This window comes from Hypanus sabinus, unplaced genomic scaffold (assembly GCF_030144855.1).
Source record: "Hypanus sabinus isolate sHypSab1 unplaced genomic scaffold, sHypSab1.hap1 scaffold_1585, whole genome shotgun sequence".
NCBI lineage: Eukaryota > Metazoa > Chordata > Chondrichthyes > Myliobatiformes > Dasyatidae > Hypanus > Hypanus sabinus.
Window position 1 is genome coordinate 7,131 of NW_026779664.1, and position 72,089 is coordinate 79,219.

General features: G+C 50.0%; 3 long non-coding RNA genes across 3 annotated transcripts; all 3 read left to right on the forward strand.

Moving 5' to 3' along the window:
• Positions 1-2,025: 2,025 nt before the first annotated feature.
• Positions 2,026-3,552, forward strand: LOC132387169 (uncharacterized). The gene is made up of 2 exons (XR_009509791.1): positions 2,026-2,184; positions 2,348-3,552. It is a non-coding gene; the product is annotated as an uncharacterized LOC132387169 (long non-coding RNA).
• A 37,009-nt stretch (positions 3,553-40,561) lies between these two features.
• Positions 40,562-44,174, forward strand: LOC132387167 (uncharacterized). Its single transcript, XR_009509789.1, has 3 exons — positions 40,562-40,696; positions 42,059-42,187; positions 43,776-44,174. It is a non-coding gene; the product is annotated as an uncharacterized LOC132387167 (long non-coding RNA).
• Positions 44,175-69,741: 25,567 nt separating this feature from the next.
• On the forward strand, positions 69,742-71,190 carry LOC132387168 (uncharacterized). Its single transcript, XR_009509790.1, has 2 exons — positions 69,742-69,844; positions 70,615-71,190. It is a non-coding gene; the product is annotated as an uncharacterized LOC132387168 (long non-coding RNA).
• Positions 71,191-72,089: the final 899 nt, after the last annotated feature.

A 72,089-nucleotide genomic window follows, 5' to 3' on the forward strand; every position in this document is an offset into this window, starting at 1 on the left:
TTCCTCCTGTGGTATCGCCCTCCCCCGTCCCCCTTCCTCCTGTGGTATCTCCCTCCCCCGTCCCAACTTCACTCCTGTGGTATCTCCCTCCCCCGTCCCCCTTCCTCCTGTGGTATCTCCCCTCCCCGGTCCCCCTTCCTCCTGTGGGATCCCTCTCCCCCCGTCCCCCTTCCTCCTGTGGTATCTCCCTCCCCCATCCCCCTTCCTCCTGTGGTATCTCCCTCCCCCGTCCCCCTTCCTCCTGTGGGATCCCCCTCCCCCGTCCCCCTTCCTCCTGTGGTATCTCCCTGCCCCGTCCCCCTTCCTCCTGTGGTATCTCCCTCCCCCGTCCCCCTTCCTCCTGTGGGATCCCCCTCCCCCGTCCCCCTTCCTCCTGTGGTATCTCCCTGCCCCGTCCCCCTTCCTCCTGTGGGATCTCCCTCCCCCGTCCCCCTTCCTCCTGTGGGATCTCCCTCCACATCCCCCTTCCTCCTGTGGGATCTCCCTCCCCCGTCCCCCTTCCTCCTGTGGTATCTCCCTCCCCCGTCCCCCTTCCTCCTGTGGTATCTCCCTCCCCCATCCCCTTCCTCCTGTGGGATCTCCCTCCCCCGTCCCCCTTCCTCCTGTGGGATCTCCCTCCCCCGTCCCCCTTTCCTCCTGTGGGATCTCCCTCCCCGTCCCCCTTCCTCCTGTGGGATCTCCCTCCCCCCGTCCCCCTTCCTCCTGTGGGATCCCCCTCCCCCGTCCCCCTTCCTCCTGTGGGATCTCCCTCCCCCATCCCCCTTCCTCCTGTGGGATCCCCCTCCCCCGTCCCCCTTCCTCCTGTGGGATCCCCCTCCCCCGTCCCCCTTCCTCCTGTGGGATCTCCCTCCCCCGTCCCCCTTCCTCCTGTGGGATCTCCCTCCCCCGTCCCCCTTCCTCCTGTGGGATCCCCCTCCCCCGTCCCCCTTCCTCCTGTGGGATCTCCCTCCCCATCCCACTTCCTCCTGTGGGATCTCCCTCCCCCATCCCCCTTCTGCCTGTGGGATCTCCCTCCCCCATCCCCCTTCCTCCTGTGGGATCCCCCTACCCCTGTCCCCCCTTCCTCCTGTGGGATCTCCCTCCCCCATCCCCCTTCCTCCTGTGGGATCTCCCTCCCCCGTCCCCCTTCCTCCTGTGGGATCCCCCTCGCCCGTCCCCTTTCCTCCTGTGGTATCACCCTCCCCCGTCCCCCCTTCCTCCTGTGGTATCTCCCTCCCCCGTCCCCTCTTCCTCCTGTGGGATTTCTCTCCCTCATCCCCCTTCCTCCTGTGGATCCCCCTCCCCCGTCCCCCTTCCTCCTGTGGTATCTCCCTCCCCCGTCCCTCTTCCTCCTGTGGGATCTCTCTTCCTCATCCCCCCTCCTCTACTGGGATCTTTCTTCCACATCCGCTTCCTTCTGTGTCTTTCCATCCTTTACCTTTGTGATGTCTCTTCCTCCATCTCCCATCGACATTTCCCGATTCTCAAATCTTCCTCACTGTTTGACTTCTCCCCTTCACACCTGCCCTTTCCGACTGTCTCACGTCAGGACACTTTTCTAACCATTGGGGAATGAGAGAGAATATGTGGAGTTTACAGGGTCACACCGACAGACGAAATTACTGACATTCGGTGAATTCATTGGAGCTGGGCAGTGAGGGACATTGACAGTGATGGGATCTACGATCAGTGAATTACTGAAGGGTTTAACGTTCCCTGAAATATCCGGGTGAGAGAAATGCCCTCAGACGGACGATTTTAATCACAATGTTCATCAATTTGTCTGTTTGTGTTTAGACTGAACAATAATAAACTGGGGATTCAGGAGTGAAACTGGTGTCTGCGGCTCTGAGGAACCCGGAGTGTAAAATACAGAGACTGGGGTAAGTACCAGACTGTGGAGATTGTGTTTACAGTCACTGGGTGTCTGACACTGAACATTAATGTGATCAGTAATTGTGTTACTGATAACACTGGGGATTTGTACCGTCTCCTGTCTCTCTGTGTCCTTCACCCTCACTCTCTCTCATCTCCAGGCTTGGGGGATGTCGGTCTCACAGATTCTGGTGCCGAGGATCTCGTCTCCGCTCTCAGTACAAACCCATCACTTACGGATCTGAACCTGGGATCAAACTCTCTGACAGACCGATCTGTCCCCGGTCTCCGCCGCCTCATACAGACCCTCCCGAGTCTGAAGCGGATCTGGTGAGTGTTTGTGTTAATGTTCAATGTGATAAAATATCAGCGGATCCGCGGGTTTTCTGGTGATATTTGTCTGTGAGTGTTGTTGAAACATTGACCCCGGTCCCCTGTTACTGACACTGTTGTGTGATCTGTTTATTTCATCTTTATTCTCCATCTGTTTCAGGCTGTGGGGGAATCGGTTCAGTGGGACCGGGGAGAAGGAACTGAGATCTCTACAGGGAGTCAGACCCGGACTGAGAGTGGAGACCAGGTGAACATCTGAATGTGGGGAATCGGTTCAGTGGGACCGGGGAGAAGGAACTGAGATCTCTACAGGAACCCAGACCCGGACTGAGAGTGGATCTGTGAACATCTGAATGTGGGGAATCGGTTCAGTGAGACCGGGATGAAGGAACTGAGATCTCTACAGGAACCCAGACCCGGACTGAGAGTGGATCTGTGAACATCTGAATGTGTGAATCGGTTCAGTGAGACCGGGATGAAGGAACTGAGATCTCTACAGGAACCCAGACCCGGACTGATGGTGGATCTGTGAACATCTGAATGTGGGGGAATCGGTTCAGTGAGACCGGGATGAAGGAACTGAGATCTCTACAGGAACCCAGACCCGGACTGATGGTGGATCTGTGAACATCTGAATGTGGGGAATCGGTTCAGTGAGACCGGGATGGAACTGAGATCTCTACAGGAACCCAGACCCGGACTGATGGTGGATCTGTGAACATCTGAATGTGGTGAATCGGTTCAGTGAGACCGGGATGAAGGAACTGAGATCTCTACAGGAACCCAGACCCGGACTGATGGTGGATCTGTGAACATCTGAATGTGGGGAATCGGTTCAGTGAGACCGGATGAAGGAACTGAGATCTCTACAGGAACCCGGACCCGGACTGATGGTGGATCTGTGAACATCTGAATGTGGTGAATCGGTTCAGTGAGACCGGGATGAAGGAACTGAGATCTCTACAGGAACCCAGACCCGGACTGAGAGTGGATCTGTGAACATCTGAATGTGGTGAATCGGTTCAGTGAGACCGGGAGGAAGGAACTGAGATCTCTACAGGAACCCAGACCCGGACTGATGGTGGATCTGTGAACATCTGAATGTGGGGAATCGGTTCAGTGAGACCGGGATGAAGGAACTGAGATCTCTACAGGAACCCAGACCCGGACTGAGAGTGGATCTGTGAACATCTGAATGTGGTGAATCGGTTCAGTGAGACCGGGATGAAGGAACTGAGATCTCTACAGGAACCCAGACCCGGACTGATGGTGGATCTGTGAACATCTGAATGTGGTGAATCGGTTCAGTGAGACCGGGATGAAGGAACTGAGATCTCTACAGGAACCCAGACCCGGACTGAGAGTGGATCTGTGAACATCTGAATGTGGTGAATCGGTTCAGTGAGACCGGGATGAAGGAACTGAGATCTCTACAGGAACCCAGACCCGGACTGATGGTGGATCTGTGGGTTGGGGACATTTGGCCGACTCCCCGCCCTCCCCTTTAACTCCCGCCCTTACCTTTAACGGCCGCGCGCCGGGGCTGATTCCCAACGGTTTTAACGGAACCGGCTCGGGCCTCGCGCTGTGTGCGTCGCTCGCAGCGGTCCCGCAGTGACGTGTTTCCGCCTGTTGTCCGGCGGGGCAGCATCCGCCGGAAGTGCGTGGAGGAGACTCCCCACGTGACTCCCCGGGGAATTACCCGGACAGGAAGAGCCCGGGGTCCGGGGCTCAGTATGGGACACCGGTGTCCCGGGGTGGGGGGGATGATCCCGGGAGAGAATCCTTTTGCCCCCTTTGCTGAGGACGGTGCATTCGGCAGCCTGGCCGATATAATGATGTTAAATGGACAAATCCCTCGGCAGTGACCCTGGATCTGCAGCGATCCCGGACACGGCCCCGAAGTGTGATTTTATAATCAGTTTTATAATTTTATAATCAGTTCCCGATGCAGAGTGACGGTGAGCAACGGGACTGGTTATTATTCAACCGGTCACCCCTTGTCGCCGGTCAGTTAATTGTGTGTGACTGTCAGCAGATTATTTATTACCGCACGTTAGCAGCTCACACATTGTTTCATTGATATTTCTCACAAAAATCAATAAACCACGATCTTCCTGTCTTGTGTCGGAATCGAGTTTTATTTGAAGTTTCTATTGCCCTCCACACCCTGTGCACTGCAACAGTGGGTCGGAGCTCCTCACACTGACACAGTAGCGTCTCAGCTCCAGGCTGAGGGAGGTTGGACAAGCAGAGTCTTGGAGCCCCGGATCTCATCTCCACCAAAGCCCATTTCTGGCAAATTGACCCCCGCAGTTAAAATCGACGTGAATCCACTGAGGTCCCGAGTAAGAGTCTGAAGGGGGTGGAAAACCGGCGTCAGACACAGAGTGAATCACCCTCCACACCGTCCCGTCACACACTCCCAGGGTCAGACACAGAGTGAATCTCCTTCCACACCGTCCCGTCACACACTCCCGGGGTCAGACACAGAGTAAATCACCCTCCTCACCGTCCCATCACACACTCCCGGGGTCTGACACAGAGTAAATCACCCTCCTCACCGTCCCATCACACACTCCCGGGGTCTGACACAGAGTGAATCTCCCTCCACACCGTCCCATCACACTCTCCCGGGGTCAGACTCAGAGTGAATCTCCTTCCACACCGTCCCGTCACACACTCCCGGGGTCAGACACAGAGTAAATCACCCTCCTCACCGTCCCATCACATACTCCCGGGGTCTGACACAGAGTGAATCTCCCTCCACACCGTCCCATCACACTCTCCCGGGGTCAGACTCAGAGTGAATCTCCCTCCACACCGTCCCATCAAACAATCCCCGGGTCAGACACAGAGTGATTTTCCCTCCGCACCGTCCCATCACACAATCCCGGGGTCAGACAGAGAGTGAATCTCCCTCCACACCGTCCCATCACACTCTCCCGGGGACAGACTCAGAGTGAATCTCCCTCCACACCGTCCCATCACACACTCCCGGGGTCAGACAGAGAGTGAATCTCCCTCCACACCGTCCCATCACACTCTCCCGGGGTCAGACACAGAGTGAATCTCACTCCACACCGTCCCATCACACACTCCCGGGTTCAGACAGAGTGAATCTCCCTCCGCACCGTCCCATCACACACTCCCGGGTTCAGACAGAGAATGAATCTCCCTCCACACCGTCCCATCACACTCTCCCGGGGTCAGACTCAGAGTGAATCTCCCTCCACACCGTCCCATCACACACTCCCGGGGTCAGACACAGAGTGAATCTCCCTCCACACCGTCCCATCACACAATCCCGGGGTCAGACACAGAGTGAATCTCCCTCCACACCGTCCCATCACACACTCCCGGGGTCAGACACAGAGTGAATCTCCCTCCACACCGTCCCACCACACACTCCCGGGGTCAGACACAGAGTGAATCTCCCTCCACACCATCCCATCACACTCTCCCGGGGTCAGACACAGAGTGAATCTCCCTCCACACCGTCCCATCACACACTCCCGGGGTCAGACACAGATCTGAATCTCCCTCCACACCGTCCGATCACACACTCCCGGGGTCAGACACAGAGTGAATCTCCCTGCACACCGTCCCATCACACACTCCCGGGGTCAGACACAGAGTGAATCTCCTTCCACACCGTCCCATCACACACTCCCGGGGTCAGACACAGAGTGAAGCTCCCTCCTCACCTGCCATCTGAAGGCTTGTTCATGAAGAGTCACTTCATGCCGGTCTGAATCCCGGCCGCTCCGCGACCCCTCAGCCCGGACGTCTTCACCTCCCCGAGGATCCAGTCCGTCCCCTTCAGCAGGATCTCCTTCGTCTTGTACCAGTCGCCCCGCCGTAGCGCTCCCTTCAGCCAGGGGGGACAAGAGTGGAGGGGAGCGGGAAGAAGGGGAAAAGAGTGAGGGGGATTGAAAAAGATTTATGTCCTGTTATCACCCTGATAGCGAGGGAGTGTCCCCAATTTCCTGTGAGTTATGGAGCGTCCGAATTTCCCTGGCAGATCAGGGAGTGCTGACGTTCACGTCCCAGATGGAGGCAACTCAGAATTGATAACCCTTCGCCTTGGGGGCTTCAGAAAAGACACCCCCTCCCGTTAAGTACGGGGGCATCACAAGTTCCCCCGCCCTTAAAAAATGAGCACCCAGAAAGATCCATTACTCAAACAGGGGACGTCCGCAAATACCCCAACCCCTGAATTAGGAGACGTCCACAAATACCTCAACCCCTGAATGAGGGAATGTCCACAAATACCCCAACCCCTAAATTAGGGGACATCCACAAATACCCCAACCCCTAAATTAGGGGACATCCGCAAATACCCCACCCCTGAATTAGGGGACGTCCACAAATTCCCCAAACCCTCTATTTCAGGACATCCACAAATACCCCAACTCCTCTGTCAGGGGACGTCCACAAATTCCCCAACCCCTCTATTTCAGGACATCCACAATTTCCCCAACCCCTCTGTCAGGGGACGTCCACAAATTCCCCAACCCCTCTATTTCGGGACATCCACAAATACCCCAACCTCTCTGTCAGGGGACGTCCACAAATTCCCCAACCCCTCTGTCAGGGGACGTCCACAAATTCCCCAACCCTTGAATTAGAGAACGTACACTATCTCCCCAATCCCTGAATTAGGGGACGTCCACAAATACCCCAACCCCTGAATGAGGGAACGTACACAAATATCCCAAACCCTGAATGAGGGAATGTCCACAAATTCCATCCCCCCTCCCCCCAGTGGAGTGCCTGCATTTTCCCTTCCACTGTCTGGAAGCGTCACCCTGATATTATCCCTGTGAGAGAGCGTCCCCGTTTTCCTCCCCTCACAGTGAGAGGACACCTCCCTCCATGAGCCTGCGACCATCTCCCCTCGGTTAGGGATCGCCTCTGAATTCCTCTCACCTCCAGTCGTGCCTGCCATACAGGTTGGTGAAGATACGGTCCTCATCCTTCAGCGGGCCGTATTTGGTCTTGGCGGGAGGGTAGGACACGCACTGTGAACGGTGAGGAGTGTCGAGGGACGGGGGACCTCGGGGTACGAGGGTAGGACACGCACAGTGAACGGTGAGGAGTGTAGAGGGACGGGGGACCTTGGGGTACGAGGGTAGGACACGCACAGTGAACGGTGGGGAGTGTCGAGGGACAGGGGGACCTCGGTGTACGAGGGTAGGACACGCACAGTGAACGGTGGGGAGGGTTGGGGGTCAGGGGGACCTCGGGGTACGAGGGTAGGACACGCAGAATGAACGGTGGGGAGTGTAGAGGGAAGGGGCATCTCGGCGTACAAGGGTAGGACACGCACAGTGAACGGTGGGGAGTGTCGGGGGTCAGGGGGACACCTGGAAAGGACTGTCTGGGGCCCTGAACGGAGGTGAGCGGGCAGGCGAGGTCCCGGAGGACTGATGGGTGATTCGCCGGTAAGGAAGGGGACCGGGATCATCCTGGGAACTAGAGAGTGGCGACTGTCCCATCAGCAGCCGGACAGAATTCTCAGCAATAGGATTTACGGGCACTTGGAAACCCTTGGCCTAATTGTGGACTGCCAGCTTGGCTCTTTGCGGAGCAAGTCAGGAAAATGATTCCGGGATTGTGGGCAATCGCAAAAGGTCGGTTTGCAGGGGCAGCAGGCTATCAAGAAGGAAAATAGGACGCTGGCCTTCGTTGCTGGAGGGGTCGAATTCAAGAGCAGGGAGGTCATGCTGTAACTGTACAGGGTACTGGTGAGGCCGAACCGGGAGTTCAGTGTGCAGTTCCGGTCTCCGTACTTGAGGAAGGATATACTGGCTTTGGAGGCAGTGCAGAGGAGGCTCACCGGGCTGATTCCAGGGATGAAGGAGTTAACCTATAAGGAGAGATTGAGTCACCTGGGAATGTACTCTCTGGAGTTCAGAAGAATAAGAGGGGATCTTATAGAAACAGACAAAATTTTGAAAGGGACAGATAAGATAGATGTAGGGAAGTTGTTTCCATTGGTGGGTGAGACTCGAACTAGGGGACATTGCCTCAAGATTCAGGGGAGAAGATTTAGGACGGAGATGGGGAGAAACTGTTTTTCCCAGAGAGTGGTGAATCTGTGGAATTCTCTGCCCAGGGAAGCAGCTGAGGCTTCCTCACTAAATATACTTAAGAAACAGTTAGGTAGGTTTTTACACAGCAAAGTAATTAAGGGTTCTGGGGAAAAGGCAGGTCGATGGAGCTGAGTTTACGGACAGATCGGCCATCATCTCATTGAATGACTGAACAAATCGATGGGCGGGATGGCCTACTCCTGCCCCTATTTCTTATGTTATGTTCTTAAATCAATTACAGTGTATTGGATAGATTAAACATCCGTGCAAAAAGCAGAAATAATATATTTATTAAAAAGCGAGGTAGTGGCCAAGGGTTCAGTGTCCATTTCGGAATCGGATGGCAGAGGGGAGGAAGCTGTTCCTGAATCACTGAGTGTGTGTCTTCAGGCTCCTGTACCCCCTCCCTGATGGTAACAGTAAGAAAAGGGCATGCCCTGGATGCTGGGGGTCCTTAATAACAGACGCTGCCTCTCTGAGACACCGCTCCCTGAGGATGTCCTGGGTACTTTGTAGGCTTGGACCCAAGATGGAGCTCTTCACTCATTTCCGACTCCGCTCCATCTCTGTCCGCCTCTTCCTCTCTATCGCTTCACCCCATGTCCCATAAATTCCACTTCCTCCCTCTTCACTCCACTCACTCATTTCCGACTGTCCCCTCCCTCTCCCTGGCCTCCTCTGCATCCCAATCCCCTTCACGCAATCTCCCGCCGTCTTCCCCAACTGCTTACTCATTTCCCACTCTCCCCTCCCTATCCCCCTCACCCCATTTCCCTCAAATCCCACCTCCTCCCTCTCTCCTCCACTCCTTACTCACTCCGCACTCTCCCCTTCCCTTCCCGACGAGGGGGGAGTGTTCATCCGCTGGAGGGGGCAAATAGCGGGAGGGGGGTTGAGGGAATGACAGAGTGTCTGGGGGCACATTGGCTGGGGCTCCCCCTCTCCCGTCTTGTTCCAGAACGAACAAACCCATTTCGAATGGCTCCCAGCCTCCTCCTTGCCCTCCCGGGGGTCCTCGGCCGTCCGGCGCCCCATCGAGAAGGAACCGGGGGGGGGCGGGTGTTTGTCAGGATTCCCCTCCCCTCCCTGTGCTCCCCACCCAGTGACAATCACCCCCACCCTCCCCGCAATTCCTCACCACCTCCCGCGACCTCCAGACCCCACCCGCTCACTCCTCCGTCTCTCCCCCCGGCCAACCTCTCTCTTTCTCCTCAGTCTCTCTCTTCCCTCCCCAAGTCTCCTTGACCCGCTCTCAATAGGTGCAGGAGTAGGCCATTCGGCCCTTCTAGCCAGCACCACCATTCTCTGTGATCATGGCTGATCATCCACAATCAGTACCCCGTTCCTGCCCTCTCCCCATATCCCTTAACCCCGCTATCTATAAGAGCTCTATCGAACTCTCTCTTGAAAGCATCCAGAGACTTGGCCTCCACTGCCTTCTGGGGCAGAGCATTCCAGGTATCCACCACTCTCTGGGTGAAAACGTTTTTCCTCAACTCAGTTCTAAATGGCCTACCCCTTATTCTTAAACTGTGGCCTCTGGTTCTCACCCATCAGCGGGAACATGTTTCCTGCCTCCAGTGTGTTCAATCCCTTAATAATCTTATATGTTTCAATCAGATCCCCTCTCATCCTTCTAAATTCCAGTGTATACAGGCCTAGTCGCTCCAATCTTTCAACATAAACAGTCCCGCCATCCCGGAAATTAACCTCCTGAACCTATGCTGCACTCCCTCAATAGCAAGAATGTCCTTCCTCAAATTTGGAGACCAAAACTGCACACAATACTCCAGGTGGGGTCTCACCAGGGCCCTGTACAACTACAGAAGGACCTCTTTACTCCTGTACTCAATTCCTCTTGTTATAAAGGCCAACATGCCATTAGCTTTCTTCACTGCCTGCTGTACCTGCATGCTTACTTTCAGTGACTGATGTACAAGAACACCTAGATCTCTCTTCCTAACTTGACACCATTTAGATAGTAATCTGCCTTCCTGTTCTTGCCACCAAAGTGGATAACCTCACATTTATCCACACTAAACTGCATCTGCCCACCCACCCAACCTGTCCAAGTCACCCTGCATTCTCCTAACATCCTCCTGACATTTCACACTGCCACCCAGCTTTGTGTCATCGGCAAATTTGCTAATGTTACTTTTAACCCCTTCATCTAAATCATTAATGTATCTCGTAAATAGATGCGGCCCCAGCACCGAGCCTTGCGGTACCCCACTGGTCATTTCAAAGGGAATAGAATATAAAAGCGGACAGATAATACTGAGCCTTTATAAGACACTAGTCAGCCGCACTTGCAGTATTGTCAACAGTTCTGGGCCCTGCATCTCAGAAAGGATGTGTTGTCGTTGGACAGAGTCCTGAGGAGGTGTGCGAGGATGATTCCGGGAACGAAGGGGTTAATATACGAGGAGCGTTTGGCAGCTTTGGGCCTGGTCTCACTGGAATTTAGACGAATGCGGGGTGGCGGGGGGGGGGGGGGGCGGTGGTTCTCATTTAAACTACCGAACGTTGATAGGACTGGTTTAAGGTGGGCATTGGAGAGGATGCTCCCTATGGTGTGGTGGGGGGGGGAGGGGTATCCAGAACTAGTGGGTACAGCCTCAGAGTTTAAGGGCGCCCCTTTAGGACAGAGGTTAAGGATGAATTCTTTTCGCCAAAGAGCGGCGAATCTGTGGAATGCTCGGCCACGGAGTGCGGCGGAGGCCAAGTCAGGAAAATGATTCCGGGATTGTGAGGAATCGCAAAAGGTCGGTTTGCAGGGGCAGCAGGCTATCAAGAAGGAAAATAGGACGCTCTCCTTCGTTGCTGGAGGGGTCGAATTCAAGAGCAGGGAGGTCATGCTGTAACTATACAGGGTACTGGTGAGGCCGCACCGGGAGTACTGTGTGCAGTTCCGGTCTCCGTACTTGAGGAAGGATATACTGGCTTTGGAGGCAGTGCAGAGGAGGTTCACCGGGCTGATTCCAGGGATGAAGGGGTTAACCTATGAGGAGAGATTGAGTCACCTGGGACTGTACTCTCTGGAGTTCAGAAGAATGAGAGGGGATCTTATAGAAACAGACAAAATTTTGAAAGGGACAGATAAGATAGATGTAGGGAAGTTGTTTCCATTGGTGGGTGAGACTCGAACTAGGGGACATTGCCTCAAGATTCAGGGGAGAAGATTTAGGACGGAGATGGGGAGAAATTGTTTTTCCCAGAGAGTGGTGAATCTGTGGAATTCTCTGCCCAGGGAAGCAGCTGAGGCTTCCTCACTAAATATGCTTAAGAAACAGTTAGGTAGGTTTTTACACAGCAAAGTAATTAAGGGTTCTGGGGAAAAGGCAGGTCGATGGAGCTGAGTTTACGGACAGATCGGCCATCATCTCATTGAATGACTGAACAGGATCGATGGGCCGGATGGCCTACTCCTGCCCCTGTTTCTTATGTTATGTTCTTAAATCAATTACAGTGTATTGGATAGATTAAAAATCCGTGCAAAAAGCAGAAATAATATATTTATTAAAAAGCGAGGTAGTGGCCAAGGGTTCAGTGTCCATTTCGGAATCGGATGGCAGAGGGGAGGAAGCTGTTCCTGAATCACTGAGTGTGTGCCTTCAGGCTCCTGTACCCCCTCCTTGATGATAACAGTGAGAAAAGGGCATGCCCTGGGTGCTGGGGATCCTTGATAACAGACGCCGCCTCTCTGAGACACCGCTCCCTGAGGATGTCCTGGGTACTTTGTAGGCTAGGACCCAAGATGGAGCTGACCAGATTTACAACCCTCTGCAGTCTCCTCCGGCCCAGTGCAGTAGCCCCTCCACCCCAGACAGCGAAGCGGCCTGTCGGAGTGCTCCCGGGAGCCTGTTCGAGACGCCTGCGGTGCGAGGGATCGACGGACAGTTGCCTGTTTGGATTCAGGACCGGCTTGCCCGCGGGAGACGGAGGGTCGTGGTGGAAGGGACTTATTCAAGGTGGAGGTCTGGAATTGACGGCTTTGTGGCAAAGTTTGCGGATGATACGAAGGGGGGCGGAGAGATAGGTAGTGCCGAGGAAGCAACGCGATTGCAGAAGGACTTAGACAAATTGGAAGACTGGGCAAAAAAGTGGCAGATGGAATACAGTATTTTGGTAAAAAGGAACAAGAGTGCGGACTATTCTCTCACCGGGGAGAAGGTTCGAACATTAAGAGGTGCAGAGCGACTTGGGAGACCTCGTGCAGGACTCCTGGAAGGTTAATTCTGAGGCCGAGTCTGTGGTAAAAAAGGCAAATGCAATGCTGGCGCTTATTTAAACAATAGACTATAGGTGCAGGAGTCGGCCATTCAGCCCTTTGAACCAGCACCGCCATTCAATGTAATCATGGCTGATCATCCACGATCAATACCCCTTTCCTGCCCTCTCCCCATGTCCCTGGACCCCGCTATCTTTAAGAGCTCTATCTAACTCTTTCTTGAAAGCATCCAGAGAATTGGCCTCCACTGCCTTCTGAGGCAGAGCATTCCACATATCTACCACTCTCTGGGTGAAAAACTTTTTTCCCTCAACTCCGTTCTAAATGGCCTACCCCTTATTCTTAAACTGTGGCCTCTAGTTCCGGACTCCTCCAACATCGGGAACATTTTTCCTGCCTCTAGCGTGTCCATTCCCTTAATAATCTTATATGTTTCAATCAGATCCCCTCTCATCCTTCTAAATTCCAGTGTATACAAGCCCAGTTGCTCCAATCTTTCAACTTATGACAGTCCCGCTATTCCGGGAATTAACCTTGTGAACCTACGCTCCACTCCCTCAATAGCAAGAATGTCCTTCCTCAAATTTGGAGACCAAAACTGCACACAATACTCCAGGTGGGGTCTAACCAGGGCCCTGTACAGCTACAAAAGGAGCTCTTTACTCCTATACTCAATTCCTCTTGTTATAACGGCCAGCATGCCATTAGCTTTCTTCACTGCCTGCTGTACTTGCATGCTTACTTTCCGTGACTGATAAACAAGGACACATAGATCTCGAATCGCAAAAGGTCGGTTTACAGGGGCAGCAGGCTATCAAGAAGGAAAATAGGACGCTGGCCTTCGTTGCTGGAGGGGTCGAATTCAAGAGCAGGGAGGTCATGCTGTAACTGTACAGGGTACTGGTGAGGCCGCACCGGGAGTACTGTGTGCAGTTCTGGTCTCCGTACTTGAGGAAGGATATACTGGCTTTAGAGGCAGTGCAGAGGAGGCTCACCGGGCTGATTCCAGGGACGAAAGGGTTAATCTATGAGGAGCGATTGAGTCGCCTGGGACTGTACTCCCCGGAGCTCAGAAGAACAAGAGGGGATCTTATCGAAACATACAAAACTTTGAAAGGGACAGATAAGATAGAAGTAGGAAAGTTGTTTCCATTGGCGGGTGAAACTAGAACTAGGGGACATTGCCTCAAGGTTCAGGGGAGAAGAGTTAGGACGGAAATGGGGAGAAACTGTTTTTCCCAGAGAGTGGTGAATCTGTGGAATTCTCTGTCCAGGGAAGCAGTTGAGGCTTCCTCACTAAATATATTTAAGATGCAGTTAGATCGGTTTTTACACAGCAAAGTAATTAAAGGTTCTGGGGAAAAGGCAGGTCAATGGAACTGAGTTTACGGACAGATCAGCCACGATCTTATTGAATGGCGGGGCAGGCTCAGTGGGCCGGATGTTGTCCGATCAAAGGTATTGTTTTCCGCACACCAGGCCGAGACGCAGCCAGTCAGCGCGCTTTCTTCCGCACCACTGCAGAAGTTTGCCGAGGTTTTGTTCGGCCCGCAGCTGTGGGCGTCATCAGCGATGTTGTTTCTGGTGGCGGAGCCGTACTCAGCCACACAGTCGTAGGGGGTCAGCCGAGTCGAGCAAGGGGCTTGTCGCTCACACACACACAGCTCGGGGGTTCACAGGGAAACTGCCCCCGTGTCAGGTCTGCTGATGCCGAGTGCGGGCTGGAACCCGCCCTGCGTGGGGGGCCGCTGCTCGATCACAGACACACAGCTCGGGGGTTCACAGGGAAACAGTCCCCGTGTCAGGTCTGCTGATGCCGAGTGCGGGCTGGAACCCGCCCTGCGTGGGGGGCCGCTGCTCGATCACAGACACACAGCTCGGGGGTTCACAGGGAAACAGCCCCCGTGTCAGGTCTGCTGATGCCGAGTGCGGGCTGGAACCCGCCCTGCGTGGGGGGCCGCTGCTCGATCACAGACACACAGCTCGGGGGTTCACAGGGAAACAGCCCCCGTGTCAGGTCTGCTGATGCCGAGTGCGGGCTGGAACCCGCCCTGCGTGGGGGGCCGCTGCTCGATCACAGACACACAGCTCGGGGGTTCACAGGGAAACAGCCCCCGTGTCAGGTCTGCTGATGCCGAGTGCGGGCTGGAACCCGCCCTGCGTGGGAGGCCGCTGCTCGATCACAGACACACAGCTCGGGGGTTCACAGGGAAACAGCCCCCGTGTCAGGTCTGCTGATGCCGAGTGCGGGCTGGAACCCGCCCTGCGTGGGGGGCCGCTGCTCGCTCACAGACACACAGCTCGGGGGTTCACAGGGAAACAGCCCCCGTGTCAGGTCTGCTGATGCCGAGTGCGGGCTGGAAACAGCCCTGCGTGGGGGGCCGCTGCTCGATCACAGACACACAGCTCGGGTGTTCACAGGGAAACAGCCCCCGTGTCAGGTCTGCTGATGCCGAAACCCGAAGCAACACAGACAAAGCTCTGAAAGAGCTCAGTAAGCCGGGCCACCGTTATCGAAAGGCGTCCTCTCAATAGCCACTGGAAACTGGAGTTTTTAAAAAAATATATATATATATATATATTCTAGGCCTAGATGCTTGATCTGCTGTGGTGTGCAGCCGGAAGACAACAAGACCTGGAGAAGAATTTGGCAGTTTGTCCCGTCGAGTCTGCTCTGACATTTCATCTTGGGTGATCGACCTTCTTCTGGGAACATAGAAACCCAGAACGTCTGCGGCACATTGCAGGACCTTCGGCCCACAATGTTGTACCAACCGTGTAACCTGGCCTGGAAAATGCCTGGATTGTCCCCAAAGCACAACACTCTGTTTTGTTCAAAGCTCCATGTACCCATCTATCAGCCTCTTAAAGGACCCCATTGTCCCCCGGGTTTGATGGTAATTCTCTTAGCCCCGTCGCAGCCCGTGCATTTAGGCACGCACCACTCTCTGTGTGTGAACAACACCCCCCTTGTACCTACTTCCAAGCACCTTAAAACTATGCCCCTTTCGTCCGGACTATCTGAAAGGAAATATAGTAATAGATTAGAAAGTAGTGGGGGGAGGGGGAAATGCGAAATGATAGCAGAAGACCGGAGGGAGTGGGGTGAAGCTGAGAGACGGAAAAGCGACTGGCGAAAGTGATACAGAGCTGGAGAAGGGGAAGGATCATGGGACGGGAGGCCTCGGGAGAAAGAAAGGAGGGGGGGGGAGCACCAGAGGGAGATGGAGAACAGGCAGAGTGATGGGCAGAGAGAGAGAGAAAAAAACAAACAACTAAATATGTCAGGAATGGGGTAAGAAGGGGAGGAGGGGCTTTAACGCGTTAGAGAAGTCAATGTTCATGGAGGCTACCCAGCCGGTATATAAGGTGTTGTTCCTCCAACCTGAGTTTGGATTCATTTTAACAATAGAGGAGGCCATGGGTAGACATATCAGAATGGGAATGGGACGTGGAATTAAAATGTGTGGCCACTGGGAGATCCTGCTTTCTCTGGCGGCCCGAGCGTAGGTTTTCAGCGAAACGGTCTCTCAGTCTGCGTCAGGTCTCACCAATATATAAAAGGCCACACCGGGAGCACCAGACGCAGTATACCACACCAGCCGACTCACAGGTGAAGTGTCGCCTCACCTGGAAGGACTGTCTGGGGCCCTGAATGTTGGTGAGGGAGGAAGTGTAAGGGCTGGTGTAGCACTTGTTCCGCTTACAAGGATAAGTGCCAGGAGGGAGACCGGTGGGAGTGGAGGGGGGGGGGGAGGATGAATGGACAAGGGAGTCGCGTCGGGAACGATCTCTACGGATAGCAGAAAGGGGGTGGGGGAGGGAAAATGTGTTTGGTAGTGGGTTCCCGTTGGAGGTGGCGGAAGATGCGGAGAGTTATACGTTGGACCTGGAGGCTCGTGGGGACAAGGGGGACCCTATCCCGAGTGGGGTGGCGGGTGGATGGGGTGAGGGCAGATGTGCGGGAAATGGGAGAGATGCGTTTGAGAAAGATCATGGTGATTTCCTTAGGGTCGGAGCGTGTTTGCTGGGGGTCCAGTCGCAAACCAGAGAAAATAGTTAGATGCTGGAAACCGGACAAACACAGATAAAATGCTGCAGGAACTCAGCAGGCCAGGCAGCCTCTGTGGGGGGAGAAAAAAGTACAGTCGACGTTTCGGGCCGATCTCCTTCAGCAGGATCGGAGAGAGAAAAGGTTGAGGGGTGGGGGTGGACAGTGGGAACCACAAGAAACCGAGATGGTGAGGGGGATGAGGTAAAGAGGCTGGGATGCTGATTGTTGAAAGGGATCCGGGGCGGGAGAAGGGCGGAGTCTGTTAGGAGAGGACAGATGGCCACGGAGGAAAGAAAAGGGCGAGAAGCCACAGAGGGAGGCGACGGGCGGGCGAGGTGAGAGAGCGGAAAGGGTGCGGGGAGGGGTGAAGGAAGGGGGTGATGCTGGGGATGGGGGGAGCTTTAACGGAAGTTCCACCAATCGGCGCTCATCCTATCAGTTTGGTGGCTACCCAGACGGTACACAAGGTGTCTCTTACCCAACCTTAGTCAGTTACCTATCCCAATTTTAATTTTGAACAGGTCTGGAGACCCTTTATTCATTATTCTCACATCGTCAAATCTATTCACCCATTTATTTATTTATCTATCCATCCATCCATCTATCTATCTATCTATCTATCTATCTATCTATCTATCTATCTATCTATCTATCTATCTATCTATCTATCTATCTATCTATCTATCTATCTATCTATCTATCTATCTATCTATCTATCTATCTATCTACCTATCTATCTATCTATCTATCTATCTATCTATCTATCTATCTATCTATCTATCTATCTATCTATCTATCTATCTATCTATCTATCTATCTATCTATCTATCTATTTATTTATTCATTTGCCTGCCTGTCTGTCTGTCTGTCTGTCTATCTATCTATCTATCTATCTATCTATCTATCTGTCTATCTATCTATTTATCTATTTATTTATTCGTTTATTTATTTATGTATTTATGTATGTATTTATCTATTTATTTATTTATGTATTTGTTTGTTTGTTTGTTTGTTTATTTATTTATTTATTTGCTTGTTTTTGTTTGTTTATTTTTCTTTATTCTCTTTTGGGAAAATCCTTATCGGTGAAGGTTCGGAGATGACAGGAAGGATGCTGTTTTTTCTCTCTCTTTTTAAATTTTTTTACCCTCAATTGGACTGCCAAATATTTCTTTTTCTTTCTTTTTTCTTTCTCTTTTATTTTGTTTTAGTTTAGTTAGTGGTTTTTCGCCCTTTATTAAATAAAATTTCCAATCTTTTTTTATGATTGCTATAAGATTATGAAGGGATTGGACACGCTGAAGCATGTTCCCGCTGATGGGTGAGTCCAGAACTAGAGGCCACAGTTTAAGAATAAGGGGTAGGCCATTTAGAACAGAGATGCGGAAAAACTTTTTCACCCAGAGAGTGGTGGATCTGTGGGATGCTCTGCCCCAGAAGGCAGTGGAGGCCAAGTCTTTGGATGCATTCAAGAGAGAGTTAGATAGAGATCTTATAGATAGCGGGGGCAAGGGATATGGGGAGAGGGCAGGAACGGGGCACTGATTGTGTATGATCAGCCATGATCACAGTGAATGACGGTGCTGGCTAGAAGGGCCGAATGGCCTGCTACTGCACCTACTGTCTATTGCCTATTGTCTATTATTGTCTATGAGGAGTTGTAGTTTTTTGACCGTTGTATATAAAACAGCTTAACATTTTACTTGTCTGCTATTGACATTATGTACGTTCTGCTTTTATTATTGCTGTTTACATGTCTTTTATATTATCTGTTTGCTAATCTCCTCCTCTGATTTGTATGGTCTTTATTTGAAAATCAATAAAGAGATCGAAAGATGAAATGAAACCCATCCCAAGATCGCTGGTGGTTTGGGGGCTGACAGGCCGGCAGGCCGAGAGCGTGTGGTTTCGTTCGAGGTGACGGGAGGGTTAAGTTGTTAATATGCGGGCGGTGGTAAAATTAATCTTCCTCTGCTCGCCTATCTCGGGATCAGAGTTTCAGTTCCGCTTCAGCCTGCCACAGTGGAATGCCCCAGACCCGCATCGGACTGGTTCAGCTGCACCTGTTTTCCTGAAATCGGTAATTTGTTTGTCCAGGTGCATTTCACTGGCAGGTGTCGTATTCCCGCTGTTCCAGCTTCCTTGTCGCCTCGGTTTCTCATGATGCTGTTGTCAAACCAGAGGGTCAGAGAGACCAGCGGCACAGAAACGTTCAGAAACATAGAAAACTTACAGCACAATCCAGGCCCTTCGGCCCACAGAGTTGTGCCGAACTCGTCCCTACCTTAGAAATTGCCAGGCTTACCCACAGCCCTCTATTTATCTAAGCTTCATGTACCCATCCAGGAGTCTCTTAAAAGCCCCTGTCGTATCCGCCACCACCACCGTCACCGGCAGCCCATTCCACGCACTCACCACTCTCTGAGTAAAAACTTACCCCTGACATCTCTCTTTACCTACTCCCCAGCGCCATAAACCTGTGTCTTCTTGTGGCAACCATTTCAGCCCTGGGAAAAAGCCTCTGACTATCCACACGATCAAAGCCTCCATCATCTTATAACCCTCCATCTGGTCGCCTCTCATCCTCCGTCGTTCCAACGAGAAAAGGCCGAGTTCACTCAACCTATTCTCATAAGGCCTGCTCCCCAATCCAGGCAATATCATTGTAAATCTCCTCTGCACCCTTTCTATGGTTTCCACATCCTTCCTGTAGTGAGGCGACCAGAACTGAACACAGTACTCCAAGTGGGGTCAGAACAGGGTCCTATATAGCTGCAACATTACCTCTCGGCTCCTGAACTCAATCCCACGATTGATGAAGGCCAATACACCGTCCGCCTTCTGAACCACAGAGTCAACCTGCGCAGATAGATTTCTTTCGGCTGTTTCTAGTCCGTGTCGATCTGTTACGCTGCCGAGGACAATCGCCCCGCACCCGAATCCTGGCCCTCCGCAATGTTTCCACCATATCATGTATTCTTTTCCCATTCTGACCCACATCCAGTACTTCCTGTTGGATTCGGGAATCCACTGTGAGGGGAGACAGAGTCGCCTGGAAATGTAGCCGCTGAAATTCAGGCGCATGAGGGCAGATCTTATCGACACTTCTAAAATCAGGAAAGCGACGGATGAGATTGAGGAAGGGAATTATTTTCCACTGTTGGGTGAAACTAGAGCCACGGGACATCCCCTCATGATTCGAGGAGGTGGAGTCGGGACAGACGTGAGGAGGAAGTGCTTTTTCCCCGGGGAGCGGTGAACCTGTGCAATTCTCTGCCGGATGAAGCAGTGGAGGCTCCCTCGGTGAACATATTTAAGGCAAGGCTGAATAGACTGTTGCATCGGAGGGGATCTGAGGGTTATGGGGAGAAGGCAGGAAGGTGGAGATGTGTCCGTGGCCAGATTGGTAATGGCCTTTTTGAATACCCGAGCGGTCTCTCCGGGTCTGATGTCCGATTCCTGATCCTTATGTTCTCATGTTCCTCAGGCCGACTCGAGTCAACGCCCTCGGAGAGAAGCTCCACGTGATGTTGCTGTCAAGCATTTCCCCTTTCCCCTTTTACCAAGACATCTAACCCTACTCTCAATCTGAGTGGCGAAACCCGGTGGCATTTACACTTTCTGCCCCCTCCATGATTCCGTACTCGTTTGTCAAAACCTCCCCTCATTCTGGTGCCCTCAGCCGGTATAACTCAAGTCATGGTGACATCCCTGTTAAGTTTCCCCGCACTCTTTCTGTCTTATCCATATCCCACTTTTGCTGATGGGTCACTAGAATTGATGGATGTTGTAGCAGAAAAAGGCAAATACTCAGGGGACATTTGCACGGAGTTCTGCGCAGGGATGCTTCGTGGAGGCAGGGAAGTGATGGCAGAGGTAAGGGACCAACGTGTGTACAACATTTAGTTAAGAAGAAAAGAAAAGCTAACGAAAGGTTCGAGAATTAGGTACTTTTTGAGCTCTAGAAAATCTCAAGGTTGTTTGGAAAGCCCTCAAGAATAGGAATTAGCAGAGCCAGAAGGGACCATGAGAAAGCCTTGGTGAGCTGGATTAAGGAAAACCCGAAGGCATTCTACACGGATGTGAAGAGCAAGAGGAGGAGCCGTGTGAGAATAGGACCAATCAGGAGTGACAGTGGGAACGTGTGCATGGAGTTGGAGGAGGTAGTGGAGGTACTTAATGGCTAATTTATTTCAGTACACACCAGGGAAAAGGACCTTGGCCATTGTAGGGATGACTTACAGTGGTCTGAATCGTTTGGGCAAAATGCATTAAGAAAGAGGATGTGCTGGAGGTTTTGAAAAGCATTACATTAGATAAGTCACCAGGACCTGATGGGATAGACCCCAGACATCTGTGGGAAACGAGAGGAGAGATGACGGAGCCTCTTGCGATGATCTTTGCGTCATCAATAGGGACGGAAGAAGTACTGGAGGATAGGGAAGTTGCAGATGTCGTGACCTTGTTCCAGAATGGGTGTAGAGACGACCCAGGAAGTGACAGACCAGTGAGTCTGGGTTCAGTGGTGGGCAGGTTGTTGGAGAAGATTCTGAGAGGCAGGATTTATGAGCATGTGGAGAGACATAATCTGATTAGGGATAGTCGGCATAGCCTGATCAAGAGCAGGTCGTGCCTTACGAACCCGACCGCATTCATTGAGGAAGTAAATAAACAAATTGATCAGGTTAGAACGGTGGATGTAGTGTATATGGATTTCAGTACGGCCTTTGACAAGGGTCCCCGTGCAAGGCTTATTCAGAAAGCAAGGAGGCATGGGATCCAAATAGACCTTGTTTGGTGGATTCAGAATCGGCGTGCACACGGAAGGGAAAGGGTGGTTGTATATGGTTTGTTTTCTGCATGGATGTCGGTGACAAGTGGTGTTCCGCAGGGTTCTGCTGTGGGACTCCTCCTCTTTGTGATTTCTTAATAAATGACCTGGATGAAGAAGTAAAAGTGTGGTTTAGTAGGTTTGCAGATGACAGAGAAATTGAGGGTAGGCAGCCTGGAGGGCTGTCAGAGTTTACAGCGGGACATCGACAGGATGCGGAACCGGGCTGAGCAGCGTCAGATGGACTTCATCCCAGATAAGTGTGAACTGTTTTCATTTGGTGGGTCAAATATGATGGCAGAATACAGTATTAATGGTAAGTCTCTTGGCAGTGTGGATAATCAGAGCGATCTTGGGGTCTGTGTCGATAGGACACTCAAAGCTGCTGCGCAGGCTGAGTGATGTTAAGAAGGTGTGTGGTGAATTGGCATTCATCAACCGTGGGATGGAGTTCAAGAGCCGTGAGGTGATGTTACATCTATACAAGACCTTGGTCAGACCCTACTTGGAGTACTGTGGTCAGTTCTGGTCACCTCGCTTGAGGAACAATTTGGATATTACAGAGAGAGTGCCGAGGAGATTACAAGGATTTTGCTAGTATTGGAGGGCGTAACTTATGAGAATGGGTTGAGTCTACTTGACCTTTTCTCCTTGGAGGGACGGAGGATGAGAGTTCAGCTGACAGAGGTGTGCAAGATTATGAGGGGAATTGATCGTGTCGATAGCCAGAGGCTTTTTCTCAGGTCTGAAATGACGACCACGAGGGGGTAGAGCTTTGAGGTGTTTGGAAATCGGTACAGAAATTGGTGAGAGGTAGAGATTTCACACAGAGAGTGGTGGAACGCACTCCGAGCGACGGTGGTGGAGGGATACATTAGCGTCTATCAAAAGACTATTAGATAGGTACAGGGAGCTTTCAAAAATAGAGGGCTGTGTGCTTGGCAAATTCTAGGCAGTCTCTAAAGAATGTTACAAGGACAACAGAAAACGCTGTGCCGAAGGGATTTACGAGAATGTTTCCTGGGTTTCAGCACCTAAGTTACAGAGAAAGGCTGAACAAGTTAGTTCTTTATGCTTTGGAGCGTAGAAGGTTGAGGGGGTACTTGATAGAGGTATTTAAAATTATAAGGGGGATAGATAGAGTTGACGTAGATAGGCTTTTTCCATTGAGAGTAGGGGAGATTCAAACAAGAGGACATGAGTTGAGAGTTATTCTCTCTGTTTTGTTGACATCTTTCCTATAATTCAGTGACCAGAACTGTACACAATACTTGTAAATAAAATCTGGCCTCATCAATGCCTTGTGTACTTTTTTACACGACATCCCAACTCCTATACTCAATGCACTGATTTCTAAAGGCCAGCATACCAAAAGCTTTCTTCACCACCCTATCCACATGAGATTCCACCTTCAAGGAACTATGCCCCATTATTCCTAGATCACTATCCACATAAGATTCCACCTTCAAGGAACTATGCCCCATTATTCCTAGATCACTCAGTTCTACTGAATTCCGCAATGCTCTACCATTTACCATACAACCATATAACAATTACAGAACGAAAACAGACATTTTTGCCCGTGCCGAACGCTTCCTCTCAACTGGACCCACTGACACGCACTCAGCCCATAACCCTCCATTCCATTCCTGTCCATATACCTATCCAATTTTACTTTAAATAACAATACCGAACCTGCCACTACCACTTCTGCTGGAAGCTCATTCCACACATCTACCACTCTCTGAGTAAAGAAATTCCCCCTCCTGTTACCCTTAAACTCTTTCCCCTAAACTCTCATGTCCTCTTGTTTGAATCCCCCTACCCTCAATGGAAAAAGCCTATCCACGTCAACTCTATCTATCCCCCTCATAATTTTAAATACCTCGATCATATCTCCCCCCCCCTCAACCTTCTACGCTCCAAAGAATAAAGACCTAACTTGTTCAACCTTTCCCTGTGACTTAGGTGCTGGAACCCAGGTAACATTCTAGTAAATCTCCTCTGTACTCTCTCTATTTTGTTGACATCTTTCCTATAATTCGGTGACCAGAACTGTACACAATAAAATATGTCAACTAAATTCAGTTGGATGGTGGGGGAGGGGAGTTTCATCAAAACCCATCGGATGTTGTTAGGCAACAATGGACTAGAATTGGTGAGGACGTGGGCGGACTGAGACGCACCAAGAGATACACTAGTGAGCACTGTTTAAGTGTTGGAACCCGCGAGAAAAGTGTGGGGCATCGGAGACCGAACGAAGGATCGGTCAATTTTAACCCACAGTGTTTAAAGCGAGGCCGGTGGGGGCTTGTGTGTGTGTCCTACTTGCATGGGTGACGAGTCCAGCATAGAAGAACGGTCTAGCTAAAGGAGACGGTGGTCATACCTGAATGGCCACAACAACACATCGACGGATCAAGAAAATAAAGGAAGGTTTGAAAGACAATAGCTGTCACTGTTTGATCACCCTCTCTCTCTCTCTCTCTCCAACACTTACAACACACCGACCAACAACTACCTCAGCACGTATGAACTGATCTGAATTTTATATTTCCATTTGACAATTCAGTAGAGCTTGTTTATTATTGATTATTATTATACCCACATTAGGCTTAGTATTGCTAACGTGTATTATCTGTATATAACATATAACCATATAACAATCACAGCACGGAAATAGGCCATCTCGGCCCACCTAGTCTGTGCCAAACTCTTAATCTCACCTAGTCCCACCTACCCGCACTCAGCCCATAACCCTCCACTCCTTTCCTGTCCATATACCTATCCAATTTTACCTTAAATGACACAACTGAACTGGCCTATACTACGTCTACAGGAAGCTCATTCCACACAGCTATCACTCTCTGAGTAAAGAAATACCCCCTCGTGTTTCCCTTAAACTTCTGCCCCCTAACTCTCAAATCATGTCCACTCGTTTGAATCTCCCCTACTCTCAATGGAAACAGCCTATTCACGTCAACTCTATCTATCCCTCTCAAAATTTTAAATACCTCGATCAAATCCCCCCTCAATCTTCTACGCTCCGATGAATAGAGACCTAACTTAGACAATAGACAATAGACAATAGGTGCAGAAGTAGACCATTCGGCCCCTCGAGTCTGCACCGCCATTCTGAGATCATGGCTGATCATTCACTATCAATAACCAGTCCCTGCCTTGTCCCCATATCCCTTGATTCCCCTATCCATCAGATATCTATCTAGCTCCTTCTTGAAAGCATCCAGAGAATTGGCCTCCACCGTCTTCCGAGGCAGTGCATTCCACACCTCCACAACTCTCTGGGAGAAAAAGTTCTTCCTCAACTCTGTTTTAAATAACTGACCACTTATTCTCAATCCATGCCCTCGGGTATTGGACTCTCCCAACACCTGGAACATATTTCCTGCCTCAATCCTATCAAATCCTTTAATTATCTTAAACGTTTCAATCAGATCCCCTCTCAATCTCCTCAATTCCAGTGTGTACAAGCCCAATCTCTCCAATCTCTCTGTCCTGCCATCCCAGGAATCAACCTAGTGAATCTATGCTGCACTTCCTCAATTGCCAGATAGTCCTTCCTCAAACCTGGAGACCAAAACTGTACACAATATTCCAGGTGTGGTCTCACCAGGGCCCTGTACAAATGCAAAAGGACATCCTTGCTCTTGTATTCAATTCCCCTTGTAACAAAGGCCAACATTCCATTTGCCCTCTTCACTGCCTGTTGCACTTGTTCATTCACCTTCATTGACTGATGAACTAGGACTCCTAGGTCTCTTTGCATTTCTCCCTTACCTAACTCTACACCGTTCAGACAATACTCTGCAATCTTGTTCCTGCTTCCAAAGTGGATAACGTCACATTTATTCACATTGAATGACATCTGCCAAGTATCTGCCCACTCACCCAGCCTTTCCAAGTCTCCCTGTATTCTCCTAACGTCCTCTTCGCATGTCACACTGCCACCCAGTTTAGTATCGTCAGCAAACTTGCTGATATAGTTTTCAATGTCCTCATCTAAATCATTGACATAAATCGTAAAGAGCTGTGGTCCCAATACAGAGCCCTGTGGTACCCCACTAGTCACCTCCAGCCAGTCCGAGAAACACCCATTCACTGCTACCCTTTGCTTTCTATCTGTCAACCAGTTTTCTATCCATGTTGAAACCCTGCCCCCAATGCCATGAGCTCTGATTTTACTCTCCAATCTCCTATGTGGCACCTTATCGAATGCCTTCTGAAAATCTAGGTACACAACATCCACTGGCTTACCCTCGTCTAACATCCCTGTTACACCCTCAAGAAACTCCAACAGATTAGTCAGACTTGTTCAACCTTTCTCTGTAACTTAAGTGCTGAAACCCAGGTAACATCCTAGTAAATCGTCTCTGCACTCTCTCTATCTTTCCTATAATTCGTATTGACATTTGTATTTGTTTGTTTGTATTTGTATCTATATTTGTATTGACATTTTTTTGTATATTTTACTAATAAACACTGTTTGAAAATAGTACCACCAGACTCCAAAGGACACTTCTATCTTTGCCTGTAAGACACCCAGTTATGGGGTACGTAACAATCCTAACTGGCCATTGTCCCAACGGGAATCTCAATCCGCGGGCCGGACCTAACTAAGTTACATGTTAATTTTGAAACCCATGATATGGTGATATCAGCAGACTTGGTCTCGATACTTGACCGGAACGGAACTCACCCTTCAGCACAGGACATCCGTCCAACTATGCTCAATTACTTCAAGACGTACAAACAAGCTGGATGATGATATCCGGAATAGTTGATCCCTTCGTGGGCTCTGAAGTCGCCACGCACCAAAGTGGCAACTGAAAACCGCCGTGACCATTGTTCACGCAATTCCTGTCTCCCGTTTCATCACGCCTTGGATCGTCTTTGAAGGTCTGTGTATAACCACCCTCTGAGTCTTTTTAGCTTTTGCAGGACCTTTGCCCGACCCACAACGATTCTCCAACCCTATGTCACTTCTGTGTAATGATTGAATTTCATCCTGTGAACACAGAGCCGCCCCGCACCCCCTGCCTGCCAGCCTGACCTTATGATACAATCTGCATCTTTGGCCTTCAAGCTCCCAGCGGTAATCTACTTTCGGCCACGGGTCAATGACGTCCACAACGTTATCCGTGCCGATCCTAACAGTTCTAAAGATCATCTGCCTTATTTCACACACTGCGTGCATTAAAACATCTCACCCTTTTTGATTTTGTCCCGTATTTGTTATGAAACGGATCTTGGTGACTGCAAGACTGCCCTGTGATCAGACTTTCCCTGCCAGAATCCCAGACACAGTACATCTGTTTGTTAAACCAACTGCCCCTTTCTCAGACCCATCGCACCAGTTCAAGTCCCCCTGACAAATTCGTTTAAACCCGCCCCCTGCCCAACAGCTGTACCGAACCTCTCTACCAGGATATTAGTCCCCCTGGGGTTCAGGTCTAACTCATCACTTCTGTCCAGGTCGTACCTCCCCCATGTACCTCCAACAGAAAGTTATGTTATAGTCCTGGCAATGCAGGAGAATGGGGTGAGTTATGTTATAAACAAGTTGCATGAACTCCCAGGTCGGGCGGCATCCTTTGAAAGGAGCAGTCAACTCGGCTACTGGTCCTCCTCAGTTCATTGCAAACTATCCTTTCGGTACAGGTCTCAAATTCCCAGGGGCAGGGTCCCGTCACCGCTCGCTCTCGCTCTCTCTGTAAGAAGCAATGACACCGAATAACCATGCGGCTCAGAAAGGAGAATGTCTCAGACTGATTTATTTTAAGGAATCGTGAAACACGCGGAAAGTTGGGCAGCAGCTGTGACAATAGCCTTGCATCTCATTCTGTATTCCATCCCATCATGGAGTCTATCGCTTTCTGCTGAAAACAGAGATAGTTAAAGATAAACTCATGTGAACTTTGCTCACAGCTGAACGTGAGCGGGGAAAGTGGAGCCGGTTGGACCGGATCTCAGCGGAGAGGCCGCATCCTGTTCTGCGGAATACCTGCCTGTTGGAACCCGTCCTACATACAGGGCCGATGCTCGCACACAGACACGGCGCTCCGAGATTCACAGAAAAACAACCCGCACGTCCTAATCATGGGGAAGATCTGCTGATGCAGAAGCACGAAGGATCACACACAGAACTCCGAAAGAACTCAGCAGGCCAGGCGGCAGATATGGAAAAGGGTAAATGGTCGACCTTTCGGGCCAAGATCCTACATCAGGAACTAGCCCAATCCGTAATCCATAACTCCAAATACAGCCAAATGTCCCTCGGCTCACTGGTTGGACTGAAGTCAACAACCTGAAAATATACCCACACAGAAACATAATATTGTTATTATATTTTTCGGATCTTTATTTCCAGCCAGACTGTTGTCTGCAGTGGGAGCAGTGATCAGGAATTCAGAGGCCCAGTTTTAAGCTTCTTCTCGACGTGATGGTGTTTGTATCCCTGCGGGCCTGTTTCCACGTTGAGATTTTCTCACCTGTTAAGAGGTGTTCTGGAATCAGTGGTGATGGTTTCTGTGGGGTCTGTATCGCATCAGCCTGCTCGGTTTTCAAAACATGTTACTTCAGGTGTACACATCGAAATACATCTTTTTCTTTTGCTTTATTTGGGCAGGTTGTGGCTCTTTGGAACTCCTATCAATGGCCACTAAAGCAAGCATTTTTGTTTATTTTCAAGGTCTTGTTGCTTGACAAGCCGTGGGGAGTCTGCTCCCCCATTTCAAAAAGGACGCGCTTCCGTTCTGTGGCAGTGTCCTCTAGTCCTAGACTCAACCAGTGCGGGAAACATCCTCTCCACACGCACTCTATCTGTGTCCTCTGGTCCTAGACTCCCCCACTACAGGAAACATCCTCTCCACATCCACTCTATCTGAGTCCTCTGGTCCTAGACTCCCCCACGATAGGAAACATCCTCTCCCCATCCACTCTATCTGTGTCCTCTGGTCCGGGACTCCCCCACTATAGGAAACATCCTCTCCACATCCACTCTATCAGTGTCCTCTGGTCCCAGACTCCCCCACTACAGGAAACATCCTCTCCACATCCACTCTATCTGAGTCCTCTGGTCCTAGACTCCCCCACGATAGGAAACATCCTCTCCGCATCCACTCTATCTGTGTCCTCTGGTCCTTGACTCCCCCACTACAGGAAACACCCTCTCCACATCCACTCTAGCCGTGTCCTCTAGTCCTAGACTCCACCAGTGAGAAACATCCTCTCCACATCCACTCTATCCGTGCCCTCTGGTCTTAGACTCCCCCACTATAGGAAACATCCTCTCCACATCCACTCTATCTGTGTCCTCTGGTCCTAGACTCCCCCACTACAGGAAACATCCTCTCCACATCCACTCTATCTGTGTCCTCTGGTCCTAGACTCCCCCTCTATAGGAAACATCCTCTCCACATCCACTCTATCTGTGCCCTCTGGTCCTAGACTCCCCCACTACAGGAAACATCCTCTCCACATCCACTCTATCTGTATCCTCTGGTCCTAGACTCCCCCACTACAGGAAACATCCTCTCCACATCCACTCTATCTGTATCCTATGGTCTTAGACCCCCCCCCCCCACCCCACTATAGATATTGGAGCAGAATGAGGCTACTTGTTCCCGTCATTCTGTTTCGCCATTTCATCATGGCCGATTCAATTTTCTTCTCTGCCCTATTGTCCTGCTTTCCTCGTGTCCCGTCACGGCCACCGTAGGATACATCCTTGCAACATGCTTTCTCACAATGCCTGTCGGCATTCCATATGTTCGAATTGGATTATCACCTATTTCCTTCCCCTGAACTCCATTGAATACCGGCCCAGAGCCATCAAACGCTCTTGATATAATAAGCCATTCTATCCTGAATTTATTTCCGCGAATCTCTTTTCAAACCCCTCCTGTTCCAGTACATCGTTTCTTCGATGATGGGCCCCACACTGCTAACAATACTGCGACTGAGGCCTCACTGTTTTATACAGTCTCCAAATTACATTGCTGCTTTTATGTGTGACTAGTGGTTTGCCACAGGGATCAGTGCTGGGTCCATTGTTATTTGTCATCTATATCAATGACCCTGATGATAATGTGGCAAATTGGATCAGCAAGTTTGCTGATGATACAAAGATTGGAGGTGTAGTGGACAGACAGGAAGGTTTTCAAAGCTTGCAGAGAGATTTGGACCAGTTGGAGGAATGAGCTGAGAAATGGCAGATGGAATTTAATGCGGACAAGTGTGAGATATTGCACTTCGGAAGGTCAAACAAAGGTAGAACAGAGAAGGTAAATGGTAGACACTGAGGAGTGCAGTGGAACAGGGGGATCTGGGAGTGCAGATACATAATTCCCTAAAAGTGGCATCACTCGTATATAGGGTTGTAAAGAGAGCTTTTGGTACATTGGCCTTTATAATTCGAAGTATTGAGTATAAGAGTTGGAATGTAATGGTGATGTTGTATAAGACATTGGTGAGACCAAATTTGGAGCATTGTGAAGAGTTTTGGCCACCTAATTACAGGAAGGATATTAATAAGGTTGAAAGAGTGCAGAGAAGGTTTACAATGATGTTGCTGGGACTTGCGAAACTGAGTTACTGAGAAAGGTTGAATAGGTTAGGACTTTATTCCCTGCAGCGTAGGAGAATGAGGGGTGATTTGATAGAATTTCATAGTATAAAATTAGGATGGGTATAGATAGAGTGAATGCAAGCAGAATTTTTCCACTGAGGCCAGGGGAGAAAAAAAAAACAGAGGTCATGGGTTAAGGGTGAAGGGGGAAATCTTTAAAGGGAACATTGGGGGGGGGGGGTTCTTCACGCAGAGAGTGGTGGGAGTGTTGAATGAGCTGCCAGATGAAGTGGTGAATGCGGGCTAACTTTTGACATTTAAGAAAAACTTGGATGAGAGTGGTATGGATGGATATGGCCCCGGTGCAGGTCAGTGGGACTAGGCAGAGAAATGGTTCGGCACAGCCAAGAAGGACCAAAAGACCTGATCCTGTGCTGCAATGTTCTATGGTTCACAAGATCACAAGACACGGTGCTATGGCTCTAAATTTTATTAATACTAAAATCGCCTCCTTCAGCACAGAGTCGGCCTGCAAATTCACCTCGGAGGAATCCTGCACAAGGTCTCCCGAGTCACTTTGCACCTCAGCTTTTGTATTTCCTCTCGATTTAGAAAATGGTCACCGTTTCATTTCTTCAACCAAAGTGCATGAGCATTCATTTCCCGAGATTGGACTCCATCAGCCCCTCCTTTGCCCATCCTTCCTCGTTAGGTGGAAGTGTTGGGTGTCAGAGATCATGGCATGAGTGAAATTACCAGAAGGAGATAGAGGATTCTTGGGAAACTGATAGGTCTGAGTGCAAATAATCAACCTGGACTAGATGGTGTATACCACGGCGCTCAGAAACAGGTAGCTGAAGAGATTGCAAAGGCACCAGTAACGGTCTTTCAAGAATCAGTAGGTTCTGGAATGGTTGCGAAAAACTGGAACATTGCAAATATCGCTTCACACATCAAGAAGGGACAGAGGCAGAAGACAGTAAACAATTAGTCTGACCCCAGAGTTCGGGACGACGGTGGAGTCGATTACTGAGGATGAGGTCTGAGAGTACTTGGAGTGTTTTGAACAGATCTGATGGACCATGGGGTGCAGAGTTGCCCACATCCCCCCCTTTGAGAATCACGAACCATTACTGTTGCTATGCTGCTCATGAGAGAGAGCGATGAGGAGGAAACATTCAACAACATCTGCTACAGTTAAGAGAGGGGAGAGAGACTTGTTGATTTACCGTACTATGACTTCTGAGAGGGTAATTGATCCTATACCATTCTGTTCATTAACATTCCTCAGTGGTCAGCCGGAGTGGGCTGGTTTGATGGACACAGTCATTCAAAATTGATTGATAGCTGAGACCCCGTGAGTAGGGATAAAAGTCAGGTCTGGAGAGACACCCCTCAGAAACACCAGGAGACACACTAGTGGACACTGATTGAGTGTTGGGACCCACGGGAAGGTGTGGGACAACGGAGACCGAACAAGGAGATCGGTCAGAAAAACTCACAGTTTTATAGCAGGGCCGGTGGGGACTTGTGTGTGTGTCCACTCATGCCAGAGTGACGAGTCCAGCACAGAAGAACGGTCCGGCTGAAGGACATAACTGAATGGCCACAACGACACGACGGATCAAGATCGATGGCTTTGATGCAAAGTTTGCAGAGGAGAGGCGCTTGGTGGCTCTGGGACTCTACTCATAGAGTCACAGAGAAACACGACTTACAGGGACGCCCTTCGGCCCATCTAGCCCATGCGGAAACCATTTAAGCTGCATTATCCCAGCCCGCTGCAGCTGGATCATAGACCCCCAGAAGCCTCCTATCCGTGTGCCCGTGCAAACATCGCCTAAACGTTGGAATCGAGCTCGCACGGACCAGTCGTGTTCGCAGATCATTCCACACTCTCACGACCTTCTGAGTGAAGGCGTTCCCCCTCATAATTCCTCACCTTTCACCCTTAACCTTTGATCACTGTTTGCAGTCCCACCCAACCACAGCGGATAAAGCCAGTGAACCTCCATCAAATCCCCTCTCAATCTTCTACGTTCATTAGAATCCTGTCCCATTCAATGTTTCCTGAAACCAGAGGCCCCGCAGACCCAGGAGCATCTATGTGAATGTTCCCTATGCTCTGTGCACCTTTCCCGTAAGTAGGTCACATCCGTAAGGGGCCGGGGTCAGGTTCCATGCCCCAAGCGGAGGGCAAGAGCCCGAGAGAGGGCAAAACGGGGCGGGGGAATAGCTGAGAGGGGGGAGGGGCATGTCGGATTGGGTGGGGGAGGGGCCAGATCTTTAAAAGCGGCCGTGACAAGTGGCGAGAGAGAGAGAGAGAGAGAGAGCGTCAGCGAACGAACAAGTGCAACAGAGAGAGAGAGAGATGGCACCAGTGTGGACAAAAGAACAGCCGGCCACGACAGAGGTCCATAAGGTCGCAGATGAGGTTTGTTCCAAACTCTTCCAGAACCAGGAGCACAGTCCTCCCCACTCCCACACCCCTTAAACTGCCCTCCTCAGGGGTAAGGAAGAGAGAGGCGGGGTGAGAAAGTGAATAAAATAGTGATATATATATATATATATATATATATATATATATATATATATATATATTTATATCTCCAGGCGAGATAGGGGAAGGAGGGCAGAGGAATTTTCGAGCACGGAGAGGGAGAGAGAAGGAAAGAGCGGGAAGTAGATATATATATGTGTGCGAGAGACGGGTAGAGAAGTAGAGGTACGGAATAGACAGTGGAAGTCCATTTGGAGCAGGGAGAGGAGAGGATTGAGCGTAGGACCGGGGGGGGGGGATAATGGCGACAGTGACAGGGCGGAGGCTGGATGAAGGGGAATAGTGCAGGAAAATTGTGAGGGGGCGATATATGGGAGAGGAGAGGGGAGGGGAGGGAGGTAGAGGGAGACGGAAGAAAGGGGGATGGGAAAGAGAGGGGGACGAGAGAGGGAAGGAAGGAGGAGGAGAAGGGGTAGAGTGAGTGTTTGGATTAGAGGGCGGGAGGAAAATTGGAGAACGAAACGGAATGCGGGGGGCAGGTAGGAGAAAGGGAGGTGGAAGGAGGAGGAGCCAGGAGTGGAGAGAGGGAGAAATAGCAAGAGTGGGGGAATAGCGGGGTAATTGGAGATCGAACAGAGTGGGGGAGACAGAGGGGGGAGGTAGAGAGAGAGGGAGAGGGAGAGAGAGACGGGGAGAGGGAGGGGATAGATCAGGGGAAGTGGGGAGAGGTGGGAGGGTGGAGAAAGAGTAGGGGAAGTGGGGACATGCGGGAGAGAGACAGCGATATGGGGAGAAAGAGCAGGGAAAACAGAGAAACGTGAGAGGCAGAGAGCCAGGGAGCCAGGCGAGATAGGGGAAGGAGGGCAGAGGAATTTTCGAGCACGGAGAGGGAGAGAGAAGGAAAGAGCGAGAAGTAGAGTGCGCGAGCGAGAGAGAGAGAGTGAAAGGGAGAGAAAGAAGGTAGAGACACGGATTTAAAGGTGAGAGTGCCAGCAGGGGAATTGGAGAGATTGTAGATGGATACAGACGGGGAGAGGGAGAAGAGCGAAAGCGAGATGGGAAAAGTATGAGAACGAGCAGGGAATGTGGAATGAGGGAACAGAGAGTGAGGCGAAGGACAGGGCAGGAGAAGGGGAGAAAGATCAGTGACGAAACGACAGAGATGTAGAAAAGCCCGGCCAGGGTAAAGATTATAGAGGCACACAGAAAGAGGGGGAAAGAGCAGGGGTGGGGGAGAGAGCGGTAGGAGAGAGAGACGTTGAAGCGTGGTGAGACAGCAGGGAAATCGAAGAGAGGGGGAAGAGGGTGAGGGGGTGAGAGAGCAGCGGAATCGAAGAGAGAGGGAAAAGGGAGACGGTGAGGGGGGTGAGAGAGCAGGGGAGGTGGAGAGAGGAGGAAGAGAGAGAGACGGTGAGGGGGTGAGAGAGCAGGGAAATCGAAGAGAGAGGGAAAAGGGAGACGGTGAGGGGGGTGAGAGAGCAGGGGAGGTGGAGAGAGGAGGAAGAGAGAGACGGTGAGGGGGGTGAGAGAGCAGGGGAGGCTGAGAGGGGGGAAGAGGGAGATGGAGTGAGGATAAAATGATAGATCAGAGAGAGACGAGGAAGAGTGGGGAGTACGGGTACGAGGTGGGGAAAGGCGAGAGACGGAACGAGGAAAAGCGGAGAAATGGAGTGGGGAGAAGTAAAAAAGAAATGGTACCCCCCCTCGCTTCCGGACACCCTTCCTCGTCCCGCTCTGTCCTCCCCGGGAGATTCAGAAGATTGTGTTGTCCCTGTCCAGGTGAAATCCGACGCGGAGAGTCACATCCATGCCTTAGAGCAGATATTCGTCGCGAAAACGTACAGTGAGCAGGACCAGACCATCATGCTGGGAAAACTTCTGCTGATCAAGGTCGAGTTTTCACACAGAAGCCGGAAGGGAGCAGGGGTGGGAGGGGAAAGGAGACCGGCAGAGGTTGGGAGGGGGATGGAGACCGGGAGAGGGTGGGAGGGGAATGGAAACCGGGAGAGGGTGGGAGGGGAAAGGAGACCGGGAGAGGGTGGGAGGGGAATGGAGACCGGGAACGGGTGGGAGTGGAATGGAGACCGGGTGAGGGTGGGAGGGGAATGGAGACCGGGAGGGGTGGGAGGGGAAAGGAGACCGGGAGAGGGTGGGAGGGGAATGGAGACCGGGAGAGGATGGGAGGGGAATGGAGACCGGGAGAATGTGGGAGGGGAATGGAGACCGGGAGGGGGTGGGAGGGGAAAGGAGACCGGGAGAGGGTGGGAGGGGAATGGAGACCGGGAGGGGGTGAGAGGGGAATGGAGACCGGCAGAGGGTGGGAGGGGATAGGAGACCGGGAGAGGGTGGGAGGGGAATGGAGACTGGGAGAGCGTGGGATGGGAAAGGAGACCGGGAGGGGGTGGGAGGGGAAAGGAGACCGGGAGAGGGTGGGAGGGGAATGGAGACCGGGAGAGGGTGGGAGGGGAAAGGCGACCGGGAGGGGGTGGGAGGGGAAAGGAGACCGGGTGGGGGTGGGAGGGGAATGGAGACCGGGAGACGGTGGGAGGGGAATGGAGACCGGGAGGGGGTTGGAGGGGAATGGAGACCGGGAGAGGGTGGGAGGGGAATGAAGACCGGGAGGGGGTGGGAGGGGAAAGGAGACCGGGAGTGGGTGGGAGGGGAAAGGAGACCGGGAGTGGGTGGGAGGGGAATGAAGACCGGGAGGGGGTGGGAGGGGAATGGAGACCGGGAGTGGGTGGGAGGGGAAAGGAGTCCGGGAGAGGGTGGGAGGTGAATGAAGACCGGGAGGGGGTGGGAGGGGAAAGGAGACCGGGAGAGGGTGGGAGGGGAATGGAGACCAGAAGAGAGTGCGAGGGGAATGTAGACCGGGAGAGGGTGGGAAGGGAATGGAGACCGGGAGGGGGTGGGAGTGGAAAGGAGACCGGGAGAGGGTGGGAGGGGAATGGAGACCGGGAGAGGGTGGGAGGGGAATGGAGACTGGGAGAGGGTGTGAGGGGAAAGGAGACCGGGAGAGGGTGGGAGGGGAATAGAGACCGGGAGAGGGTGGGAGGGGAATGGAGACCGGGAGGGGGTGGGAGGGGAAAGGAGACCGGGAGAGGGTGGGTGGGGAATGGAGACCGGGAGTGGGTGGGAGGGGAAAGGAGTCCGGGAGAGGGTGGGAGGTGAATGAAGACCGGGAGGGGGTGGGAGGGGAAAGGAGACCGGGAGGGGGTGGGAGGGGAATGAAGACCGGGAGAGGGTGGGAGGGGAATGGAGACCAGAAGAGAGTGCGAGGGGAATGTAGACCGGGAGAGGGTGGGAAGGGAATGGAGACCGGGAGGGGGTGGGAGTGGAAAGGAGACCGGGAGAGGGTGGGAGGGGAATGGAGACCGGGAGAGGGTGGGAGGGGAAAGGAGACCGGGAGGGGGTGGGAGGGGAAAGGAGACCGGGAGAGGGTGGGTGGGGAATGGAGACCGGGAGAGGGTGGGAGGGGAATGGAGTTCGGGAGAGGCTGGGAGGGGAAAGGAGACCGGGAGGGTGCGGGAGGGGAATGGAGACCGGGAGACAGTGGGAGGGGAATGAAGACGGGAGGGGATTGGAGTCCAGGAGGGGTTGGGAGGGAAATGGAGACCCGGAGGAGCTGGGAGAGGAATGGAGTCCGGGAGGGGGTGGGAGGGGAGAGGTGTAGGGCAGGTTAGGATTAACAGAGACGGGAAGGGAGCAGCTCTGGCAGGGGAATGGAGACGGAAGGGGTGGGAGGGGAATGGAGACGGGGAGGGGTGGGAGGGGAATAGAAATCGGAAGGGTCTAGGAGGGGATAAGAGACGGGGAGGGGTGGGAGGAGAATGGAGACCAGGAGGGTGTGGGAGGGGAATGGAGACGGGGAGGGGTGGGAGGGGAATGGAGACCAGGAGGGTGTGGCAGGGGAATGGAGACGAGGATGGGTGGGAGGGGAATGGAGACCAGGAGGGTGTGGCAGGGGAATGGAGACGGGGAGGGGTGGGAGGAGAATGGAGACCAGAAGGGTGTGGGAGGGGAATGGCGACCGGGAGGGGTGGGAGGGGAATGGAGACCAGGAGGTCTGCCAGGGACGTAGATGGGGTTGTGGAATGAGAGTAAGGTGGAGATGGGGACGGACGTAGTGGAGCGAGTGCATGACGGAGATTTCAGGAGATGTAGGAGCTGGAGTGGGTGACGAGACGAGGAGAGGTTCAGGGGAGGTAGGAGGTGACGGAGACCGGGAGGGTTAGAGGGGAGAGACGGGATGACAGTGAAGTGGACGGGGTGGGTCAGAGACGGGGAGAAGTGCAGGGGACGGAGCGTGTGTCGGTGTCGGAGAGGGGTTTAGGGGATGGAGGGGGTGACGGAGACGGGGAGAGTTGTAAGGGAGGTTAGGATTATCAAAGACTGAGGGATGTGGAGGAGGGAGGGACGATTAAAACGGGGCGTTAGTGTAGGGTAGGGAGGGGTGATAGAGACGGGGAGGGGTGTAGGGGAGGAAGCGGTGATGGAGTCGGGGAGGTGCGTAGGGGAGGGAGGGTTGAAGGAGTCGGGGAGGTGTGTAGTGGAGGAGGGCTTGAAGGAGTCGGAGAGGGGAGCAGCGAGGGATGAAGTGGCGGGGATGTGGAGGGAAGTCTCGCGAGAGCGCGGATCACGGAGGTGGCAGTGGGAAGGGGGTTAGCGGACGGGACTCCCATGACTAACCGAGTGACCCTGCCCACAGGTCGATATTGGAAACCCCAACAACTTCGTCCACATGGAGGTGTTCGTTCCCAGTAACAAGCTGCCAGTTCTGCTGGCGATCCGGAAAACTTCAATAACTGCGCTCCGCTGGAACCCTTGGTCTGAGAAACGAGAGTTTCCTGACCGATGCCAACCCCTCGCTGTGCTTGCGGCCCACCCCTCGGGAATATTCCCCTCCCTCCATACAAAGCTCGTCACACGGGGTAGTTGGGACACCCTTCAGCTACCCACAGTTTAATGCTGGGTTTGGTTCTTCCTGTCCACAGATCCCAGACACACTCCCACCTCCCCCAGACCCTACACACCCACCTCCCCCCCGCCAACTCTCCGACACGTCCCGCGCTCCCGGAATACCATCAGTCCCACCTCTCCAGCTCGCTGAGGCCACCTGAACCATCAGCTGTTCGACGCACAAGCTTTTCGCTAATAAAACGCGTTGATCCGATTGGTCGTCTGGTCGTCTTTAACCACCCCCTCTTTCGGATGCTGGGGGCGGGGGCAACGCTGCGGGGCAGCTAGTGTGGATGTCGGAGGGGGAGTGTATAATTTCGGAAGTTTGCGGGCCGCTGACCTACAGTCTGACGGAGATCCAATCGGAGGCAGGCGGTCACGGAGACAAGGGGAGGGGGCGCGGTTCGAGGTGGCGTGTGGAGGGGAATCACTGCGAGGTGTGGATGGTGTCAGTGGGATGAGAGGGCGGGGTGTGTGAGGTGGGCGGGATGAGAGGAAATAGAGGGCGGGGTTCGTGGGAGGAGGGGCGCGTTAGGGACGAGGGGCGGGGTTTGCGGGAGGAGAGGTCGCAGTCAGTGGAGAGAGCGGGCGAGTGGAGAGAGCGGTTCGTGTTGTACAATCTGCGGCAGGGAGCGCGTAAGAGGGACACTTTTCAATCGGGGCGGCGATCGAGATTTTCAAAGGCAGATTTTCGGGGGCAATTCACGAAGAAGAGCTCCGACCAGCGACCAGCCGGCCTCTGGGATTGGTTGGCTGGAGCAAGTTAAAGGAAGGCTGTGCCAAGCACGGCGGCGGTCGTTTGCGTGGTTTTAGGTACACGCAACCCTGGGGAGAGTACCTGTTACATGCTCGCAACCCTGTAAAACTATCAGCAGCATTAGGACGCACTTTAGTTTGCGGTTAACAGTCACTATTTTATTAGTAACTACTGAATATAGTAAATTAACCAGGTAATCAAAGGTTAGCAGCATTATGCGGACACAGGAGTACAGATAAAGTTCGCCAAACAAAGACAAGCTCAGCTGGGAATAGTTACAGTCTGACGATGGGATGTTAGAAAGTTCGGTTCAGTTCCAATGCAGACCTGTTTCTGTTGTGTTGAGGGAGATATTTGTAACCCAAGGCGAAATCCACGACAGGGGGAACGCCAGTAAACAGGTGTCGTCGATCTTCCCGCTGTCCTGCGAATCCTCGCACGCAGCTTCACCAACAGTAGCTGATCAAAGGGGGACCCGAGTTCAACCCGGGGAAGTGTGAGGTGTGCAGTTCGGAAGGACAAACTCCAAGGCAGAGTACAAAGTAAATGGCGGGCTACCAGGTAGTGTGGACAAGCGGCAGGGGACATGTCCGCAGATCCCTGAAAGTTACCTCCCAGGTAGACAGGGTAGTTAAGAAAGCTTATGGAGTGTTGGCAATGGAACAACTTTGTTACTGTCGGTTCGTTGCTCTATTATCAAGAAATATAACCCAAGCATTCCAACTAAACAGAGCATTACCTCAGCAGTTACCCACAAAAAAAAACACTTTATTATAACCCTGCAGAGAAGCCATTTTATATATGCAGTTAATAATGAGGACCCTACCATCGTTTACCCCTCCCCGTGCTACACGTTCCTCACCCTCACCCGCGGAGGCATTCCCACGCCACTCCGCATTATTCTTTTTGGAGTGGCTTTTGACTGTCAATTTCTGACGGCAGTTTTGTGTCACTTATGAGTTCTTGTTCCGCTTGGCCGTTCTTGATTGGAGTTCCGACCGAGTCTTTAGTTCTGCCCGTTGCGCTGAGGTAACGGGAACCACGCTTCCTGATGTCAGTATTTCACGTCCGGGAACAACAGCCCACTCCAGCCATCGGAATTGCCTTTCCAATCATTGAGGGACCATCAGCTTTGCAGAATCAAATCTCTGGCAGAAGAAGAAATTGCCATAGGTTTGGTCCGCAACCCTGGGAGAATCTGTGATGCGGCGTCAAAGGACGGGTTGATGCTGCCCCCTAGTATTCGTTCAGGGAGAGAGCAAGTGATATTGCGTTAGACTGTAGATTTCTGCAACATACATAGACACAGGGTCTTAGACTATATTTTCCTGTGTGACTTCCATCATGTGTTTATCGTTAACATCTCGGATAAATAGTTTATTTGTAGCAGCGAAACTTAATTCAGGTGCAGACAATGACAGTTTTGATGTTTGAAACACTTTCAGTTCTTCATTTACAGCCTCAGAGTCGGCTGAGCACTGAAAGTCTCTCAGGAGATTGCCAATCATCTAGCCAATTGCTGCTAGAACTGCCACCACTGGTGTTAGCTTGTTAATACATTGATTGACAATAGTTTCACCTTCAATCCTGGGCGTGTTCTCTCTCTTGGTCTGTATTCAAGCAAGCTGTGTCACGTTTGTTAGTCTTATTGTATTATCGCTGTCCTCCTCACCTGACGCGCTAGGGGTCGCTGTAGTGCCCACGTCATGTCTGGACTGCAATTCCTCTGAGTTCGGATGGTGTCACTGTCTCGGGAGACTGCCCAAGAGCGGGCTGAAATAATTCGGAATTTCGGACGGGACCGGCGACGGTGCGGTGGAGGGGGCGGGGTCGGGTGATTCCCAGGCTGGAGCTTCAAAGTGGCGTCACTATAAGCGTCACCGGCAGGACCCCGCCCCTTTGAAGTCCCTGCTCAGTTTTCTTTTCACAATCATTCAGTTTGCTTCGGAGCTCCGCACAGTTCACTTCGATTGAATTGTAATCATAATGTTTGTCTTTTGCTCGTTCGGTGAATGCAGCGACCTGCTCTCTGGGCTCTGTACTGGCTCAATGCTGCTGGTTCTGCAGCGCGTCGCGGGCTTTTGCGCTCCTTTCCCAACCGATCAGTAAACGTCTGTACTCGCCTTTTCATCTGCCCACTGTTGATGAAACTGACCTCACGGTCTTATCTCCAAATTACATATTCCCGGTTTTCACTCACCCTCAGGAATTCTCTGGATTTCAGCCTATTCTTAATAACCTTACAATGGCGGCATTTCTGTCTGATGCTTTCATTCATTTTTATAAAACTGAGACGATGGTTAGACGGGGTTCTTTTTTTTCAATCTTTTTCCGAAAAATATGTATTCCATTTTTATGTACTACGATCAGATTTTCTTTTTCTTCAGCTTTATTGATTGTCTACATATTAATCTGTTGATGTTTTGTAACATTTTACAGCTGTAGAAGATCATGTACCAATGAAAAGATTCTAAAAATGAAAATGATTTATTCAGGTGGGAGCTCTTAGTACGTTTCACAGATTTGGTTATTGTTTTAATTCGATCTTATTTTTAACTACTTTTATTACGTTTACCGCGATCTCGTACTCAGATAGGATCTATGGGCATTTAGAGTATCATGGTCTGATCAGGGACAGTCAGCATGGCTTTGTGAAGGGCAGATCGTGTCGAACAAGCCTGATAGAGTTCTTTGAGGAGGTGACCAGGCATAAAGATGAGGATAGTGCAATGGATGTGATCTATTTGGATTTTAATAAGGAATTTGACAAGGTTCCACTCGTGAGGCTTATTCAGAAAGTCAGAAGGCCATGGGATCCAGGGAAGTTTGGCCAGGTGGATTCAGTGGTGTCCCGCAAGGATCTGTACTGGGACCTCTACTTTTTGTGATTTTTATTAACGACCTGGATGTGGGGGTAGAAGGGTGGGCTGGCAATTTGCAGACGGCACAAATGTTGGTGTTGTTGTAGATAGTGTAGAGGATTGTCGAAGATTGCAGAGAGACATTGATAGGATGCAGAAGTGGGCTGAGAAGTGGCAGATGGAGTTCAACCCGGGAAAGTGTGAGGTGGTACACTTTGGAAGAACAAACTCCAAGGCAGAGTAAAAAAAAAATGGCAAGATACTTGGTAGTTTGGAGGAGCAGAGGGATCTGGGTGTACATGTCCACAGATCACTGAAAGTTGCCTCACAGGTAGATAGAGTAGTTAAGAAAGCTTATGGGGTGTTAGCTTTCATAAGTCCAGGGATAGAGTTTAGATGACGCGGTGTAATGATGCAGCTGTCTTAAACTCTGGTTAGGCTACACTTGGAGTACTGTTTCGAGTTCTGATTGCCTCGCTATAGGAAGGATGTGGAAGCATTGGAAAGGGGACTTAACAAGATGCTGCCTTGTTTGGTGTATGGATTAACAAGATGCTGCCTTGTTTGGTGTATGGATTATGATCAGAGATGAAGGGAGCTAGGACTTTATTCTTTGGAGAGAAGGCGGATGAGCGGAGACATGACAGAGGTGTAGAAGATATTACGAGGAAGAGACAGAGTGGACAGCCAGCACCTCTTCCCCAGGGCACCACTGCTCAGTACAAGAGAATATGGCTTTAAGGTAAGGGGAGGGAAGTTCAAGGGGGATATTAGAGGCATGTTTTTCACTCAGTGTGTGTTTGGTGCGTGAAGTGCACTGCCTGAGTCAGTGGTGGAGGCAGATACACTAGTGAAGTTTAAGAGAATACTAGACAGGTATATGGAGGAATTTAAAGTGGGGGGTGGTTATATGGGAGGCAGGGTTTGAGGGTCGGCACAACACTGTGGGCCGAAGGGTCTGTAATGTGCTGTACTATTCTATGTTTTATGTTCTAGTAACCTACCAACCGTTGGGAGAACGACGCGGTCGCCGGGGAACGTACATGCTCCTTGCAATCAGCGGTCGGAGTTGAACCCGTGTTGGTTGTGTAGTAAAGAAGCTGTGAAAACCACCGATTCTCACAGGTTATTTCAAATGAGGAAGGCAATTATTATCGCCCGTTTCAAGTCCTTAGATTGTCACAGTCACCCTAACCGACCATGCCAAAGTGTATTCTAACGGCAGATGATGCTTTTAATCCAAATCTCTTTCTTTTCTTTTGTAATTTATTTTTTTATTGAAGTTCATCATCAAACATGTCCATAAGATGTATTTCAGACATTGTACATTTATATCATTTAATCATATATATCACAAATCTCCACATTGTATTATCTGAGGTATACACTTATGGAAAAGAGTGGAAAGAAAAAACTAGAAAAATGAAAACAAAACTTCATACAAGTATGGAATAATCTTTTTTTTACAATATGTTCATTAATGTGTGAGAATATAATCAGTCATATGAGGCATTATGTAGTTAAACCATTTTTCCCAGTATGAATCAAATTGTTCCAGCTTATAATTAACAGGTGCTGTTATCTTCTTCATTTTGGAAATGTCCATTGTAATTTCCATCCATGTATTTAAAGTTAGGCTCTCCTGTGCTAACCATTTCCTAGTAAAAGTCTTTTTACCAGCCACCTAAAGGATATTCATTAAGTATTTATCTCTTTTCAAACATTCTTGAGGTATATACCCAAAATATATGGTCTTACTCTCTAAGGGTATTAAAGATGTCTTGTAGGGCATTGTGTATTCCCCTCCAATAGTCTTTGATATCAGGGCTGTCCCAAAAAATATGATAATGATTTGCATTTTGATTTCCACAATTTCTCCAGCAAACAGGGAGGTTACAATCATAATGGGAGTTCTGAGAATGTGTAATAACATATCTTAATTAAATAAGATATCAAGTTTTTCCATCCGAACTCCCTCCATTTCTGTGAACTGATACACTTCCATTGATATCTCCATATTATTGTCCATTCTTCCTCAGATATAATTATCCCTCCTCCCTTCTCCCATTTTGTTTTAATGTATGAAGTCGAATGTGTGTTAACATTTGACAAATCCTTATACATACATGAAATGATTCTACTCCCGTTATCTGAATTATACCCCGCGATGTGCGGCCCTCAGAATGCCCCTATTGCCCCTTCGCTATCTTCTTTTCAAAAATCCCTCCAGCTGAGCAGAGTTCACCATCTCCTCTCTGTCTGTGGCATGTATATATATATATACACATTTTTTCCCAGTAAGTATTTTGTGCTCGAGATAGCGTGAAGCGTATCACTGATGGTCAGTGGGGAAATTATCCGTCTTGATTCAGTCCATCTCACTGCACAGATCAAATCCAGCTGCCTTTTCCAGCATCTATCTTTATTCATTCCTGATCTCGGTGTCTAACTTTGTTCATTCCCGATTTATTAGGAGGATGAGTTGTGCCAGGTGTAGGCAGCGGTTTGCGAATGCAAGGCGGGGGTGGGGTGAGACATCGGGATGGGGTATTGCTTTAGAATTGTCTACGTGTCCGAGGATACGTGGCGCGGGGAGGTTTTGTAGTCCGTGGGGTGTTGCTGCGGGTCAGAGGGTATTTGGTTCGCTGGTTTGCTGGCCGTACTGGAGCTTGCAATTGAGAATTGTTTTATGTGGTGGTGTTTGGGATTATAGATAGGGTTAAAGCGTCAGTACGTGGGCAGCGGCGGAATTATCCGTTTTGTCTTTGTCGACCTGTTCAGTGGAAATTCAGTGTCATCGCACCACTCCACACTGGAATGCTCCACACCTTCATTCACGTGTTTGATTAATCGTTTGTCTTTCTGGGAATGTCTGTTTCTGCATATCGTATCTGTGTGGGTGAAGTTTTCCTGAACCTCAACGCTCTGGCACAAGACCAGTCCGCTAATTGCTCACCTGGGCTAAAGTCCTCATTCCCGACAGTGTTTGCAGAACTTAAAAGACAGCCGACACCCGCCGACAGTGTGGTTAAGAACGGATCCTTCTCTTTATCAGTCGATGCGTTGAGTTCAAAGGTCAGAAAGTAATGTTGCACCTTCAGAAAAATTGAGTTTGGCCGCAACTGGAGAAAATTCGGTCCCCTTGTGCTGACGATTTTCTGAATGGAGTGAAGATATTTTAAACAAAATACTGAGGTGCAAACGGACTTTGGAGACCTTTTGCGGGATTCCCAAAAGGTCAATTTGCAGGCGGATGAAGGCAAATGTGATGTTAGCATTCATGACAAGATGTCCAGGATATGAAAGCAAGGATGTAAAGTTGAAAACTTATAACATTTTTAAAAACTTTCTTGGTATTTGTCATTATTAATCATTGATCTTATGAAGTGTTTGAGGGCTGGCATTTGTTGTCATAGGCTTGTGGAGGGCGAGAAGTAAATTGAATTGACTTTATTACCCTGATCCTTCACATACTGTGGTGTAAAAATCTTCACGTTACGTTTCCGTCTAAATGTGCAATGTGCAATTTGTAGTAATTTATAATAAATAGTATGCAGCATGAGATTGGGACGGGTTATTGTTTTAGAATTGTGTATGTCTCGAAATGCCCACATCTTTCTGCAAACTGCTTCAACGGTGCCTGATTTTCTTGGAATCGACGTTCATCATTAACCTATCTGTTCTGCGTGGGTGCAGATCCTGGCATCGGTTATGTTCCGCATTTCCAGCCGATCTTTAAACTTCTCATTCCTTGTTGTCCCATTCCTTTCGTGCTAAATAGTTTTAATCATTCAGGCGGAGAACACTACTGAATAGAAATGGGTCATTTGGCTCAGCTAGTCCGTGACGAAGAACCATGGCTCGGAATTATGCCGGGGTTAACGTTTTAATCAACCCTCTTGGGCCTGTCGATCTCATGAATGGAAATTCAGTGTAACTGCAGCCTGGCCCACGCTCCGGTCAACCCGTTTCAAACGAATGTGTTTTTCTTGGAAATTATGTTGGTAATTAACTTTTCCTTGAGGGGTGTGACTCAGCCCAAAGACCACACTCCCTCTCTGAGGTGTGGGGCCCGAAACTGTTGACAATACTCCAAGGGCGGCCTGACTAATGTCTCATGAAGGTTCAGCGTTACCTCCGGGCTCTGACCTTCTGTTCCACCTGAAATCAATGCCAACATTTCATTTGCCTGCTTCACCACAGACTCAGCCCGTGAATTAACCCTCTGCGACTCTGGCACGAGGACTCCGAAGACGTTTTGTACCTGTGATGTTTGAATTATCTTCCCATTCAGACAATAATCTACTCTACTCCGCCTTTTACCAAGATGCATTACCATAAATTTATGGTATTCCATCTGCCACTTTTTTTTGCCCATTCTATCAATTTGTCCCGCTGCAACGGTATTATTTCGCAAACTTTGCCACAAAGCCGTCAATCCCCCATCTAAATCATCGACAAGCAACATAAAGAGTAGCGGTCTCAATGCTGACCCCTGAGGAACACCACTAGACACCGGCAGCCAAACACAAAAAGCCCCCTTTCTACCCACTCGCTGCCTATCAGCCAATCCTCTAACCATCCAGCACATTTGCTGTTACACCATGGACTTTATTCCTGTTAAGCAACCTCATCTGAGGCAGCTTCTCGCATGTTTTATTAAACTGAAATAAATGACATCCTCCGGCTCTCCTTTGCCCATCCTTGTTATTTCCTCGAGGAATTCTAACAGGTTTCCCTATTCAGAAAGCAGGCTGACTTTGTCTTCATTGATCTGTCGGGTCCAGGTACCCCGAAACGTCGTCCTCGATAATGAACTCCAACACGTCCCCAACCACTGAGGATAGGCTAACTGGGCGATAATTTCCTCTCTTTTCTCTTTCCCTCCCTTCTTGAAGTGTGGACTGAGATTTGCAAACTTCCACTTCCACTGGACCATGACGGTATCAAGTAATTCTTGAATGGTCACGAACAATGTATCAGTTATCGCGTCATTGCAACCACTCCCCGAACTCTGGGATGCAGTCCGACTGGTCCAGGTGACTTACCCGCCGGAAGACCTTTCGGTTTGCGTCACAGGTTCTCCTTCGTAATAGCAATGGCACTTCCTGCCCTGGTCCCTGATACTGACCGACCACTGGCAGCTGGAGGCCTCCCCAGTGAAGACTGACACAAAGTGCTCATGCAGTTCATCTGCCATTTCTTTGTACCCCATTACTGCTTCAAAAGCATCATTTTCCAATGATAATACGTCAACCCTCACCTCTCTTTTACTCCTTATATATCTGAAAAAAAACCTGATATCTTGCTTTATATAATTGTCTAGTCCGCCCTCGTATTTCATCTTTTCCTCTCATGTAGTTTTTTTTCAGTTGCCTTTTGTTGGATTTTAAATGCTTCCCAATCATCCAGCTTCCCACTCACGTTTGCCACCTTGCATGCCCTTTCCCTGGCTTGTATCCAGTCGTTAGCCTCCCCCTGTCAGCCACGGTTGCCTACCCCTGCCCCTTGAGAACTGCTGCTTCTGTGGGACAACTCGATCCTGCGCCTCGTGAACTATTTCCAGAAACTTCTGCCATCCCTGTTCCGCCGTCATCCCGGCCACTCTTCCCCTCTCATCCAGCTGGGCAAGCGCCTCTCTCATGCCTCTGTAATTCCCTCTATTCCATTGCGATGCCGATACATGTGAGTTATGCCTCTCCCTCTCAGTGTGAATTCCATCATATTATGACCACTGCCCCCTCAGGGTGTCTTTGCATTAAGCTGACTAATCAAATCTGGGTCACTACACAATCTGAGATAGCCTTTCCCTGAGTAGGCTCAGAAAGAAGCTAATCTCAAAAGCCACCACGTAGGCATTCAGCAAACTCCCCCTCTTCCGTTCCGACACCAACTGGATTTTCCCAGTCGCCTTCCAGATTGCAGTCACCCATTACAACTGTGTCATTTCCCACATTACATGTCCTTTCCAGCACCATTTACAGTCTCAATCCCATATCCAGGCTACTATCTGAAGGCCTATATATATGATCCCATAATGGTTTTTCAGCTTTGCAATTTCATATCTCCGCCCACAAAGAGACAGCATTCTCTGATCTTATATCGCCACTTTTCAAAGATATAATTCCACCTTTTACCAACAGAATCACATCACTGTCTGTGCTGTCCCTCTTGTACTTTCGATACAAAAGTCTATCCCTTGATGTGAAGCTCCCAACTATGGCCTTTTTTTTCGGCCACGGCTCCGTGATGCCCACAATGTCACAACGAGCAATATTAATTGAGCCACGAGTTCGTGCTCCTGAATGGGATTGCTGCGCGCGTTTAAATACAGCACCTTCAGTCCTGCATTCTCCGCCCGTTTGAGTTTTGCCTCTGAGGTCCAATTGAACAGTTTGCTCGATCTGCATTTGTGCCCAACCATTGGCTTGTCCTTCCTGACATTCAGGTGACACCCGTCATCCACTTGCTGACACATCCTCAGCTCTGTTATACTGGTTCCCGTCGCCCTGCCATACTAGTTTAAACCACTCCGAGCAGCTCCAGAAACATCTGCCCGCAGGAATATTCGTCCCTCTCTGATTCAAGTGTAACCCGTCACTTTTGTACAGAATCCCCTGCCCCAGAAGAGGTGGCGACCTCATTTTGATTCAAATGTAACCCGTCACTTTTGCACAGAACCCCCTGCCCCAGAAGAGGTGGCGACCTCATTTTGATTCAGGTGTAACCCGTCACTTTTGTACAGAACCCCTGCCCCAGAAGAGGTGGCGACCTCATTCTGATTCAAGTGTAACCCGTCACTTTTGTACAGAATCCCGTGCCCCAGAAGAGGTGGCGACCTCATTTTGATTCAAGTGTAACCCGTCACTTTTGTACAGATCCCCCTGCCCCAGAAGAGGTGGCGACCTCATTCTGATTCAAGTGTAACCCGTCACTTTTGTACAGATCCCCCTGCCCCAGAAGAGGTGGCGACCTCATTCTGATTCAAGTGTAACCCGTCACTTTTGTACAGAACCCCCTGCCCCAGAAGAGGTGGCGACCTCATTCTGATTCAAGTGTAACCCGTCACTTTTGTACTGAACCCCCTGCCCCAGAAGAGGTGGCGACCTCATTTTGATTCAAGTGTAACCCCCTGCCCCAGAAGAGGTGGCGACCTCATTCTGATTCAAGTGTAACCCGTCACTTTTGTACAGAACCCCCTGCCCCAGAAGAGGGGGCGACCTCATTTTGATTCAGGTGTAACCCGTCACTTTTGTACAGAACACCCTGCCCCAGAAGAGGTGGCGACCTCATTCTGATTCAAGTGTAAACCGTCACTTTTGTACAGAACACCCTGCCCCAGAAGAGGTGGCGACCTCATTCAAGTGTAACCCGTCACTTTTGTACAGAACCCCCTGCCCAAGAAGAGGTGGCGACCTCATTCTGATTCAAGTGTAACCCGTCACTTTTGTACAGAATCCCCTGCCCCAGAAGAGGTGGCGACCTCATTCTGATTCAAGGGTAACCCGTCACTTTTGTACAGAACCCCCTGCCCCAGAAGAGGTGGCGACCTCATTTTGATTCAAGTGTAACCCGTCACTTTTGTACAGAAACCCCTGCCCCAGAAGAGGTGGCGACCTCATTCTGATTCAAGTGTAACCCGTCACTTTTGTACAGAACCCCCTGCCCCAGAAGAGGTGGCGACCTCATTTTGATTCAAGTGTAACCCGTCACTTTTGTACAGAACTCCCTGCCCCAGAAGAGGTGGCGACCTCATTCTGATTCAAGTGTAACCCGTCACTTTTGTACAGAACCCCCTGCCCCAGAAGAGGTGGCGACCTCATTCTGATTCAAGTGTAACCCGTCACTTTTGTACAGAACCCCCTGCCCCAGAAGAGGTGGCGACCTCATTCTGATTCAAGTGTAACCCGTCACTTTTGTACAGAACCCCCTGCCCCAGAAGAGGTGGCGACCTCATTCTGATTCAAGTGTAACCCGTCACTTTTGTACAGAAACCCCTGCCCCAGAAGAGGTGGCGACCTCATTTTGATTCAAGTGTAACCCGTCACTTTTGTACAGAACCCCCTGCCCCAGAAGAGGTGGCGACCTCATTATGTTCCTATGCTCACTGCCGCGTGGCATAGGCAGCAATCCCGAGGTTACTACCCTTGAGGTCCTGGTCTGCTCCTCCCTCTTCCCAGGCCCTGGTATATCAGTTTAATCTATTCCCAGCAGCTCTATCAAACCTGCCCTGAAGGATATTGGTCCCCTCTTGTAGTGCGACCCGTCCGGTTTGTATTGGTGTCCCCTGACCTCACCGCCGCATGGGCCCGGCAGCAGTCCGGAGGTGTGACCTGTACACAAAGACAGGGTTTCACTCGAATCCCCGGGGGACCAGTATCCCGGAGGGGAGATTTGCTCAGGCTACTGGGGAGACTTTAAACTGGAATGCTTGGGGGTGGGAATCAAATTGAAGAGAGTAGAAGAGAGCTGGTTGGTTCACAAATAGAGAAAGCTAGTAGAGAGTGTGTGAGGGAGGATCGGCAGGTGACAGTGTAGAGGAGCACTCGGACCGAAGAGTAGGGGAGAAGGATGAAAAAGATAATAAATTTGTTTGCACCGTTAGGGATAAGCAGAGAGTAAGAGGTGGAGAATGACTAAAGTGCATCTATTTTAATGCTGGGAGCATTGTAAGAAATGTGGGTGAGCGTAGAACATGGATTGATACCTGGAAATATGACGTTGTAGCTGCTATTGAAACATGTTTGCAGGAAGGGTGTGATTTGCTGTGATCTGTCTGAGGGTATTTGGTGGGGACGTTCAGTCCAACCGAATGCCGGTACTGGATCTTGCAGTTGAGAATTGTTTTGTGTGATTGTGTTTGTATTATCGATAGGGTTAAAGTGTCAGTACGTGAGCAGCGGCGGAATTATCCGTTTGGTCTTTGTCGACCTGTTCAGTGGAAATTCAGCGCCATCGCACCAATCCACCAGTGGGAAGCGGCCAGTGCGTGAGTGGGCCAGTGAAGGAGTGGAGATCTGAGGCTTTGACTCGAGAGGCTTCGGCGAGCAGAGGCTGAGGACGAGCTTCACTGCAAATGAGGTAAGGCCGGGTAAGTTCCTTTCAAAGGGGAAAGATTCAAAAGTTGTGGCAAGTATTGGGTAGGTCATGACAGCTGAGATCGGCCCCGTGGTTTGTTCCTCCTGCAGCATGTGGAAAATCAGGGATACTTCCAGTGTGCCTTCGGGCAGACCGCATTGAGCGTCTGGAGCTGCGATTGGATTCATACTGGAGCATCCGCGATGCTCAGAAAGTCGTGAATAGCACGTTCAGTGAGTTGGCCACACCGCAGGTAAAGGCTACACAGGCAGAAAGGGAAGGGGTGGCCACGAGACAGCGTAGCAGGAGACAGGTAGTGAAGGAGTCCCCTGAGGTCATCTCCTTCCTAAACAGATATACTGTTTTGGATACTGTTGGGGGAGATGTCTCATCAGGGGAAGGCAGCAGCAGCCGAGTTCATTGCACCATGGGTGGCTCTCCGGCACAGGAGGGAAGGAAAAGGAGTGAGAGAGCTATAGTGAAAGGGGATTCGACTGTAAAGGGAATAGATAGGCGTTTCTGCAGCCGCAAACGAGACTCCGGGATGGTATGTTGCCTCCCTGGTGCAAGGATCAAGGATGTCTCTGAGCGGCTGTAGGACATTCTGGAATGGGAGGGTGAACCGCCAGTGGTCGTGCTGCACATAGGGACCAACGATATAAGTACAAAACGGGATGAGGTCCTACAAGGTGAATTTAGGGAGTTAGGAGATAAACTAAAAAGTAGGACCACAAAGGTAATAATATCTGGATTACTACCAGTGCCATGTGCTAGAAATAGGAGGATATTTCAGATGAATACGTGGCTTGAAAATGGTGCAAGGGGGAGGGATTCAAATTTCTGGGGCATTGGAACCAGTTCTGGGAGAGGTGGGACCAGTATAAACGGGATAGTCTGCACCTGGGCTGGACTGGAACCAGTGTCCTAGGGGGAGCGATTGCTACTGCTGTTCAGGAGGATGTTCAAGGGCTAAGAGTGTTGTAAGAACAAGCCTAAACGCTTTGTGTGTCAATGCGAGGAGCATTCGTAACAAAGTGGATGAATTGAATGTGCAGATAGTTATTAATGAATATGATATAGTTGGGATCACAGAGACATGACTCCAGGGTGAACAAGGTTGGAAGCTCAACATCCAGGGATATTCAATATTCAGGAGGCATAGACAGGAAAGAAAAGGAGTTGGGGTAGAATTTCTGGTTAGAGAGGAGATTAACTCAATAGAAAGGAAGGACATTAGCCTGGAGTTTGTGGAATCGCTATGGGTAGAGCTGCATAACACTAAGGGGCAGAAAACGCTGGTGGGAGTTGTGTACAGTCCACCTAACAGTAGTAGTGAGGTTGGGGATGGCATTTAACAGGAAATTAGAAATGCGTGCAATAAAAGAAACGTTAGTTATAATGGGTGACTTCAATCTACATATAGATTGGGTGAACCAAATTGGTAAGAGTGCTGAGAAAGAGGATTTCTTGCAATGTAGGCGGAATGGCTTTCTGAACCAGCATGTCGAGGAACCAATTAGAGAGCAGGCCATTCCAGGTTGGGTATTGAGCAATGAGGAAGGGTTAGTTAGCAATCTTGTCGTGCGAGGCCCCTTGGGTAAGAGTGACCATAATATGGTGGGATTCTTCATTCAGATGGAGAGTGACATAGTTACTTCAGATACAAAGGTTCTGAACTTAAAGAAGGGTAACTTTGAAGGTATGAGACGTGAATAAGCTAAGATAGACTAGCAAATGATACTTAAAAGGTTGACGGTGGATATGCAATGGCAAGCATTTAAAGATCGCATGGATGAACTACAACAATTGTTCATCACAGTTTGGCAAAAGAATAAACCAGGGAAAGTTGTGCCTCCGTGGCTGACAAGGGAAATTAGGGATAGTATCAAGTCCAAAGAAGAAACATATAAAGTAGCAAAAAAAAAGCGGCACACTTGAGGACCGGGCGAAATTCAGAGACCAGCAGAGGAGGACAAAGGGCTTAATTAGGAAATGGAAAAAATATTCTGAGAGAAAGCTGGCAGGGAACAAACGGACTGTAAAGACTTTTATAGATATGTGAAAAGAAAAAGATTGGTCAAGACAAATGTAGGTCGCTTACAGTCAGAAACAGGTGAATTGATCATAGGGAAATAAGACATGGCAGACCAATTGAATAACTACTTTGGTTCTGTCTTCACTAAGGAGGACATAAATAATCTTCCGGAAATAGTAAGTGACCGAGGGTCCAGTGAGATGGAGGAACTGAGGGAAATGCATGTTAGTAGGGAAGTGGTGTTAAGTAAATTGAAGGGATTAAAGGCAGATAAATCCCTAGGGCGAGATGGTCTGCACCCCAGCGTGCTTAAGGAAGTAGCCCGAGAAATAGTGGATGCATTAGTGATAATTTTTCAAAACTCCTTAGATTCTGGATTAGCTCTTGAGGATTGGATGGTGGCTAATGTAACCCAACTTTTTAAAAAAGGAGGGAGAGAGAATCCGGGGAATTATAGACCGGTTAGTCTGATATCGGTGGTGGGGAAAATGCTAGAGTCGGTTATCAAAGATGTGATAACAACACATTTGGAAAGAGGTGAAATCATCCGACAAAGTCAGCATGGATTTGTGAAAGGAAAATCATGCCTGACGAATCTTATAGAATTTTTTGAAGATGTAACTAGTAGAGTGGATAGGGGAGAGCCAGTGGATGTGGTATATTTAGATTTTCAAAAGGCTTTTGACAAGGTCCCACACGGGAGATTAGTGTGTAAACTTAAAGCACACGGTATTGGGGGTATGGTATTGATGTGGATAGAGAATTGGTTGGCAGACAGGAAGCAAAGAGTGGGAGTAAACGGGACCTTTTCAGAATGGCAGGCAGTAACTAGTGGGGTACCGCAAGATTCAGTGCTGGGACCCCAGTTGTTTACAATATATATTAATGATTTAGACGAGGGAATTAAATGCAGCATCTCCAAGTTTGCGGATGACACGAAGCTGGGCGGCGGTGTTAGCTGTGAGGAGGATGCTAAGAGGATGCAGGGTGACTAGGATAGGTTAGGTGAATGGGCAAATTCATGGCAGATGCAATTTAATGTGGATAAATGTGAGAAGTCCAGAACGAGGGGTCACTGTTTAAGGATAAAGGGGAAACCTTTTAGGACCGAGATGAGGAGAAACTTCTTCACACAGAGAGTGGTGAATCTGTGGAATTCTCTGCCACAGGAAACAGTTGAGGCCTGTTCATTGGCTATGTTTAAGAGGAAGTTAGATATGGTCCTTGTGGCTGAAGGGATCACGGCAATGGTACCGGAGCACTAGAGTGAGATGAATGTTTTCCCCTTGTTCAAAAAAGGTAATGGCTTATTCAGAAAGTCAAAAGGGATGGGATCCAGGGAAGTTTGTCCAGGTGGATTCAGAATTGACTTACCTGCAGAAGGCAGAGGTTCGTGTGGAGGGAATACATTCGGATTGGAGGGTTGTGACTAGTGGTGTCCCACAAGGAACTGTTCTGGTACCTCTACTTTTTGTGATTTTTATTAACGATCTGAATGTGGGGGTAGAAGGGTGGGTTGGCATGTTTGCAGATGACACAAAGGTTGGTGGTGTTGTAGATAGTGTAGAGGATTGTCGAAGATTCCAGAGAGACATTGATAGGATGTAGAAGTGGGTTGAGAAGTGGCAGATTGAGTTCAACCCAGAGAAGGGTGAGGTGGTACACTTTGGAAGGACAAACTCCAAGGCAGAGTACAAAGTAAATGGCAGGATACTTGGTAGTGTGGAGGATCAGAGGGATCTGGGGGTACATGTCCACAGATCCCTGAAATTTGCCTCACAGGCAGATAGGGTATTTAAGAAAGCTTATGGGGTGTCAGCTTTCATAAGTCGAGGGATAGAGTTTAAGAGTCGCGATGTAACGATGCAGCTCTATAAAACTCCAGTTAGGCCACACTTGGAGTACTGTGTCCAGTTCTGGTCGCCTCACTATAGGAAGGATGTGGAAGCATTGGAAAGGGTACAGAGGAGATTTACCAGGATGCTTCCTGGTTCAGAGAGTACGGATTATGATCAGAGATTTAGGGAGCTAGGGCTTTACTCTTTGGAGAGAAGGAGGATGAAAGTAGAGATGATAGAGATGTACACGGTATTAAGAGGAATAGACAGAGTGGACATCCATCGCCTCTTCCCCACGGCACCACTGCTCAGAACAAGAGAACATGGATTTAAGGTAAGAGGAGGGAAGTTCAAAGAGGATATTAGAAGAAGATGTTTCACTCAGAGAGTGGTTGGTGCGTGGAATGCACTGTCTGGGTCACTGGTGGAGGCAGATACACTGGTGAAGTATAAGAGACCACTGGACAGGTATATGGAGGAATATTAGTTGGGGGGTTATATAGGAGGCAGTGTCTGGGGGTCGGCACAACATTCTGGGCCGGAGGGCCTGTAATCTGCTGCATTGTCCTATGTTCCATGTTCTATGTCTGATAGATCTCCACCCCGCTGTTTATCAAGCATCTTCAATATAATCAAAAAAATCTTTACTTCCACCGGCCACCGAGAAGGGCTCCAAACAATTACAATCTACCTGAACAGAATAAACGAAGCAGGTATATATCGATGTATTCACCTGAAGTAACTTATATTAAAAATGGTGTAGGATAGTCCTGTACAGCCCTCGCATGAAACGTGTATTGCTGATTCTGGAACAGTTCTTAATCTTCATATAATATAACCATATATAACCATATAACAATCACAGCACGGAAACAGGTCATCTTGGCCCTCCTAGTCCGTGCCGAACCCTTAATCTCACCTAGTCCCACCTACCCGCACTCAGCCCATAACCCTCCACTCCTTTCCTGTCCATATACCTATCCAATTTTACCTTAAATGACACAACTGAACTGGCCTCTACTACTTCCACAGGAAGCTCATTCCACACAGTTATCACTCTTTGAGTAAAGAAATACCCCCTCGTGTTTCCCTTAAACTACTGCCCCCTAACTCTCAAATCATGTCCTCTAGTTTGAATCTCCCCTACTCTCAATGGAAACAGCCTGTTCACGTCAACTCTATCTATCCCTCTCAAAATTTTAAATACCTCGATCAAATCCCCCCTCAAACTTCTACGCTCCAATGAATAGAGACCTAACTTGTTCAACCTATCTCTGTAACTTAATTGCTGAAACCCAGGTAACATCCTAGTAAATCGTCTCTGCACTCTCTCTAATTTATTGATATCTTTCCTATAATTCGGTGACCAGAACTGCACACAATATTTTTAAATTTGGCCTTACCAATGCCTTGTACAACTTGTACAATGCCTTGTACAACTAATGTGTGGAAAAATCCCAGCATGTAAACACAACCTCAGTGATACAAACACCAACATGGCGAGAAGAAGTTTATCACTGAGCTAATGAATTCTTCATCACTGATACAACCCGCAGGCTATAGTCTGGTTGGAAATGACAAGCCGGAAAAAAATATTAACAATGTTCTATTTCTTTGTGGGCATATTTCCAAGTAGTGGCCTTCGCCCTTCATTTCAAACAATGAGCAGAGGAATATTTGGCTGGTTTAGGAGTTGTGGGTTAGCGATAAGGTTAATTCGTGATGAAAGGACTCGGCTCGAAATGTCGTCGGTTTACTGTTTTGTGCTTCTTCAGAGTTTTGTGAGTGTTGCTCTGGGTTTCCGAATCAGACGATCTTCCTAAGTGCAGGACGTCGCCGGGTGCGTTTCTGTGAAACTCAGAGCTCCTTGTCTCTGTGCAAGCTGCGGCCCTGTATGTTGGCCAAGTTCCCCCACGCACGCATTTCTCAGAACAGGGTGCGGCCTTTCTGCTGAAATCCGGTTCAACCGGTTGGACAGTCGCCGCCCACATGCGGATGTGAGCCAAGATAGCATGATGTTATGTTTAACCATTTCTGTTTTCAGCAGACTCCATGACAGAATGGAATATAAAATATGATGCAAGGCAATTCTTACAGTTGCTTCCCAACTTTTTGCGAGTCTTACGCCATTTCTTCAAATAAATCAGTAGGAGACATTCTCCTTTCTAAACACCATGATCATTCAGTGTCCTTTCCTCTTATAGAGAGAGTGATAGCGAACGGTGACGGGTCCCTGCCCCTGGCAATTTGAGACCTGTGCAGACAAGATGGTTTGTGATGAACTGGAAGGGGTCTAATACCCTAGTGGGAACGTTTGCTTGTGGCATACGGGATGGGGTTGGGGGTTTAAACTGGAGTGGAAGGGGGTTGATATTCGGAGAGCCAGAACTGATACTGGAGAGTTTTCGGAGCTAGATGTAGATTAGATCTTTGTCAAATGGTTGAGCACAGTTCGACTGATGTTCGACTGGGCTGCGGATAGTTCGATGCTAGAAGCAAAGTAGAAAAGTTTAGGAGGCACAGGAGGGGGTTTGAACTAGACTTACAGAGGGGAGGGGAACAAGAGTGTTTGAGCAGATAATGAGGTGGAAGAGGATTAAGGTCATGCGAGTACTGCAAGTGTAGTGCATGGAGTAAAGACAAATCTAACAAATAGAGAGGCATTCAGCAAAGAGAAGCAGAAGAAAGGGTTTAAAGATAGTAATGTAGAAGGGCGAAAGTGTGTGTACTTCAATGCAAGAAACATCAGGAACAAATGTGATGAACTGAGAGCTTGGATTCGTACATGGAATTATGATGTAGTGGCCATTACAGAGAGTTGTTTGGCACCAGGGCAGGAATGGATTCTCAATATTCCTGGATTTCAGTGCTTTCAAAGGCATAGAGAGGGGGGAAAAGTGGAGGACGGGTGGTATTACTGGTCATGGATACTATTTCAGCTACAGAAAGGGTGGGGAATGTCGCAGGATCCTCGTTTGAGTCTGTATGGGTGGACATCAGGAACAGGACGGGAGCAGTTACACGACTGGGGGTATTCTACAGTCCCCCTGGTAGCGGCAGAGATACCGAGGAGCAGATTGTGAGGCAGAGTTTGGAAAGGTGCAAAAATAACAGGGTCGTTATCATGGGTGACATTAACTTATTTTATATTGATTGGCATCTGATTAGTTCCAATGATTTAGAGGGAGCAGAGTTTGTTAGGTGTGTCCAGGATCGATTCCTGTCACAGTATGTTGACAGGGCGACCTCGGGTAATGGCATACTAGATCTAGTGTTAGGTAACGAACCGGGTCAGGTCACAGATCTGTAGTTGGGTGAGCATCTGGGGGACGGTGATCACCTTTCCCTGGCCTTTAGCATTATAATGGAAAAGGATAGAATCAAACAGGACAGGAACATTTTTAGTTGGGGAAGGGCAAATTATGAGGCTATAAGTCTAGTACTTGCGGCTGTGAATTGGGATGATTTTTATTTGCGGGGAAAGGTACTATGGACATGTGGTCGAAGTTCAGAGATCTCTTGCAGGATGTTAAGGATAAACCTGTCCCAGTGAGGAAGATAAAGAATGGTAGGGTGAAGGAACCACAGGTGACAATTGAGGTGGAGAATCTACTCAGATGGAAGAAGGCAGCACACGTGAGGATTCGGAAGCAAGGATCAGATGACTCTATTGAGGAATATAGGGTAGCTGGAAAGGAGCTTAAGAAGGAGCTGAGGAGAGGAACAAGGGGCATGAGAAGCCCTTGGCGAGTAGGGCAAATATAAACACCAAGGCATTCTTCAATTATGTGAAGAACCAAAGGTTAACAGGAGTGAAGGTAGGACCGATTAGAGATAAAGGTGGGAAGATGTGCTTGGAGGCTGTGGAAGTGAGCGAGGCCCTCAATGAATACTTATTTAACCATATATCCATATAGCAATTACAGCACGGAAACAGGCCATCTCGGACCTTCCAGTTCGTGCCGAAAGCTTACTCTCACCTACTCCCACCGACCTGCATTCAGCCAATAACCTTCCATTCCTTTCCTGTCCATATACCTATCCAATTTTTCTTCAAGTGACAATATAGAACCTTCTACTGGAAGCTCGTTACACACAGTTACCACTCTTTGAATAAAGAAGGTGCCGGTCGTGTTACCCCTAAACTTTTGCCTTAATTCTCAACTGATGTCGTCTTCTTTGAATCTCCCCGATTCTTTGTGGAAAAAACCCTATCCACGTCAACTCTATAAATACACCCATAATTTTAAATACTTTTATCAATACCCCCCCCCCCAACCTTCTACACTCCAAATAATAAAGACCTAACTTACTCCAAATTCGGCCTCACCAATTCCTTGTACAATTTTATCATTATATCCCAAATCCTATACTCAATGCAGGGATTTATAAGGCCAGCATACCAAAAGTTTACTCAACAGCCTATCCACATGAGATTCCACCTTCATGGAACACTGCCCCATTATACCTAGATCACTCTGTTCTACTGCATTCTTCAATGTCCTACCATTTACCAAGCACGTCCTATTTGGATTATCGACTAATGTTCGACTGGGCTGCGGATAGATCGATGCTCGAAGCATAGTAGAAAAGTTTAGGAGGCACAGAAGAGGGTTTGAACTGGATTTGCGGGGGGAGGAGAACCAGAGTGTCAGAGCAGATAGTGAGGTGGAGGAGGATAAAGGTCATGCGAGTACTGCAAGTATAGTGCACGGAGTAAAGTCAGATCTAACATATAGAGAGGCTTTGAGCAAAGAGAAACAGAATAAAGAGTACAAAGTTAGTAACGTAGAAGGGCTACAGTGTGTGTACTTCAATGCAAGAAGCATCAGGAACAAAGGTGATGAACTGTGAGCTTGGATACGTACATGGAATTATCATGTAGTGGCCATTACAGAGACTTGTCTGGCACCAGGGCAGGAATGGATTCTCAATATTTCTGGATTTCAGTGCTTTAAAAGTGATAGAGGGGGGGGGGGAAGGGGGGAGGAGTGGTGGCATTACTGGTCAGGGATACTATTACAGATACAGAAAGGATGAATAATGTAGCAGGAGTCTCTTTTGAGTCAGTATGTGTGGCAATCAGGAACAGGACGGGAGCAGTTACACGACTGGGGGTATTCTACAGGCACCCTGGTAGCGGCAGAGATACCGAGGAGCAGATTGGGAGGCAGATTTTGGAAAGGTGCAAAAATAACAAGGTGGTTATCATGGGTGACTTTAACTTACTCAATATTGCTTGGCATCTGATTAGTTCCAATGCTTTAGACGGAGCAGAGTTTGTTAAGTGTGTACAGGATGGATTTCTGTCACAGTATTTTGACAGGTCGACCTGGGGTAATGCCACACGAGATCTTGTATTAGGTAATGAACCGGGTCAGGTCACTGATCTGTCAGTAGGTGAACATCTGGGGGACAGTGATCTCCGTTCCCTGGCCATTACCATTATAATGGAAAAGGATAGAATCAAACAGGACAGGAAAATTTTTAGTTAGGGAAGGGCAAATTATGAGGCTATAAGTCTAGTACTTGCGGCTGTGAATTGGGATGATTTTTATATGCGGGGAAATGTACTATGGACATGTGAACGATGTTTAGAGATCTCTTGCAGGATGTTAAGGATAAACCTGTCCCAGTGAGGAAGATAAAGAATGGTAGGGTGAAGGAACCACAGGTGACAATTGAGGTGGAGAATCTACTCAGATGGAAGAAGGCAGCATACGTGAGGTTTAGGACGCAAGAATCAGATGACTCTATTGAGGAATATAGGGTAGCTGGAAAGGAGCTTAAGAAGGAGCTGAGGAGAGGAATAAGGGGCATGAGAAGGCCTTGGCGAGTAGGGTAAAGATAAACCCCAAGGCATTCTTCAATTATGTGAAGAACCAAAGGTTGACAGGAGTGAAGATAGGACCGTTTAGAGATAAAGGTGGGAAGATGTGCTTGGAGGCTGTGGAAGTGAGCGAGGCCCTCAATGAATACTTATTTAACCATATATCCATATAACAATTACAGCACGGAAACAGGACATCTCGGACCTTCCAGTCCGTGCCGAAAGCTTACTCTCACCTATTCCCACCGACCTGCATTCAGCCAATAATCTTCCATTCCTTTCCTGTCCATATACCTATCCAATTTTACTTCAAGTGGCAATATAGAACCTGCCTCTAACTTTTCTACAGGAAGCTCGTTACACACAGTTACCACCCTATGAGTAAAGATGTTGCCCCTCGTGTTACCCCTAAACTTTTGCCCCTTATTTCTCAACTCATGTGGTCTTCTTTGAATCTCCCCGATTCTCAGTGGCAAAAAGCCTATCCACGTCAACTCTATCTATACCCCCCATAATTTTAAATACATTTATCAATACCCCCCTCAACCTTCTACACTCCAAAGAATAAAGACCTAACTTACTCCAAATTCCAACTTACACCAATGCCTTGTACAATTTTAACATTACATCCCAATTCCTATACTCAGTACTGTGATTTATAAGGCCAGCATACCAAAAGCTTTCATCACCACCCTATCCACATGAGATTCTACCTTCAGGGAACTATGCCCCATTATTCCTAGATCACTGTTCTACAGTATTCCTCAATGCCCTACCATTTACCATGTATGTCCTATTTGGATTATTCCTACCAAAATGCAGCATCTCACCCTATCAGCATTAAACTCCATCTGCCATCTTTCAGCCCACTCGTCTAACTGGCCTAAATCTCTCTGCATGCTTTGCAAACCTACTTCATTATCCACAACGCCACCTATCTTAGTACCAGTACTTACTAATCCTAATTTACTGACGGGATACGAGCAGTAGGGATGAGTTTGGGCCACAGATGAAACGTTGAATCAGTCATGATGAACTGGCGGAGCAGACTCAATGGACCAAACAGCCTCATTCTGCAACTACATCTTTGGGTTTTATAGCTTTCCACCCCGGTGTTTATCAGGCACCCAGACCTTCAATATAATCAAAAAAAATCTTTACTCCACCGGCCACCGAGAAGGGATCCAAACAATTACAATCTACCCGAACAGAATAAATGAAACAGATATATATATCGAAGTATTCACCTGAAGAAAGGTATTTTGAAAATCGTGCAGAATAGGGCTGTACAGCCCCCGCATGAAACGTTATTTGCTGATCGGGAACAGTTCTTAATCTTGATATAAGGTGTGGAAAAATCCCAACATGTAAACACAACCTCAGTGATTCAAACACCAGCATGGCGAGAAGAACTTTTTAACTGAGCTACTGATTTCTTGAACACTGATAAAACCGCAGACCAGAGTCTGGTTGGAAATGAAAAGCCAGAAAAATATGGTAACAGTATTCTATTTCCTTGTGGGAATATGTCCAAGTAATTTCCTTCGCCCTTCATTTCAAACAATGAGCTGAGCAATATTTGGCTGTTTCAGAAGCTGTGGGTTAGGGATAAGGTTAGTTCCTGATGAAAGGTCTCGACCCAAAATGTCGACTGTTTACTGTTTTGTGCTGTTCTGAGTTTCTTCAGAGTTTTGTGAGTGTTGCTCTGGGTTTCCGAATCAGAAGATCTACCTAAGTGCAGGACGTCGCCGGTTGCGTTTCTGTGAAACTCAGAGCTCCTTGTCTCTGTGCAAGCTGCGGCCCTGTATGTTGGCCAGGTTCCCCCACGTACGCATTTCTCAGAACAGGGTGCGGTCTTCCTGCTGAAATCAGTTCAACCGGTTGGACAGTCGCCGCCCACCTGCAGATGTGAGCAAAGATAGCATGATATTATGTTTAACCCTTTCTGTTTTCAGCAGACTCCATGACACAATGGAATATAAAGTATGATGCAAGGCAATTCTTGCAGTTGCTTTCTGCGAGTCTTACACCATTTCTTCAAATAAATCAGTCGGAGACAGTCTCCCTTCTAAACACCATGTTCATTCAGTGTCCTTCCACATCCACTCTATATGTATCCTCCCACTATAGGAAACATGCTCTCCACGTCCACTCTATCTGTGGCCTCTGGCCTTAGGCTCCCCCACTATAGGAAACATTCTCTCCACATCCACTCTATCAGTGTCCTCTGGTCCTAGACTCCCCCACTATAGGACACATCCTCTCCACATCTATTCTATCTGTGATCTCTGTTCCTAGATTCTCCCACTACAGGAAACATCCTCTCCAGATCCACTCTATCTGTGTCCTCTGGTCCTAGACTCCTCCACTATAGGAAACATCCTCTCCACATCCACTCTATCTGCGTTCACTGGTCCTTGGCCCCTCAGACGGCTTTGGCACGTTTCTGCCAGAGGAACATAAGAACATAAGCAATATTAACAGGAGTTCGCCATTACACTCGTGGTGCCTGCCCAGGGCCGCTTCTGGCTCTCAAAATTCCATTTTGGGGCGACTTCGTATTCAGGCTTCGCGACCGTGAGATGATTGAATTCTTTCACAGAAGTTACACTCGAACCCACATCCCGCACCTCCGCTGGCAGACACGCTTCAACACTATCTGAGTGAAGAAGCTCCACACAGCGTGTTATCCTCTGCCTCTCCATTGCCCACCCTTGTCATTTTCTCGAAGAACTCTCGCAGATTTCCGTATTCAGAAACCATGCTGACTTTGACTCCATTGATCTATGGTCTTCTGGAATCCCGAAACATCGTCCTCAATAATGCACTCCAACACGTTCCCAGCGACTGAGGGTAGGCTGGTCCATGTGACGTACACGCCGGAAGACCTTTCGTTTCTCTCACAGGTTTTCCTTCGTAATAGCAATGGCACTTCCTCCTCTGTCCCCTGATCCTCACCGACCACCGCCAGCTAGTGGCCTCCCCAGTGAAGAATGACACAGTGCCCATTAAGTTTGAACATGGAACATAGAACAGTACAGCACAGTACAGGTTTGTACCGACCCTTAAACCCTGCCTGCAACGTAACCCCCCACCTTCAATTCCTCCATATATCTGCCCAGTAGTCTCTTAAAGTTCACTGGTGTATCTGTCTCCATCACTGACTCAGGCAGTGCATTCCACGCACCAACCACTCTCTGAGTAATCCCATCCCTTAACTCAAAGCCATGTCCTCTTGTACTGAGCAGTGGTGCCCTGCGGAAGAGGCCCTGGCTGTCCACTCTGTCTATTCCTCATAATATCTTGTATACCTCTATCAGGGGAGAAAAATACCAGAGATCGTGGGTTAAGGGTGAAGGGAGAAAAGTTTAAAGGGAACATGGGCGGGAGGGCTTCTTCACTCAGAGAGCAGTGGGAGTGTGGAATGAGCTGCCAGATGAAGTGGTGAATGCGGGCTCACTTTTGACATTTAAGAAGAACTTGGACAGGTATATGGATGAGAGGGGTTTGGAGGGATATGGCCCAGGTGCAGGTCAGTGGAACTAGGCGGAAAAATGGTTCGGCACAGCCAGGAAGGGCCAAAAGGCCTGTTTCTGTGCTGTAATGTTCTACGGTTCTATGGTTCTATGTCTCCTCTCATCATCCTTCTCTGCAAAGTGTAAAACACTACCTCCATTAATCTCGTGATCATAATCCCATACTCTCTAAACCAGGCATTATCCTGCTAAATCTCCTCTGTAGCCTTTCCAATGCTTCCACATCCTACCTATAGTGAGGCGACCAGAGCTGGACACAGAACTCCAAGTGTGGCCTAACCAGAGATTTATAGTGCTGCATCATTCCCTCGTGACTCTTAAACGCTATCCCTTGACTTAAGAAATCTCCTCCACACTACCAAGTGTACTGCCCATTTAGTTGTAATCTGCCTTGGAGTTTGTCCTTCCAAAGTGTACCAATTCTCCGGGTTGAATTCCATCTGCCACTTCTCAGACCGCTTCGGCATCATATCGATGTCCATTTGCAATCTTCGACAATCCTCTACACTATCTACAGCACCACCAACCTTTGCGCCGTCTGCAAACTTGCCAACCCACCCTTCTACCCCACATCCAGGTTATTAATAAAAAACACAAAAAGTAGAGGTCCCAGAACAGATCCTTGTGGGACACCACTAGTTACAAACCTCTAATCTGAATGTACTCCCTCCACCACGACACTCTGGCCCCTGCAGGCAAGCCAATTCTGAATCCACCTGGCCAAACTTCCCTGGATCTCACGCCTTCTGACTTTCTGAATAATCCTACCGTGTGGAACCTTGTCAAATGTCTCACTACTATCCATGTAGATCACATCCACTGATCTACCCTCATCTGTATGCCTGGTCACTCCCTAAAAGAACTCCCACAGGTCTGTTAGACACGATCTTCCCTTCACAGAGCCATGCTGACGGTCCCATAGATCCTGTCTCTAAGAGTCTTATCCAACAACTTTCCCACCACAGACGTAAGGCTCACTTGTCTATAATTACCTGGACTATCCCTACTAACTTTTTTGAACAAGGGTACAACATTCTCCTCCCTCCAATCCTCCAGTACCATTCCTGTGGACAACGAGGACATAAAGATCCTAGCCAGAGGTTCAGCAATCTCTTCCCTCGCCTCGTGGAGCAGCCTGGGGAATATTCCGCCAGGCCCCGGGGACTTATCCGTCCTAATGTATTTTAACAACTCCAACACCTCCTCTTCCTTAATATCAATTAGCTACAGAACATCACCCTCACTCATATTGTCCTCACCGTCAACAGGTTCCCTCTCAGTGGTGAATACCGGAGAAGCATCCATTGAGGACCTTTGGTAGCAAAAACAGGAAGGCAGATTACTATCTGAATGGTGTGAAGTTCGGACAAGAAGAAAACATCGAAATCTAGGTGTTCTTGTTCATCAGTCACGGAAAGTAAGCTTGCAGGTACAGCAGGCAGTGAAGAAAGCTAATGGCATGCTGGCCTTCATAACAATGGGAGTTGAGTATAGGAGCAAGGAAGACATTCTGCAGCTGTACAGGGCCCTGGTGAGACCCCACCTGGAGTATTGTGTGCGGTTCTGGTCTCCAAATTTGAGGAAGGACATTCTTGCTATTGAGGGAGTGGAGCGTAGGTTCACGAGGTTAATTCCCGGGATGGCGGGACTGTCATACGTTGAAAGATTGGAGCGACTGGGCTTGTATACACTGGAATTTAGAAGGCTGAGAGGGGATCTGATTGAAACAAAGACCATATGTCACCGCTTTCTATTAATTTCATTTCATGTTTTACGGACAGAAGGACGCCGCCCACTCTGCCTTCCCGCCCGTCCTTCCGATGCAATGTGCACCCTTGGGCATAAAGCTCCCAGATATAATTTCCTTTCAGCTGTGATTCCGTGATGCCTACGACATCACACCTGCCAAACTGGAACGGCGTGACAAGTCCATCTACCTTATTCCGAAAAGGGCGACATAACCGAGAGGAAAGAGTGGCAGAGAGAGTGAGGCGGAAGTTAGAATTATACCTATGAGACTGGGTTGGTTAGCGCAGGGGGAAAACGGGACAGGAAGGGCGAAGGGGATTGGCTAAGAGGATGGGGAGGGACAGATCGTGCAGAGGCGTGGAGGGAAGGCATGAGGCGTGGGGAGACAGGAAGGGGAGGGTCTATAAAACCAGAGACGGGAGCATTGGAAGACAGACAGAGAAGGAGAGAGAGAGAGACGCTGACGGAAGGATTGCAGAAAGACACAGAGCAGCTGAAGATGTCCAGCACAGTGCTGAAGGCTGATGATAAAGTGAAGGATATCCTCACAAAGGTGATTTGTCAGACCTCCTGCACTCGCTGTTATTGAGGAGTGGGGGTGCGCGGAAGAGACGGGGGTGATGGGCAAAGGGTCTGGCGGATGGGGATAGAGGAGGTTGAGAGTGTGGGGAGAGGGTAGGGCCAGAGAGAGTCACGGGAGAGACAAGGGAAAGACTGGTGGGTTAGTCAGGGGCATGGAGAGAGAGAGAGAGAGAGAGAGAGAGAGAGAGAGAGAGAGAGAGAGAGAGAGAGAGAGAGAGAGAGAGAGAGAGAGAGAGAGAGAGAGAGAGAGACAGAGAGAGAGAGAGAGAGAGAGAGAGAGAGAGAGAGAGAGAGAGAGAGAGAGATGGGAGACGGGGCGAGATAAACGGTGGGTACGAAGGGTGAAAGAGCTTGACAGAAATAATGGAGTAGAGACAGGACTCGGGAGAGGGGAGAAGCGGTGAGTGAGGACGAAGTGAGCGACTACGGCTAAGGGAGGAGAGAAGAGAGAAAAGTGCGAGAGAAAAAGAATGGAGGTATAGAGACAGTATGGAGGGAAGGAAGGATGGCGGAGAGGGCGATGTGGTGGAGAGGGTAGAGAGGGAGGGAGAGCGACGGGAGAGAGTGAGTGAGTCCGGGAGAGACAGCAAGAGGGAGGGAAGGACAGCGCGACAGAATGAAGGGCGGAGAATGACGAGAGAAAAGGGGCGAGAAAGATGGTAGAGCTGATGAAGGAGAGAGAGAGAGAGAGATCATGGTGTGAAGAACAAAATGAGTCTTGAGGTAGAGTTGAAAGAGTGAGGGTAGTGAGGAGAGGCGACAGATGGAGAGAGGAGGGGAGCAAAGGGAGATGGGGAACGAAAGATCTGGAAAGCGAGGGTGAGAAAGGACAAGAGAGCGCAGGACAGAGGGGGTGGAGTGGAGAGGAGAGAGATGTATTGGACAAAGTATAGTGGAGGAGTTAGGCGGAGACGGTCAGATAATACGGGGCTTCTGCCTTGTCCCACTCCGGTGGTTTAGCAATCCTTTTCGGAGGCTCTGAGAGATTTTCTGCCCTTCCCAGGTGAGGCCTGCAGTGGAGAAGAATTGCAGTCAGAAAGCGACTAGCTTTGAGCCGATAGAGTATCGTGTGTCGGAGGTGATTGGCACCATGTATCTGGTCAAGGTAATGTCTCCGGAGCGGAGCGTCACGGTCTTGGGAGAGTGTAGGGGGAGGAGGAACTGACGGAGACGGGGAGTGTTGTAGTGGTAGGACGGGCGCGATGGAGGCGTGGAGGTGCCTAGAGGGGGAAAGAGTGACGAAGACAGGGTGGTGAGTAGGGGGAGGAAGAAATCTCGGATTCGAGAAGGGCTATTCGGGGGGTGGATTGAGATCAAGTTGCGATGGGGTGTACGGACGGTGTGAACGAAGACGGGAAATGGTATCGGGGTGCGGGGTGACGTAGATTTGGAGGGGTGCATGGGGAGTGAGTGACGAACACGCCAACGTGTGTAGAGGAGGGAGGGCTTGATGAAAATGTGGAGCGGTACAGGGGAAAGAAGGGCTGACGTAGAGGGAGACGGGTACATGGGAGTGAGTGACGAACGTGTATCGTGTGTAATGAGGGGACGAGTTGACGGAGACCGGGAGCCGTATCCACGAACGAAGTGGTTGTCGCAGTGTGAGGGCGTCGGGGAGTTTGGAGGCAATGGAGACGGGGATGCGTGTAGGGGAGGGAGGTTGCGACGGACACGCTACGGAGAAATAGGATAGGAGGAGATAACGAAGGTGCCGAAATGTATACGGGAGGAAGGGGTTGACAAAGATGGAGCGAGGTGTCCCTGGCGGAATGGGTGACTGTGGGGACGAGGGAGGGTGGAGGATGTGGGGGAGGGTGGTGTGGATGGGCGACAGTACCTCCGTCTGTCACCGTCTTTCCTCCCCTTTCCCCTGAACAGGTCGATACTGGATTCACCCACAATTATCTCCACGTTGAAATCTACGACTCGCCTTGTGGTGGGCCGTTTCTGGTCGCGCAGGCGGAAAACAACATGAGGAACGATCACCTGGTTCCCCTCGTCTGGAGGGAGTGAGGACACCGCACTCGCACCGACCTCGCTCTGCTTCTAACCGCCACGAATCGCCCACCAGCGGCAAACCCCTCCACCACCGCCCCCTTCTCCCACATCCCGGCCACACCGCTCGACCGTGCTGTCGGCCTGTAACACCGGGGAATACCAGGACCCCCACTCCCGCCAGGTGGTTCAATATCAGCTCACTTGGATCTTCCTGTGCTCCGGCCGAAAGCCCACTCCCCGACCGACCCCCCATCGGAGGGCTGAGGGGTAGATTACACATCAGTGGCCCCTCCAAGCATCCACTCCCCTCTCCCTGATCACCCCCACCCAAAGGTCAATGGGGTCCCAGTGGTCCCGATACCTCGCCCCCACCCGCATTCTTTCAGCTCGCCGGAGCCCCGAGCGCGGTGGATGTTCGACTGCAGACATTTCGCATAAATAAAATTGCATTGATTCAATTGACTCTGTGTTTTGCCTCTTTCTGGGGCTGGTGATCATCCCACGGGGGAGGGCGGAGTTGCATGTGCGGAGGGGATTCGTGGGATGCCTGGGGAAGTGGGGAAGGGTTTAATGGTGACGGTTTTGGCGGAGGTCACCACCTGCCGGCCCAAGATCTGATCGGCTGATCATTTCTCTGCTTCGCCTCCTGGTCCGTCCCTTCTGAAGCCCCCTCCCTCCCTTTCTATGTCCCACCCCCCGCTCCCCTTACACAACAACGGAGAGTACAGGAGCAGGGGTCGGCCACCTGGTCAGTCAGGACAATCATAATCCTGGCAGATCTGGCCGTGGAGTCAGCCCCAGCTCCCTGTCCTGAGCCTAGAGGGCTCTGTGTAGTGATTTCCCTCTCACCGTATAGACTGATTGTTGTCGGAACGAGTCCCATTAGTACTGGCGCTCCCCACGTAATCTTGCCAGGTTAACACCGAGAAGAATGAGAGATGACCAGACGCTTAACAAGTCATAATTCGGAAAAAGGATGAAATCGGTTTTAACGGACTTTGACCGTGGGATTAATTTTGCTTCGAAACAAAAGTTAATTCCAGTGGTCGGCAGTTCTCTGGGGGCGGGGAGACACCTTTTCAATGGGAGAGGTCCCGAGGAGAATGGCCAGACTAGTTCAAGCTGAGAGGAAGGGGAGAGTAAACACACATTGCAGGTAATTCCAGGGAGCGGCAGTTTCTGTGGGGAGGGGGGACACCTTTTCAATGGAGAGGTCCGAGGGGGGGGGACGAGAGAGAGAGAGAGAGAGAGAGAGAGAGAGAGAGAGAGAGGAGAGAGAGAGAGAGAGAGAGAGAGAGAGAGAGAGGAAGTGGGAGTGAAGGGGGGAGAGACACAGGTCTGAGACGGGGCAAGATAAACGGTGGATACGAAGGGGTGAAAGAGATTGCCAGAAATAATGGAGTAGAGACAGGACTCGGGGAGAGGGGAGAAGCGGTGAGTGAGGACGAAGTGAGCGACTACGGCTAAGGGAGGAGAGAAGAGAGAAAAGTGCGAGAGAAAAAGAATGGAGGTATGGAGACAGTATGGAGGGAAGGAAGGATGGCGGAGAGGGCGATGTGGTGGAGTGGGTAGAGAGGGAGGGAGAGCGACGGGAGAGAGTGAGTGAGTCCGGGAGAGACAGCAAGAGGGAGGGAAGGACAGCGCGACAGAATGAAGGGCGGAGAATGACGAGAGAAAAGGGGCGAGAAAGATGGTAGAGCTGATGAAGGAGAGAGAGAGAGAGAGATCATGGTGTGAAGAACAAAATGAGTCTTGAGGTAGAGTTGAAAGAATGAGGGTAGTGAGGAGAGGCGACAGATGGAGAGAGGGAGGGGAGCAAAGGGAGATGGGGAACGAAAGATCTGGAAAGCGAGGGTGAGAAAGGACAAGAGAGCGCAGGACAGAGGGGGTGGAGTGGAGAGGAGAGATGTATTGGACAAAGTATAGTGGAGGAGTTAGGCGGAGACGGTCAGATAATACGGGGCTTCTGCCTTGTCCCACTCCGGTGGTTTAGCAATCCTTTTCGGAGGCTCTGAGAGATTTTCTGCCTTCCCAGGTGAGGCCTGCAGTGGAGAAGAATTGCAGTCAGAAGCGACTAGCTTTGAGCCGATAGAGTATCGTGTGTCGGAGGTGATTGGCACCATGTATCTGGTCAAGGTAATGTCTCCGGAGCGGAGCGTCACGGTCTTGGGAGAGTGTAGGGGGAGGAGGAACTGACGGAGACGGGGAGTGTTGTAGTGGTAGGACGGGCGCGATGAGGCGTGGAGGTGCCTAGAGGGGGAAAGAGTGACGAAGACAGGGTGGTGAGTAGGGGAGGAAGAAATCTCGGATTCGAGAAGGGCTATTCGGGGGGTGGGATTGAGATCAAGTTGCGATGGGGTGTACGGACGGGTGAACGAAGACGGGAAATGGTATCGGGGTGCGGGGTGACGTAGATTTGGAGGGGTGCATGGGAGTGAGTGACGAACACGCCAACGTGTGTAGAGGAGGGAGGGCTTGATGAAAATGTGGAGCGGTACAGGGGAAAGAAGGGCTGACGTAGAGGGAGACGGGTACATGGGAGTGAGTGACGAACGTGTATCGTGTGTAATGAGGGGACGAGTTGACGGAGACCGGGAGCCGTATCCCGAACGAAGTGGTTGTCGCAGTGTGAGGGCGTCGGGGAGTTTGGAGGCAATGGAGACGGGGATGCGTTGTAGGGGAGGGAGGTTGCGACGGACACGCTACGGAGAAATAGGATAGGAGGAGATAACGAAGGTGCCGAAATGTATACGGGAGGAAGGGGTTGACAAAGATGGAGCGAGGTGTCCTGGCGGAATGGGTTGACTGTGGGGACGAGGGAGGGTGGAGGATGTGGGGGAGGGTGGTGTGGATGGGCGACAGTACCTCCGTCTGTCACCGTCTTTCCTCCCCTTTCCCCTGAACAGGTCGATACTGGATTCACCCACAATTATCTCCACGTTGAAATCTACGACTCGCCTTGTGGTGGTCCGTTTCTGGTCGCGCAGGCGGAAAACAACATGAGGAACGATCACCTGGTTCCCCTCGTCTGGAGGGAGTGAGGACACCGCACTCGCACCGACCTCGCTCTGCTTCTAACCGCCACGAATCGCCCACCAGCGGCAACCCCTCCACCACCGCCCCCTTCTCCACATCCCGGCCACACCGCTCGACCGTGCTGTCGGCCTGTAACACCGGGGAATACCAGGACCCCCACTCCCGCCAGGTGGTTCAATATCAGCTCACTTGGATCTTCCTGTGCTCCGGCCGAAAGCCCACTCCCCGACCGACCCCCCATCGGAGGGCTGAGGGGTAGATTACACATCAGTGGCCCCTCCAAGCATCCACTCCCCTCTCCCTGATCACCCCCACCCAAAGGTCAATGGGGTCCCAGTGGTCCCGATACCTCGCCCCCACCCGCATTCTTTCAGCTCGCCGGAGCCCCGAGCGCGGTGGATGTTCGACTGCAGACATTTCGCATAAATAAAATTGCATTGATTCAATTGACTCTGTGTTTTGCCTCTTTCTGGGGCTGGTGATCATCCCACGGGGAGGGCGGGAGGTTGCATGTGCGGAGGGGATTCGTGGGATGCCTGGGGAAGTGGGGAAGGGTTTAATGGTGACGGTTTTGGCGGAGGTCACCACCTGCCGGCCCAAGATCTGATCGGCTGATCATTTCTCTGCTTCGCCTCCTGGTCCGTCCCTTCTGAAGCCCCCTCCTCCCTTTCTATGTCCCCACCCCCCGCTCCCCTTAACACAACAACGGAGAGTACAGGAGCAGGGGTCGGCCACCTGGTCAGTCAGGACAATCATATCCTGGCAGATCTGGCCGTGGAGTCAGCCCCAGCTCCCTGTCCTGAGCCTAGAGGGCTCTGTGTAGTGATTTCCCTCTCACCGGTATAGACTGATTGTTGTCGGAACGAGTCCCATTAGTACTGGCGCTCCCCACGTAATCTTGCCAGGTTAACACCGAGAAGAATGAGAGATGACCAGACGCTTAACAAGTCATAATTCGGAAAAAGGATGAAATCGGTTTTAACGGACTTTGACCCGTGGGATTAATTTTGCTTCGAAACAAAAGTTAATTCCAGTGGTCGGCAGTTCTCTGGGGGCGGGGAGACACCTTTTCAATGGGAGAGGTCCGAGGAGAATGGCCAGACTAGTTCAAGCTGAGAGGAAGGGGAGAGTAAACACACATTGCAGGTAATTCCAGGGAGCGGCAGTTCTGTGGGGAGGGGGGACACCTTTTCAATGGGAGAGGTCCGAGGGGGGGGGGACGAGAGAGAGAGAGAGAGAGAGAGAGAGAGAGAGAGAGAGAGAGAGAGAGAGAGAGAGAGAGAGGAAGTGGGAGTGAAGGGGGAGAGACACAGGTCTGAGACGGGGCAAGATAAACGGTGGATAC